General features: G+C 32.8%; 4 protein-coding genes, 1 long non-coding RNA gene and 1 pseudogene across 6 annotated transcripts; 4 read left to right on the top strand and 2 right to left on the bottom strand.

The window, feature by feature from the left end:
* Positions 1 to 156, top strand: part of LOC138340268 (uncharacterized) — a 1,569-nt pseudogene extending 1,413 nt beyond the window's left edge.
* Positions 157 to 2,019: 1,863 nt separating this feature from the next.
* LOC101258041 (nucleobase-ascorbate transporter 6) lies at positions 2,020 to 8,767 on the bottom strand. Of its 2 annotated transcripts, none has more exons than XM_004252142.5 (14): positions 8,400 to 8,767; positions 7,319 to 7,416; positions 7,037 to 7,210; positions 6,663 to 6,763; positions 6,283 to 6,358; positions 6,087 to 6,146; positions 5,798 to 5,982; positions 4,359 to 4,455; positions 3,735 to 3,821; positions 3,199 to 3,257; positions 3,020 to 3,111; positions 2,823 to 2,900; positions 2,564 to 2,724; positions 2,020 to 2,465 (listed from the first exon to the last, which is right to left on the bottom strand). In XM_004252142.5, exons 1-14 carry the CDS (start codon positions 8,509 to 8,511, stop codon positions 2,247 to 2,249), a joined length of 1,599 nt encoding a protein of 532 aa, XP_004252190.1. In that variant the 5' UTR covers positions 8,512 to 8,767; the 3' UTR covers positions 2,020 to 2,246. The 2 variants fall into 2 exon arrangements, with proteins under 2 accessions (XP_004252190.1, XP_019067164.1); XM_019211619.3 differs by lacking the exon at positions 8,400 to 8,767 and adding an exon at positions 8,170 to 8,338.
* Positions 8,768 to 23,470: 14,703 nt separating this feature from the next.
* Positions 23,471 to 26,991, bottom strand: LOC101257743 (uncharacterized). The gene is made up of 2 exons (XR_183331.5): positions 26,541 to 26,991; positions 23,471 to 23,750 (listed from the first exon to the last, which is right to left on the bottom strand). It is a non-coding gene; the product is annotated as an uncharacterized lncRNA (long non-coding RNA).
* Positions 26,992 to 40,223: 13,232 nt separating this feature from the next.
* LOC109119073 (uncharacterized) lies at positions 40,224 to 40,694 on the top strand. Its single transcript, XM_019211387.1, has 2 exons — positions 40,224 to 40,247; positions 40,320 to 40,694. Exons 1-2 carry the CDS (start codon positions 40,224 to 40,226, stop codon positions 40,692 to 40,694), a joined length of 399 nt encoding a protein of 132 aa, XP_019066932.1.
* Positions 40,695 to 41,594: 900 nt separating this feature from the next.
* Positions 41,595 to 42,161, top strand: LOC138340267 (uncharacterized). The gene has a single exon (XM_069291980.1). It carries the CDS (start codon positions 41,595 to 41,597, stop codon positions 42,159 to 42,161), a length of 567 nt encoding a protein of 188 aa, XP_069148081.1.
* Positions 42,162 to 49,123: 6,962 nt separating this feature from the next.
* LOC138340266 (probable protein phosphatase 2C 55) lies at positions 49,124 to 49,836 on the top strand. The gene is made up of 2 exons (XM_069291979.1): positions 49,124 to 49,694; positions 49,751 to 49,836. The coding sequence occupies exons 1-2, from the start codon at positions 49,124 to 49,126 to the stop codon at positions 49,834 to 49,836; spliced, it is 657 nt and encodes a 218-aa protein (XP_069148080.1).
* Positions 49,837 to 72,089: the final 22,253 nt, after the last annotated feature.

Genomic DNA, 72,089 nt, shown 5'->3' with positions numbered 1-72,089 from the left:
TCGTCCTACCACTTCGACTCCTGAGGACGACAATGATGACGAGGATGATTATTATTAAGCTCCCTAGTTTAGGTCTCTTTTAATTTTTGAAATTTTGAATTGTTTTATGTTTTGTATAGCTTGTTTATAATGTTGTGTGTTTAATTAGGCTGAATTGAATTGAATCGAATTGCATTTGCAAGTAGTTTCTGTTAAAAAAATAAATGATTGATAGGGTGGTTTTGTTCGTCGCTTTTTTGGGTTTTATTTTTTTAAGATAAGTCCAAAAAAGCGACGGAAAGTGTCTTTTAATCCGTCTCTTTTTTGGATTTTCCAAAAAATAATTTTCAGAAAAGCAACGGATAGGGTCCTTTAGTCCGTCGCTTTTTGGGATTTCAAAAAATAAAATTTCCAGAAAAATGACGGACTGTGTCACCTTTTTGGAATAAAAAAAATAAAAATTTAAATAAAGCGACAGAGTCTGTCTCTTTTGTTTAAAAATCCTTGAAAATAGTCAAAAAAAATGACGCAGTTTGTCGCCTTTTGAAAAGCATCGAAGCAAAAAGCGATGAACATGATTGCATCGCTTTTCCGTCGATTTTGATCGAAAATGACGCAGTGCATTGCTTTTTGCCGTTGTTTTTGGGCAATTTTTTAGTAGTGTATATTAAAGCAATACAATACTATTTCGGTATCATTATATTAACTTATCAAAAATTTTAAACCATAGTGTTATTACTCTAACTTTATATCATATACTAGATCTGGAAACATGCGTTGCACGTTTATCCCAAAATACTTCATATAAATTTTGTATTACAAAATTTATCATTGTTTCGATAGGAACTACATATATCTTCCTAATAAAAATATACTTTTAATTATAAAATTGACTATAAGTGCACAAAGTAAAAATAACTAACTATCGCACAAATTCAATATTCGAATGAGGATACTAAAATACAACATGCTAGGCTAATCTATACAAAGCAACAAACCATGATAAATTCTCAATAATAAGAACAACACAATGATAGAAAGTTGTACAATAACAATAAACAAGAAACATAAATGTTAAATTGAACAAATAAAAAGAGACGGGAGAAGATAGCATAAATATTTTCTCATGTTTTTTTTTCAATTTGTTTAAGTTTATACATTATTGTGTCAAATGTCACTATTTATAGGATATCATTGAGGAATACAAAGAGTTGTTAAAATATGATATTAATCCATTTGGATTATCGATAAGAGATAAGAGTACAAAATATAATGAATATAATTAGTGAGAGTTACATACGTTTACATATGAAGAGTTTGTGGTCATTTATGTATACTAATATAATGATTTACTATTTAATATTTAATATTATTAATTTATTAAACAATTTATAACATTTAAATGTAATGTGGAAATAAATCTGTAATCTGTGGATAAAATATGTAACTGAATTCAAACATATAAAATGTGTAATGGAAAATCATAATGACCAAGTATTAAAAAACTTATAGTAATTATGATTATAAAAAATCATCACTATTACTACGTCGAAGATATAAAGCTAGTTGATTTTTTTTTCTTACTAATAATAACTTGCAATTAAATAATGAGAACTGAATTGTAAGTCTAGCTGAAAATAGGAATATAAATTATCATAATACGAAATGTCAAAATTCATTAAATTCCAAAATAAAAATTAAATGAATAAAATAATATTTTAAATAATTTCAAGAAAACAAATTAATAGTTAAAGGGTTTTCATTGTATCCCAAAATAAGTATTAAATGGAAAAAATAATAATTTCAAAAAAATAAATTAATAATTAAAGAGTACTTTTGTAATTCAATTTTTACTAAAGTTCTTTCTCACCTTTAGTAAAAAATATAATATAACATGAGATAATTATAAATTGAAATTTACATTGATATCCTTACTTGATGAGCTATAAATATGAAATACTTGCTAACATTTTTAGAATTGGAAGACGAAAAACGACGATTAAGTGGCTTGTTGGGTGGTTAGATTTTGCAACGACTAGGAAACACCAAAGTTGCTATATTGCTACTCAAATCCACATATCCATGAATTTACAACAGAAAAATAATTTACTAAGTAACTTCAAAATGGTCAGACTAGTTATACTTTCCTTTCTTTTGCATACATATAAAAGAAAATATGTGTAGCAGAAGTGAGGCCCCAATGAAGAATTCATTGACAAGGGGTTTTATCGTGTATGAACCGTTTTGTTTTGTTCCTCAATATGATCTCATACTGACGGGAAATACTTGTTGAGATTGAACGGAAGAGAGTAGAATTCCTCACTTCTTGTGTCACTCTTGAAGGACCGGAACTTGTTCCACCACGGCTTGCCTCTGTCTTTCTTTGTCGAACTCTCCTTTTTGTGCATTGTATTGTCCAGGAAATAAGCCAATATGCCAGCAACAAAAGCTTCTGATGAGAAGGGCACGTTCACCATGTCGTTGAACTGAAGAATAACAACAAAGCACAAGTAACTCTTTTCAGCCACCTCTCAAAAATGAAAATGTTAGACATGTATTAAGCTAGTGTTAATTATTGCTATACCCATCGTCCATGTGTGTGAACAGGTCCGTAACCAGCAATCACAGTGTATTCATTGAAGTACTGCGGTACTGATAAACCCAAAAAGATTGAAAAACCTAATATAAACTTGTTACGGAAACTATTAAGATTGCAGAACTGAAGAAAGCTTAAGCCTCCAACCCCTACAAACAAAGAGAACAAGTAATCACTAACTCCTCATAACGTGAACCACATATTGGTAATGATCATCACACAGGGCTTCCCTTGTATATTTACGTACCTACATAAGCAAAGAATAGGCAATAGAGAGCGCCTACAATGGGTGCTGGAATCGAAGCAAAGACGGCACCAAATTTTCCTGAAAAGAAACAAAGTGCATTTAGATAAATAACATGCAAAAGAGGAGCTGGGGAGGGATAAAATATCAGCGAAAATCAAGAAAATTTACTCAACAAAATACTTGGACAGGAAAATTACCAAGAATTGAAAAGAAAATCATAAACCCTGCTGATATCTGAACAACTCTTCGGCTGCCAACACGTGTTAGTGCTAAAAGACCAGCATTTTCACTGCATGTGTATGAAGAGAGTTAATTCGTCTTAGATAACTAATTTCTACCATCCTATTGTGCTGAAGAAGATTTCGCCTGTACTTACACAGATACAGAAGATCCATTCCCGGTGCCGAACAAACCCGACAGTAAAATGCCAATTCCCTGACATAACAAGAATTTGGAAAGTAAATACAGCAAAAAGGTTCGTCATATGATGATAATAATGGAGCATGTTGGTAACAGACCGGAATGAGGAAGTGCAAGAACAATCATTCTTCTCGTGAATCAAACTGAGAATTCCAAATTAATTGTCTTTCCATATATGCCCATATACACCCCACCCCCACCCACCTCCCCTAAATAAATAAAAACAGAGGCATGTATGTGACAGACTTGGGGTACTAGCTGAAGAACTTTTGGGGTATGAGCTGAAGAAATCTTCTGGTGGAAAAGGCTAATCTGGGAAGACTGAAAACAATGTCATGACTCTCCATATAAACCTTTCAAACCACCCTATGTATTTGATTCTGCGTTCAAATTCAATAAAATAACAAAAAAGTTTGCGTTTTCCCTTTCAAGTCATTGTATTAGAAAGTTGGGCTAGGGAGGGGAGTTTACAGGGGGGCAGCATCTGTTTACCTGCCAACCTACGCCACGGCTGAGTATGGATGGTGGCATGGGAGTGGCACTTGCATATCTTGCAACTGCAATAAAAGCACCAGTAGACTGAAACAGGAGAAAGCACAAGCAAGAAAGAGATTAGATTTGGCCAACATACCCACTAACAAGGGAAATTGTCGATGAAATTAACAAAACAATGAAGAAGTTAAAGAAGGAAAGAACAGAGTATGAGATAATAAGAAAGAGAGAGAGAGAGAGAGAGAGAGAGAGCTGCATGTTAACAAGTAACATATGTAAGCTGAACCAACAACCTGAGTAGTCATTATATTCATCGCACCCTAATGCAAGCAGAAGTACTACGTACCGAAGGCAAAAGAAGTATCAAAAGAGAAATGCAGACCTAAAGTATTTGTAAGCATGCCAGACTATATAGACGAGAGGTAAGCTCGAGCAGAAAGCACCCTTCTCATCCACCCTTGAGTTTGGGGGATTTGAGTCAACAAGGTAGCAAAGTTGGAAAGTACCAGTATTTATAATTGAGGAGAGAGAAGGTGGCAAGAAAAATAGGTTACAGCAACAAAAGAAATGCTAGTATCAGATAGTAATATTCACTATGTATCAAAGTTCTAATGGGTGATAAACCTCTACAAGAGCAACAAATGTAGCCATCATCATAGCAAATGCTTCACCAGCATCAAATGAAGGTGCTCCCCATTGAAAAGGATATGGAACTCTAATCCTGCAGATAATCCGGCAAATTATGTAACTATTACAACGATTTAATAAAGTATCATGTATTAGATCAATGAGTTAGTACATAGAAACATAAAAAGAAAGAAAGGAAGACCAAAAAAGAAAAAGAAAAAACCATTAAAAAAATGAAATAATTAAAGATGATTGGAATTAGTTAAAAAATAAAACAAGAGAAAAAAGGAAGGGGAGAATATCGTAGTACTTCTGTCCCAATTCTAAACAATTTGATACAAGTCCATCTCGATACAAGTTTCATAACTTTCAAGACACCACATTCATTATGAACTTTGAAAGTGTATTTTCTCTAATAAACTACCTTTTCATACTTTAATATTTTATGTTTCTCTAATAAACTACCTTTTCAACCATTACTTTAACATTTTCTTCCACTATGTATTACTAATAAAATATATAAGTCAAACTAACATCTACAACTTCTTGAGTGATCAAATATTGTTATATAAAATGTAACGGGGCAGTATTCCTTGTTTAGATAACATCATGAAGAAAGCAACTCCAATGTGAAAGGATTTTTTCTTAAAAAAAAGGGAGGGTTTCAGCAGGAAGAACAAGCTAATCTTCTTTTCATTCTTGGGTTTTCTGTTAAACTGAAAACAATTTTCATTGTCTTCAGTTTTTGTCAGTTACGACTTTGGTTTTAGCGAAACAAAATCTGTTCTCCTTTCAACATGTTGCTGTTATTTGTTTGTTTTTTTGTTCTTTCTAGAGAAGTATTTCGGAAATTGCATCCAAATCAACAGTCACTCAGTTATGTTGGAAGTAAAAGCATCATGTTGATAGACTGATGGAGAAATCTAGTAGGAAGCTAAGCGAATACAGGCACTTAAACAAACCTACTAAGCAAAGTGGAAAGCTTTGGTTTTGACAATTGCATTATGTTCCATGATGATCCGTCATTAGAGTTGGCTACATGAACTCTTTGCACAGTTACGCTTTCTAAGCTGAATATTAACCAACCAGAACTCCACTAATTTATCCAAGCTTGGGACTGATTATGCTTCACCAAGATGGAGTTTGGTCCAATAGATAGAAGTAAATACAATAGCTTTTACCATTTCCAAAGTGTAGGCAACTTCAGAAAGAAACAACGTTGCAGTCTTTAACAAGAAAATCAGACTAATGATTTCAGATACCTATCGGTCTATTTTAACTTGTACCTTTTTCACCACAGTATAATGTAGGTTAATTACTGTGTGCGAAAATTAATGGCAATTAATGTGGACAAGCTTTCCTCATTATGCCTAGAGGTTATGAAAGAAAAAGCCACAAGAATATCTCCTGGAAAATGATAAAAGAAGATTATATACCAGGGAGCAGCACCAATAAGTCCAGCCCGATCAGTTCTGCAGCTTATCTGGGTCCTTTGTGGCTTCCCATTATAAGCCCCAGCCACAGTAAGAATGTATGCATAAATCCATACGATTGCCACAGTGAAAAGAACAGCAAAGCGATCAAAGATATGCTTCCCTGGGCGTATCAGATGGGCCAAATACTGCAATCACCACCAAGTTAACTTTGTTTGTTTCATGTCTAATGATGCTTTCCAACATAAATAATTTTCAGAAGGAAATTTTGATTTCCCAAATAGCATCCCACCTGAGAGAAGATAACCAAGAGGACCAACTGTGGCAACCCAACTTCAACACATTTGGCAACCTAAACAGATAAGATGTTTTTATTTTTAACTATAACAGCAAACTGGGGAACAAGTCCATGAACACCCACACAGAAAAAATGTAATGTACTATAGGATTGATACTTCAGAATCAGTGCAACGAGGTTGTATACTTACCCCAGGAAAACCAAACTCATAAAGCCCAAAGCCAACAAGAGACACCAAGGGAACAGCTGAAAGTGGGGTCAGAAACCTATGAATCCACAGAACATAAAATGTTAACAAGATCTAGTTTCCACAGTATCTATATGAAGCCTTTGCCATGAACATGCAAGACAAGAATAATCTTTTGAAGTTTTTCTTGATACACTAGTATAGAGGAAAACTATGCAAAGTGCAGAAAATTATATCACTTCACAAAAATGATGGATGAAGGAGAAGGTACTACATGAGAATTATGAACGGGGTGTGCATACAGAAGCACAACTTGAAGCATGAATTATGCTATAGGTAATGAACAGTTCACGGCAAGCATAAGCATTGTGACATTGACAAACCTTACAACGTTGCGCCAGAGACCAGTGAAACCCAGGACAATCTGAAGTGTTGAAGCAACAATAAGTGCACCTTGGGTGGCTCTCATTATCTTCTTGAATCTCTGATGATCATAGGAGACGTTTACAATCAATAAGGACCGAATATCTCTAAGATGCAAAAGATGAGTGTCATAATGTTTTACACTGTGTCTCCACATATCTTCCCTTCCATTAAAGAATTAAACGGAATATAGACCAATACGAATTTTAAAAAGAAAATAATAAGCAGCTTGTTTAAAATTGCTAAAATACAAGCAACATAATAATTTAAAACTAGTTGTTATTTGTTTTTTGACATTTAAATGCTGAGATTCATTGCGTATGAAGAGACCAACCGAGACAGGGTCTGGGTCTTCCCATCGACCAGAAAGAATTATTGAAATTGTAGGTGCAACAAAGGTATAGGACCCGCCAATCACAGCAGGCAGCCTAGTCCCAAAGGAAGTCTGCAACAAGGTGTTCAACCCAGAAACAAATAGCACTGTCTGAATAACTTTTGCTTTTTCCTCCTGCAAAAAGTCACATAAGATTCCATTAAAGAAGGACAACACTATTCGAGGTCAAAAATCAACCATGGACTGTGTAGTTAAACAGCTTATTGTATTAAGAGGCCTCACATTTCCACCTCCCATTTGGGGAACCAAAGCACTAGGAATGATAACTGTTGTACCAAGCATAACAAGATAATGTTGAAATCCAAGAAGGATAGCCTCAGCTGCATTCCAACAATTAAACAAAATCAGCATGATACAACATCCAGATCATGGTAAAACTGCTAAAAACATACTCCTCTGTTTAAAAAAGAATGACTTATTTTCTTTTTTGGCAACACTTTAACTTTAACTTTTCACTTGACATATTTAAGATCTCAAAATTAAAGAAAATTTTGGTACATTTGACATAATTTTAATTTAGAACCAAAAGATTAAATAGTTTTCTTTCTTTTCTTAAACTTCGTTCGAAGTTAAACTAGATCATTATTTTTGAAACGGAGAAAATATATAGTAAGATGTTCGTATAGAGAAGTTTCCAGTTATGTCTTTCGACTCTTTGTTCAAGAGCAATAGGAGGAAGCATATTAATTACTTTATGACAACCACCAATATATTAGTTTCACAAAATGAGCCTTCTGGCCATGAAACTCTTGAATAAGTTGAGTGAAACTTTCATCTAACCTGATATGGGCATGGTAAGTGAAATTTATTTAAATGTAAGAATGAAAAAAACTTAAAAACAGATTCCAGTTATTACAGGGGAGACCAACATTATATACACGAAAAATACATCCAGAAGCGGAGCTAGGTGAGGTGCATGCGTTCAGACAAACAAGTAGCTTTATTCGTAGACCTTATATTTATACTATAAAATTAATCAAAAAAAATAAAAAATAAAAAAAATATATATATATATATATTAATTTATTAATCCCTAATAAAATTGATTGACAATTATTAAAAAAAATTAAAACCTCAAACTCTAATCTTGCTTTCGCGTCTGATTATGCAACTATCTTTCATATAGACAAGAAGGGAGAATAAAAAAATTCATCATCTCAATTTGCTAACAAAAACATAATTAGTTGGCAATTTATTGCAAAATGAAATTGAGACGAGTTTAGGATAAATATACGAATGAATGAACTCATCAAACAGAAATTAGTTAGGTTAAATAAAGAGTTAGGCAAAGAAAGTTACGCACGCCATGGGGGAGGACTAGTAATACAATAGGAAACATTAGGAAGCTGATCTTTTGTTGGATGTGGCGCTGGGTCATCTGACTTTGCTGCTGGAGCTGCTCCTCCACCTGCCATTTTTTTTCTTCACAAACTCACCCCCAACTCAACAACAGTATACACAAAATTTACCACTTTCCACTCAAAACTCTTTTCTCTATTCAGGAAACCAATTTTGTACCAGAGATTCCAACAACAAACCACTACTACACTTTATAACAATTGTTAAAATAAACAAAATCAAACTCTAACAACTAGTGCTTGCCAGTCTAAACTTTATACTCCAAACTAAAATATCACTTTATTTTATATTCGCCTCCGTTTCAAAACGAGTGATTCAATTTCTTTTTATTATTTCTAAATATGTTAATTTTATTTTTTTAACACTTTAATTTTAAAATTTTTTATTTAATAAATTTAAAATTATTAAATTAAAAAATATTTTAATACATAATTTTAATTTAAAATTATAAAAACAATTTATTTTTTTTAAACTCCAAACTAAGTCCATCTATTTTAAACCGAGGGAGTATATTTTGACTATAAAATATCCTTTTTCTAGTAAAAAATGTTTTCTAATAATACAAAATATATTGATGTATTTTTACATTTTTCTCGGATAAAGTAATATAACCACTGTCTTATTAAAAAAAAAATGACAGTTTTTTCTCTTCAGACTTTTTATATTAGGTATGAATTTTTTTAAAAACAAACATTGTATCTCACACTTTTTTATTACATATCTATTTACATTTATTTTCTACATCAATAACAATGGAATTATTTTATCAATTTTTAAAATTATATGATAAACAAAATTAAATCTAATTATATTTTAATATGTTATATTACTTATTGTAACTTTTAGTTGGGACTAGTCTAGAATTTTGAAAGGAAACAAAAGAATAAATATTTAACTTAAAATAAAAATGTTTTAATTTTTGATAACTTGTATATGATACTTCTAAAAAGTATAAGATCAAAAAATATTTTTAATTTATTCTATGTATTTTAAATTTATAATCACAAGATCTTTTAAAAAAAAATATTTGCCGATAATGTAATAAAGTTTTTCCAGAATCTCAAGCGGGTATGTGCCGATAAATTGAAGAAAATGTTTTAATAAAGAGAAAAGAAAAAGGAAAAGGTTGCTTTGTAGAGGATGGTATGATGCTGTTACCCACTGCAAAAAGAGAAGGAAAAGAAGTATAGAAAGAGTATAGTAGAAAGTACTTTCTCTATTCAATACTGACTTACTCCAACAATAATGGTTCATTATATTATTTCACCATATCTAATAATATTTATTCATTTCATAAAATTAATAAATAATACCACAATTTAATTTCTGATTTATTTTTTGTGATATAATCATTTTGATATATATTTTTCAAAACGTTGTATTTATTATATTCAAAGAGTGATATAATAAAATTACTATTCTGCTTATAGTTTCTTAATAAGTATGTAAAATCAATAGTAGACAAGTATTATTGGATAGAAAAATATTATAGTCGACATGTATTATTGGATAGAAAAGTATTAACTTAATTGTGAGGCAATGTATATTTTTTAAGAAAAAATATTGAAGGAACTAATTTAGATCATACTTTTCCCTATTATCGTTTGTGAAATCATAAATGTAACTTTATAAATAGTGTAATTTACTTCATATAAAATATCAAAATATTAAAGGATATGATAAATACAAAATTAGAAAAATTCATTTAGCCAAAAATTTGGTCAGAATAGTAAAATAACATATTTCACACTATATTATTTCACTTTTTTGAATATTTTTATCATTTTAACTTAAATACTCCATTCGCTTCACAAAGAATGGTTTAGTTTGACTTGACACAGAGTTTAAGATAATAAAGAAAACTTTTGAATCTTGTGATCCTAAAATAAAGTTATGTCAAATGTACAAAATTGTCCATTAATCTTGTAGCCTTAAACAAGTCACGTGAACAGCTGAAATGAAATTTTACTAAAATAAGGAAGATGTCATTCCTTTTGAAAGTGACTAAAAAAAAGAAGGGCAACTTTCACATATCAAACAAAAAATTCATATTTGTATTCTATAACAAACTTTGCATAATTGCGCTCCATAGAAAACATAAAACTGTATAATTTGCTATACATATACAATTGTATAATTCGCTGGCTTATTTCGCTACAATTGTATAATTTGTTTTGCATACAGTTGAATCAAATTAAAATGTATGTATATTGCATAATTATAAGTGTATAGCAAGAAGATATATGTTTTTCTCGCTTTATACAAAAACAGAAACACAATATATACACTTTTTTTTGGTATAAAGTTAGAGAAAATTGTATTTCACTGCAATTGTATAATTCGTTGGCCTTTTTCTCTGCAATATTTGAAGTAAAATGTTTGTAAATTGTATAATTAAGTGTATAACACGAAGATACACATTTTTGAATGTGTATATACAATTTTCTCTCGCTTTATACAAAACAGAAACAGAATTATACACTTCTGTGTATAAAGCGAGAGAGGCGAGCGAGAACGGAGAGTGGCGAGCGAGATTTTTGGGAGAGAGACGCTGGCAAATTTTAGCTAATGTTTGCTATGGAGCACAATTAAATCAAACCCTAGCTATTCCATTTAATTTAGGTTATTAGTTTGCTATTATATACAATTTTCTCAAAAAAGAATGTTATTCCTTTTTAAACGAAAAAACTATCTTTTGATTAAAAATAAAAAATATAATTTATTTTAAAGTAAAATAATATGTTATAAACCTTTTAAATTTTTGGCTAAATTGTGAGCAAATTTTCTTATCATTTAACGTTACCTGTCGAATTAATTAAAAATAAAGGGAATATTGAATAAAATTCTGTATGAGCTGCACTATGTGAGGATAAATAATGTGGCCCCTTTTATCTATCTTTAAAAGAAAAAGGAAATTCGTAGAATCTTTCTTGATCAGACATAAATTATTGAACCTTCTTTTAACTAATTAATTAATTATTTATTTTCCAACATACATACCGCTCACCAGGTCTTACTTTGTCAAATAAGAAACAATTACCTAATTAATAAAATAACCTATTCTTATTTTTCTTTTTGATTAATAATTAATAAAGCTCCTTTCTGTGATGGTATCTTCACATGCAATGCCCAAATGCTTGTTCTTTTGTTTATTTCTTTTTTAAACACAATCAATGATTTTGACAATTTGATTTCATAAGGTGTCGTTTGATAGGTCGTATTAGAAAAAATAGTTTATATATTAGGTAAGGTATTATTCAGTATTATGTTTGGTAGGGATTTGAGTCAATGTATATAAAAATAATAATATCCCTTAAATCATTTTAATTATTTGTTTATTTTTTTGATTTTATGATTTAAATTTGTACTAGTAAATTTATTAAAATAAATTAATTTACAAATTATTTAGAGAGAGTTGTTTGTTACTAAATCAATCTAATACAAATCAATACAAATCTGAAATATGAGTTGTTTCTTTGTATATGATGTTAGTGAGCTTAATTGTATGTGTACATTTATTTATCCTAAAATAATTCAAGTGAAAAAATTGCAAACATGAGAACAAAATTGTTCTTCTCATTGTCCGGTAATTAACTACTTTGGCCCAATTACATAATCATTCAAGGGTATAATTGAAAAAAAAAAGCTTTTTGTAGAGTTTTAATCCTAACACAAGATGAGGTGGAAGATAATGAACCAAACACTTGATAAAAATAAATCTTGCATTACTAATATCTGCACTACAAATCCATGCACTATTTATCTCTGTATTACTAATCTCTCCATTATTAATCTTTATACCAAACGATCCCTAAGATTTTTAAACCGACCAAGGTTAAAAGTTTACAAAATAAAAATCAAACACAAGGATCTAGTCTAACCAGATTCAAGAGTTTCTAAGATTACAATACATAAAATGCGGTAGCTAACAACACATGTCCCACCGCAGAAAAAGGAAGAGTAGAAGTTGTTGGAGATTTATCTTTGTCTTCACCTATGAAACATCATCGATCCTACACCCTAACTATGTCAAAACGCATAGCAAGAGTAGTATTAGTACAAACACACATACTAATAGGCATCATCAGTCAACACGATGTCCACCGCATAATATAAAGAAATCAACTAGGATGAAACATATATAAGACATTACACTCTTCAACCCTTATCCTTTTACCTTTACCATCCCTGAATACCTTAAAACATACTAGTACACTTGACTCTAACCCTTTTACTCACTCCTTTATTTATTATCACTTCACCATTCTATCTCCTAGAGGAGACACCTAATTGCAACTATCACAAATCCAACCAACCACTCACGACATGCCCTCGCTTCTTCTACCTTGCAATTTAATCTTTGACTACATAATATATCATATCCAGACTCGCCATTAATTTCAAATACAAATTCCCTTTCCAAGGTAGGATCTAACCAATATTTAGATCGTGAACACTACCCTACTTCTCAGTATTCAAGAACACATACAACCCTTCTAACCATATTCCGTAATAGCACTTGGACCCTGGTTCTCTACTTACCGGAAAACATACCGGGAGCCCGCTCATTCGTAATCAATTCCAATAAATTAGAGATAATTCATTTATTGACAACACAGTACACACACACACATACAAGATGCATAATTCAAGTATCAGTTTAGGAGAGCATGAATGTAATTAGAAGAATTGGTCCTCTCATGGAACACACACTCAAACTGTTAGTGTGTCGGAACATGAAATTCGATTCAATATGTATGTGTCGAAACGTGACACCCGATCCAATATATGTGTCGAAATGTGACACTCGATCCAATAGATGTGTCACAACGTGCCACCTGATCTAATAGATTTTCAAAAGTGACACCTCATCTTGTCAGCACAAACACAAATATAATCACATCCATAATAAACAATTCTCGTACAGTCACACAATCAATTAACAGGTTCATGGTATATAATTTATACAACATCAGTTGTCTTATTAGGTTCGATGCATGCTTTTACATTCATGTTCATCCACACATCTTAGGGCCATTAACAAGAAAATAAAAGGCAAAAATAGAAATCAAACCCTCATCTAATCATAGTTCACAGGACAAGGTTTATACCACGATTCACATCATGTCTAACAACTAGGGATCATTTACAATTGTCTCGTTATCCATTCCCGAAGGCCCAAACATGAATTATATCGTCAATTAGCAATATATTACGTAGTGAGCACAAATTTACTACTACTCAAGTAAATAAACCTAGCCTACTTGGACACCAAGTAGTTGTACAGGATTATGGATCCAATCCTGATTCTAAACCTTGAGACGGTGGATTTGGCCGAGAATCCAAAAGCTATCGTCATACTTGAGCTAGAAATCACTTTATCCTTCTTTCTTAGCCTAGAGGATCCTTTTAAGGGTTTTTGGGTGATGCTTACCTCTTTTTGGTGTTTTAGAAAAATAAAGAAAATAATATTTCGCGCCATTTAAGTTCTGCCCCGACCATCCCTCTCTAGTGCTTCTTGTCCCACTAGAGTGTCGCCGCCCTAGCAGCACATGTCCCGCTTTGGCGGGATGATGGGCTCAATATTCTGACATTTTTTCTTTCCTAAATAACGACGGTAAGAGTCGTTATAATCGATACCAATGTACTCCTCATTTGTCCCCAAACAACTAGCGAATGGACAAGTACGAGCCCTTTTTAGAGTACTTCTAAACGAATGAGTTGGCCTGCTACGAAACCACAAATGATAGTAGTTTTCCCAATTTTAGGTACATAAGGGTTCTTTACTCAAGGGATTCTGTAAGGAAATGAAGCAACAGATGGAGATAGAGACACCTCCAATTGTATAGCATGTCCCAGAGAGCGACAAGGTTCTCGCTGAGGTGGGGCCGCTGTGGCAGGGAAACTCCCATTGTAACGGGGGATCAAAAATCAGTAAGTAGAGGGAAATGGATGGTTTCCCCATTTCCTCCTTTTCACTTTCTCAAAAATCTCAAAAGTTTCACTTTGAACGTCAATCTTAAGGTAATGTTCTGGCTCATTACTCTATTTAGTTAAATACCTACATAACAACGATTGAATGACACTAAATGATGGATATAAAGGACTTGGGTTAGTTTTAAAAATGTTAAAATAGGTTGCTTTATTTTCCAGAGAAAATGTATCATAGGCACTTTCCTTACGTTCTCAACGTCTCCACAATGTTTTGAGCATTAGGATTTCTCAGTAAAAAGACCAAAATGGCTCCAAAATGAATGAGGGAAGTTGAATAGTTTGTTGGTGTAAAACTCAAATTTGAGCATCATTTGGGGGTTTATTACTAAAATTCTTGCATATTTGGGTTCTAGGGTACTTTAAATACACTAATCTACTGAAAATTTTGTAAAAATGAGGTTTCAAGGCGAAGGGTGCAATGATCGCGCCCTATAGCTCATCACAAATAAGGCCGCTCTAGCAACTTTCCATCCTGCTGTGGCGGCTACCTTCATCTCATTGTGGCAGGATCCTGGTCGGTGTAGCGTTATTCGATGGCGCAGTGGCCTGGCCACTTCAAATAATTTTTTTTCTTTTTCTTTAGTCAGATATTCACTAAGTCCATGGATTCCTAACGTGTATGTTTCATGAATTTTGCATACTTGTTTATTATGGTTGGGAACAACAAGGAAAATTTTTATTTCATTCAGTTTCCCAATGCTACAAGTCATAAGAGAAATCACGATCACCAAAACACCAAGTTCTGTTGTGAGAGAGGTTTCCACCTACTAGGCCTAGTTGAGAAAGTGTCCCCCTTCGCACCTAATATTGTAATGCTAGGTGGTATAACTTACTTTTCTTATTGCTGAGCACTGATTAGATTGCGAATTTTCATCCATGCACGATGCGGGGTTTATAGGCGAACTAGGCAAAAATAGGGAAGATAGGGCTGAGATTCTATCTCGCCCTGCACTGTTCTGGCGGCGGAATTTCTGCTCTAACCATCTCACTTTGGCGGGAATAATCCTTTCTAAGAGGTTCCTACAGGACCAATCCGAGGACAAAAAACATTTCTGGGGTTCTTCCCCATTTCTAAAGTTTTTCATTGACTCAGAGGGTTATAACAAGTATTTAAGATATCCTCTCCTAGATACGATAGTCATTTCTCACCCCCAAGTCAACTCAGCGATAGACACATCCGAACCATTTTTCATACATGATTCTGGACTAATCCCACTATCCTGAAACCGGAGTTTCCTTACCCTCACAAGTTTTTCTTTTCCTTTACCCTCTTTATATCTTGTAAATCCATACGCAACTAAACATTGCACTCCTTCACACAAGTGCACCATTTCTCACATAATTTTAACATCTAGGCAAGTATACTACATACACCAAAATCTAGACATACAATAATGTGCACAAAATCACATCAGCGTATCCAAGCAAATGTACCTTACACTCCAACAGTCATTTCATATAAAAATATGCATACATTTGAAGTTTCAAGATACAACTTAAAGATAAGTCCAAATAATTTATTAGTTCTCACCATAGATGACCACTTTTGATCATCCATGCATTTGTACGACCTCTAATGCATGTAACCAATTAGAACCTTCACAGTTACTATTTACCTTGCTTATGTCTTTTCAATCAGGAGTATGACGTCCATATAACTTTGTTAAGATACCAATTGGAATGGAATCGGGAGATACCAATTGGACTCAACTCATACCACAAGTGACAACTCACACAAAATGAGAGAAGAAATGAAAGGATTTACTAGAATGCTTCATAATTTCCTGAAGATTAGATGTCTACGTCAACATACCAAACTGCAGGAGTCTATTACACATTTGCTCTTATACTAGGAGACTGGTAACCTAAGATTTTATATCAATTTTCAAGACCCAACCCACTGGGTCGTGCGGACATCTACTCTAACACCTGCCTAGGAGAACCCTTGATTCCTAAACGGTTAACAACATGCGAAAAATTTTAAAAATGTGAGATAACAGGAATTTCACGAGATTTTATAGAATAAATTTTTTAAACATACCAAGGTTAAAAGTTTACGAAATAAACAACACCTTCAAGGATCTAGTCTAAATAGGTACAAGAGTTTCTTAGATGATAGTGTATAAAAGGAAGAGTAGAAGTTATTGGAGATTATCTTCATTTTCACCTATGAAACATCATTGACCTTACAACCATACTAACCCAAGATGCATAGCAAGAGTAGTATCAATGGAAACCGCACGTAATGGTAGGCATCATTCGTCAACCCCATACCCACCGCATAATATAAAGAAATCAACTAGCAAGAAACATGTGATAAGACTATACACTTCTCAACTCTTTTTATCCTGCCTTTGCCATCCGGGAATACCTTAAAACATACTAGTACACTTGACTTGTAATACCTCATTATTTGAAAGAACTATTTTTGGAAAGATCAAATTTGGAAAGTTAGGCAAGTTTGGATAAGTATAAGTTTTGGGACAACTTCAAACGTCCATAACTTTCAACACAAGATGATTTAGGTGTTCAATAAGATATTAAATAAAAGGTCTTTAAATTATCTTTCCAACTCAACCAAGTTTGCTAGTTTTTGAGTTTGTATAAGGGAGATATGGTTGTTTGAAGTTGGGTTGTAAATGAATAAGGAAAGTTTACCATATTTTAAAGGGGTAATTTGGACTTTTCATTACCCAAATAATTAAACCCGTTTTAAGTAAATTTTTTAGGTTCCAAACTGAGTTAGTTCAGTTTACGCACTCAAATTTCACACTAGGATTTTTAGAGAAAGAATTCAAGAAGAGAAAAGAGGAGAAAAGATAAGTGTTCTGGGAGATTTCTTGCAGAATCGAAGTCATTTCATTAATGGTTGATCTCTAAAGAAGTATGTGAGACTTTGATGGCGTTGGTTCATTCACCCATGCGCCAATCATGTTTAGTTCAGCAAAATTCATTCTAGAAAGTTGAAAGTTTGATTATCTTGAATTGTGTTCTTGAAATTGACTTTCGTTCTTGAGATTTTATTGGATTGTTGAGTTCTTGATGGAATCGTGTCGATTTTAGAATTGTTTAGGAGTGTGTATTCTTGTGTATATGTGTTGGGTACTGAATCTAAAGAGGAATTGACAAAAATAATCAAACTTAGGTGAATTGGGGTTGGAAAATGAAGAAGGAAAAAGTCATGCAAATCAGTGTACTAGGTCCGCTTCGCAGACCTGTTCCTTGGGATTGAAACTTTTCTCTATGCGTTGTGGAGAGGTTACAGACCCTTCTGCCTCAAAATTTATTTCATGACCAAATATTAAAATGCATATTCGTGTTGTGGACTTGCTTCCAGGCAGTGATTTCTCAATCGTTTCTCATGTTTAATTAAAAGCACTCTTAAATATCACAGGATCTTTCTTATCACAAATCAGAACCTTGAGTCCATAAATTTCAAATTCAAGGATAGTTAAGAGCCAAGTCTAGAGAGTTCTTAGAGTCCTTTTAGAAGTCTTTTGCATATGATTTACACTTGTTTTAAGACTTGAGTTTGAGTTGAGTAAAGAGTAACAATTGAAATTTATTTCTTCAAAATAGTATATGGGACTATACATTCCCAAAGAGTTAATATTTTCACATTTAAAAATGAATAGAAACACTGATTTCAAAAGATCCTTTGAGCTAGTTTTCAGTAAAGAGTAAATACTTTCCCGACAAAGAAAGAGAGGAAACACTAATTTCATAGAGAGCCTTTGGGCTAGTTTTGATTAATTATATCAAACCATAATAAGAGTGACGTTTTTAAATATATGAGCTAGTTATATTTTGGGAGTAGTATTGAGTACCGATATGAGAGAGGCTTCAGACAACTCAAAGTCTCCATAAACCATGTAGCCGTCATGGGTAGAAAGGTTCATAATTTTTAGATGATTTTTTTGTGATTTTTAGCATAGACTAGTGGATCCAAGTAGTTAAGTTCTATACCTCTAGCAAGTTATAAGAAGGTCTTGGCAGCGTAAGGCAACACGTTGTATCATGAATATGTCTTAAGTTATGGTTGTCGGTTAGAGAAACTCCCACAGGTATATTTTGCATTCTGATATACACAAAGATTAATTACTTATATTTTCACATACAAATAGAGTTTTATCGTATCCTTGCTTACAAATTGAGTTACCATTGTATTTCTAAATATACAGAGTTGTTATCCATGTTTTAAAATCTTTTCTTTTCTTTATATTGCATTTACATTATTGCTTTATATTGAAATGACTTGAGTTGAGACCAGGTATGTTCCATCGATTTCTTTCAAGCTTATGTCTATTTCCCTTGCACGCTCGTACATTCAATGTACTAATACCAGTTGGAATTCATCATTTTATGATGCAGATACAGGTAATGAGGATCAACATTCAGCGCATCATTGATTCTAGTTGATCTTTGGTGTTATTGGTGAGCCTCATCGTTTTCGGATTGCCCCTTTCAGTTAGTTCATTAGAATTTCGTGGGTCTTTTCCCAACATCCATATCAATTGTTAGAAGCTTCATAGATAGTTAGTTGATATTAGTTTTGAGTCCTATTTTGATATTTGAGATTGAGTGCCATTTTGGCTAGTGAATGTTTATTTTTTATACTAAGTTATCTATTTAGAGTTTAGTTTACTTTTTAAAGTATATTTTATCATGAGTAAGTCCTCCTCTATGAGTTAAGCTAGGTAGGGGTTCGCTTGGGGCCAACAATGGTTCTCAAGTGCCAGTTCCATCCAGGGTGTAGGCTCGGGGCATAACAAATTTGGTATCAAAGCACAACGTTCAAGAGTCATATAGATTCTATGAAGCCACGTTCGTAGAGTCCTCATTATTTGTGTGAAGCGCGCCAAATCTATAATTAGAAGGCTGCGACACTTTTTTCATACTCATTTCGTGCAATAAAGTTTATCTCTAAAAGAATCTTATAACTCATGCTTGTGTGTGTCTTTCAAATCATGCCTCTATTAAGAGTTGTTAGAGGTCATCTTGCAAATGCACCTGAAGTGAAACCCCAAGGAGAGGCCATTAATGCTGAGTTTTGATAAACTATACGGATGTTGAGTCAAGTTTGGTTATGTAGGACAGAGAGAGAATCAACAGGAAGTGGATGATTCTTTAAGGATCAGTGAGTTCTTAGGGATGAATCCTATTGGTTCAAGTGTCACTGAAAACCCATAAAACATTGTTGAGGAGCTTTGCAGATTTTTGCTTATATTGTACCATCATTTCACACTCATAGTAGGAAAAGTCGATGAAATGACTAGTCTTTTCAATTATTGATGTTAAGTCGAAATCTACAAATCTGAAAACCATCCTCGCAGGGTCCTAAAATTCCAGCACGACCCTAATCAAGTAACTGTTCGGTATGAAGAAGATAAGGAAAGTGAGACCACTCAACAACTGACAAATCTCTCTTTCGCGGTCTCTCTTCATATTAATCCACCAATTCCCTAGATTATAATTCACTATGACCATATGAGGGTTTAAGGAGTTGAAAAAATTCATGACTCTACAAACAAAACAACAGACAACTTCTAAACTTCATTTTTGCAAAGCTGGCTTGATTTAATTATTATGATCACATTGACATATAAGTATGCAATTTGTCTAAAGTTTGTTGGGGCCCTTTAGACGATAAAGTGACTAATAATTATGTGGATTGACATAAAGGGGGTCAAACCACCTAGGACTTATGCAGCATGTATGACCTAATCAAGATTTCTAAGAATTGACTTGACACGGATTCGAAAGGGATTCTATGCGAGAAGGCACGTGGTTCCACAGTAGTAAAACTATCTGCATCAGTCATGCCTCAAAAATCTCTCTAATAAGGGTGTTTGAAAAGAATTGGAGTGTTTGTGAGATGTGAATCACATACCATCACGAGAACAAAAAAAAAAGAAAAGAAAGAGGGTTCCAATTGGGGAAAGTATGAGCAGAATGTCAGTAATCAAAGCAGTAACATTTAGCACTTAGGTAGAAAGAAGTTACACATAATAATTTTAAGTAAAGCAGTAAATACATAAATTAAACAAATAAGGAAAGAAATAATGATTAAACATGAAAATACTTCAAATAAGAAAAAATAAAAGGGTGAGACATGGTAATAAGCAAATAAGGGAGAGAGAAAGGGTGGGACATGAAAAAAAATATATATAAGGAAATCAAGTAAACAAAGAAAGTCAATAACAACTTAGCATGGTTATACCCAAACAAACAATGAAGTGACTTAGTATTATAAACCCAACATAAGCATGAAACACGTAATGGTAAGAATTTAATATCACCAATGGAGTCGTCATTCTGTCGCGCCTCATTTCTTTGCAAAAACATATTTTGATGCATGACCTAACAAGTCTTTTGGGCTTTTGGTTTAAAGAGTCGTCACCTAATGAATTAATGTGCATTATGTCACCCATCTAACCTAATTAAGTGAAACTAAGGTCAACGAGCCACATATCAGGGTAAGAGTTCAAATTACATCGAGAAGAAGGTATTAGGCATCCCTTGAGGGCCACAAATGAGGGTCTTGGTCGTATCTCATGCAATTTATGTGAGGGTTAGAAGTAGCAAATGCGGTCACTTCATTATTTAGTTAATTAATTAGTCATGTTTACTAGGTGGTAACATAATATTAAACAATCAAAGTTATTTTATTATTTTAATTCATTAATTAAGCATGCAAGGCTAGATGATAATAGTTTAAACAAATAGTAAGCAATTAGCTCACATTATTTTAATTAGTTAGTTAAGCATGCAAGACTAAGTCATCCCGATAAATAAAACATTAAATATATTATAGAAGATAAGCCAGAAGACAGAATCTTCACAATTAAATAGAGAATAATTCAATTTTAATTTAAAACTACCCCAAACAAGAATAAAATGTACAAAGAATAACGCTTTAAAAATTAATTTTTTATTTTTTAAAAAAAACTGTTTGTATTTTTATAGGGATAATATCAAGATATTGTTAATGACGCTCCTCCACCATAGAAACAATTTTGATTTGAGGTCAGTTTTAGAAAAAAAAAGTAATAGCTTATGTTTTTAAAATGATTAAAAAGATTTAGTTTATGCATAAGCACAAAAATATTAAAATATAAATACACATAATCCCTTTTGAAAATCATGGATAGGTGGTACTCCCAGGGACGTGTCGGCTTAATTTAAAAATTAAAATTAGACCTCATAATTTCATTGACTTTACCAATAACGATAGGTTAGGAGATAGTTCTTATAGATTTTAAAAATGTCATAATTAACTCAAAGTTTGAAAGGAGGATTCAACAATGACTTTGAAAAACAAAATAATCATGTCATATGATTTTATAAGAAAAGGGACAAAAAATTAATGTAGTCAATAACTGATAAATGTAGAGATTATCACAATAAAATATACTTATTTAAAAGTCAAGTAGTTTGTTAAATGTAGCATATTATATTAATTTTTTTTTATTTCAAAGAGAAATAGAATATTGCATTATTAGTGCATAAATTAATTTAAGTTGCAAATTCGGTTATTAGCTGATTCATTTATTTAAAGTTGAAAGAAAATATGCACAACAAATTTTATTTCAATTATTAATAGGGAAAAAAGTCTGATATAACCCTCAACTTTGTCATTTGGAGTTGATATACCCCTCGTTATAAAAGTGACTCATATATACCCTTACCGTTATACAAACAGCTCACATATACCCCTGCCGTTACAAAATGGCTCACATATACCCTTCATTTAACGGAAGTTAAAAAAAATAGTTTTAAATTTATATTATTACTTCTATTTTTTTAAAAAAAATTATTTAGGGGTATATATGATTATTCTATCAAAGTTCAAGGTATATTTTAATATTTTTCATACATAAATTATTTTTTGACTTCTTTTATTATAATTATTTGAGTTTCTTATTCGTATTTTATTTTTTTCTTTCATTCCTTAGTTTAAAGAAAAAAAATTAAAACTATTTTTTTGTGTGTATTTTAATTTAATTTCGTAATCGAAGAAAAAATTTGTTCATCTACAATAAGTTTTACAAGAATATTAGTGAAAATAAATTTGATTATCATAATAATAATTATAAAGTAGTAATTGAAGCAAAAAAAGTTAAAAAAAAATATGTTTGACGAGGATTAAATTTATACATATGAAATTATATTTTTTAGAAAAAAATAACAAAAAATTAGATTAAAATAATTTTTTTTTTCATTTCTGATAGAGGAAAAGGGTATATATGAGTCATTTGTTTACCAGTAGGGGTATATATGAGTCACTTTCATAACAAGGGGTATATCAGCTCTAAATGACAAAGTTGAGGAGTATATCACTCTTTTCCCTTATTAATATGCTGAAAAATTATTTAAAAGTCTATAAATTAAATTTCTATGTGTTTGAAAAGTCAAACAATGGAGCATCATCTAAATGCATGATTTCTAACTCCAAATGATATATAAAATACTTTTTTAATCCTTACAGGCATTATTTCTACGTGGTAAGATATGCAAAAGATTATTAACATAAATTATTAAGATCTTACTGATTAACCTACTAAAATCATTAGAATCTAATTTTAACATGCAAGTCATTAGAATCTAATTATTTAAAAAATCCTTAACAAATTTCTAAAAAAAAACTGAAAACAATTATTAAGCATGTAGAAAATTAATATATCATTCAGAAAACCCATAGCATGGTGACTAGTTCATTATTAATCAATTTCCAAAATTAACATAGAAGACAAAATTTTGAGAACTCAAGATTATTATAAATTAAACACATTCACAGTAAGTTAATTAACGTAAACATGACTTTTCAATAATTATAGACATGATAATATTATTAGTAATTTAAAATTAAGTAGAACTTGAATAGTGAACTAACAAGCTTAAGTTGTTGAAATATGCAAGAATTATTTAAAACAATTAATTAACCTCGACTTTATTAGTTAAGTTTTATGAGTATGATATCTATGTGATTGAAAGGTCAAAATGTAGTAGCACCTATAGTCATGATTTCTAACCTTATTATATAAATTCTATAGGCATGATTTCTAAATAAATAAGTTGCGACAAAGTATCAAGTAACACGTATATCCTCCTCCCCTTTGACGATCCCCCATATTCATTTCATCTATATAGAGTTAGCGTTAGGAGTTTTTGAAAATTATTACAAAGTAATAATTATATATATACAAAATATAAATCAATTAAAATCGACTCGTCTAGTATTTCCTTCTCTTGGCGACTCTTCTAAATCTTGAACCTTAAGTTCAAACCTGCTACAAAAATACTAAAGACAAGAAATCATGACTACATAGATAGAAACACAAAATTATTCACGGCCAACACATGAGTTTCAACATATAAGACCTTACATTAAGAGAAAGGATAAGAATATTAACTCAGATGCTTCCTATATCACCAAAAGCTCACATAAATATGAACGCGAAACTATCATAAATATTAAATAAGAACACTAACTAGTTACACAGAAAAGAATACCAGCAATGGAGACAACGTAATCCAACTTTTGACCTGAACACAGTAAAATAGCAAAAAGAACACTTGAATGTTTATCGAAATCTTAATCCTTTTAAGAGTAGAGAGCAATATTTTTTTTTAGTATTCAAGTATGAGCAATGAGAGAATGTGAGTTAAGAGTAATGTAGAATTGGTGTTGAATAATGAAAAGAGGGGTCTCTTTATATAGTGAATTGGGGCACAGTTTAAAAGGAAATGATATATTTTAAGGAATCAATAAAAGATTACATTTTGCTTATTTCAAAGGAGAGGTAAATCAGAATTTTAAAATATATTTTACCAAATATAAATAAGTAACAAATCTAACAAAAGAAGAATAAATTTAGTAAGAGTAATATCATTTTTCGTAAATAAAGAAGAGCTAAATCAATATTATCATTTTACCAAATATAGACAAGCAAGCAATCAGTTCTATTTTTAAATAAGGTAAACAATAGCAGTTCCCTAATACACCATGTAAAACAAGCAAGGAAAGAATAATTTCAGATAGTAAATTGATTTAGACAAGATTATTTAAGAAAAGAGATAATTTAGGATTCAATTAATATAATATTTTCCTTATTCAAAAGAGAAAATAAATCAGCAAAATTATTCCTAGCTCAATCAAATATATCTTCCTTAATAAGTAGAGGGTAAAATCAGTCCTCTTTATTATTATTTGGGGAAAGGGTCAAATATGCTCCTAAATTATTCGAAAAGGTTTAGATATACCCCGTTTAAAGTTTGGTCCATTTATACCCTCGTCGTCCAACTTTTGGTCCACATATGCCCTTATGGCTGTTAGTTGGTCAACTCGAAATATCCAACTTATTTTATTTTTCCTTGAATGCCAAATGAATTTTCCACGTCATTTTTATGTGTTATCAATTGACATTTATATTAAAGGAAAAAAGGTCAAATATGTCCCTAAACTATTCGAAAGGTCTAGATATACCCCGTTAAAAGTTTGGTTCATTTATACCCTCGCGTCAAACTTTTGGTCTACATATGCTCTTATGGGTGTTAGTTGGTCAACTCGAAATATCCAACTCATTTTACTTTTCTTTATATGCCAAATAGATTTTCCACATCATTTATATATATTATCGTTTGACATTTATATTAAAAGAGAAAGGGGTCACTTATGCCCTAACTATCCGACCCAATTTTAAAACACATATACGACCGTATTTTAAACGGTTCAATTATGCCCCTTATCCAACTCATATATGTGTGAAAGTTATTCAGTTATTTACATCATCATCGCGTGCTGCAGCTTGCAGTTGTGTCTATAACGTTGTTGCGGTGAATCCCTCCGCTCTAGCCCTTGCCTACCAGGTTTGCGCCTACATCTCTGCATTGCGCCGAAACGCTTTTCAAACCTCGACTTTCTTTTCCTTCAGTTGTTGTGCCATTGATTCCTGGGGCGGTTCCAATCAAAGCACGACAGTGTTTGCCTTTGAACCACTACCTTTTAAATCGTTCAATTATGCCCTAACCCGACCCATATAGGGTATTTAAAAAAAAAGGGTCGAGTTGTATAGATTATTTAAAAGACGAGTCGTATATGTGTTTTAAAATTAGGTCGGATAGTTAGGGGCATAAAAGACCCCTTTCTCTTTTAATATAAATGTCAAGTGATAATATATAAAAATCATGTGGAAAATACACTTGGCATTTAAAGAAAAGTAAAATGAGTTGGATTCGAGTTGACCAACTAACATCCATAAGGAAATATGTAGACCAAAAGTTGAAAGACGAGGGTATAAATGGACAAAACTTTAAACGGGGGGCATATCTAGACTTTTTTGAATAGTTTAGGGGCATATTTAAACTTTTTTCCTTGAATATAAATGTCAAGTGATAATACATAAACATGACGTGGGAAATCCATTTTACATTTAAATAAAGTAAAATGAGTTTGATATTTTGAGTTGGCCAACTAACACCCAAAAGGGCATATGTAGACCAAGAGTTGGACGGCAAGGGTATAAATGGACCAAACTTTAAACGGGGTATATCTAAATCTTTTCGAATAGTTTAGGGACATGTTTGACCCTTTTCCCTTATTATTATTACCATAACCGAGCAATATTTCACCAAAATAAACAAATAAGCATCTTACTGAAGTTTTGCCTAAGGTAGACAATCAATTAACACAAGTCAGCAAATTGATAAAATTACAGAAAATCCACCAAGGTAAATAATTTTTAAAAGAAAAAAACACCAAATCAGTCCAAACCATGCTACCTTGTTCTAATTACTTACTACAATCAAAACAAGTAAAATCGAACAGTCACTCATATAATTAATTATATTTTTTCAAAAAAAATCAAGTGCGCAACACATTTTAAGGTTGATTTCCAGCAATTAGATGAATCAAAAGTGATCTAACATATCACATATTGGATTGTCATTCAAGCAAACAACAGCATTCATATATATAATTAATTGATGAACACAAAAGTGACTTAATTGAGTCAACCAATTTTCAAGTTTAGCAAGAACATGTATAGTGATTTATAAAGAAAACAATAAGTTAAATAAAAAGGATTCATACCTGGGACAGATCTGTACAGATTCGTCCTGGTCAAAATAATTTGATGTGGCCAACATCGTAGCCGATGACCAGAAATAGGAGAGAAAAGGAGAATAAGCAGGGCTGCCGGAGCTGCTGGTGGCCTGCTCGTCCTCTCTGGATGGCCTTCACAGCTGCTCGTCCTCGCTGGCTAGTTGAATATAGGGGAGAGGAGGCGGGACGATACTGACCGCCGCCACCGCTGCTGTCTCGCGTTTGCTGCTGCTGCTCGGAGAAAAAGAGAAAGAAGTGACGGAGAAGAAGGAAGGATCGGGAAAGGGAGAAGGTAAAAAAAGAAAAGACGGGAGAGGGAAAGGGGAGGATAGAGGGGCATCGCCGCGTCTGATCGTGGCGTCTTCGTCGGAGCATAGTGAGAGGGAAGGGGCGGTGGGTGCTCTGTATTTTTTAGAAGGAGAGAATGAGAAAGTCTTCTAGTTTAAGGGTCTTCATTGAAAATAAAATAGAAGGTTAGGTAGATCAAATCATGACCGTAGCATTAGATTAGATGAGCGGCCATGATTTTATCTAGGATTTAACATAAAGAATGAACAATTAATATTAAAAGATCAAATCTGAAATTAGATTGCATTGGATTTGGTATAACCAAAATTTCAACAATATTAGCTAGAATTGAAATGAAAGAATGGTTACTATTGAAATAAAATTGGAACTGGAGTGGCTGGAATTGAAAAAAATTGGAATAGAATGAGCTAAGATTTAAATAATTTAAGAGAAATTTAATTAAATACTATCCAATTAAAATATTACAAATAGTATAAATTTTTTATATGATTAAAATCACTTAAATTTTAAAATATTTGAATAAAATAATTATTCAAAATTTTTTAATAATTTAAAAAATTATTTTAATAATATTTACAATAATTTTAGAAGTAACATACTAAAATATATAATTTTTGTACAAAATCGACTAAAATTCTAAATTCATAAATATATTTTAAAATATGCATTTAATCGAATAGCATTCCCTGAAGGGTTAAAGGTCGGTCAAAATTATGTGTCAACAATGGATATTATAGAAGGTTCATAGAAGGGTTCTTATTTATTTCGTCCCCTTTGATAAAGTTGACTCATAAAATAGTGAAGTTTCAAGGGTTAGAAGCTTGTGAGAAAAGCTTTCCGGAATCGAAAACTAGGTTGACTACTGCCCTAGTATTGACCTTACAAGAGGGTATGTAAGACTTTGTTGTATATTGTCATGCGTACAGAGTTGGTTTGGGTTGTGTGTTAATGCAGAATGGTAATGTTTTAGCTTATGCCTCCAAATAATTGAAAGTTCACGTGAAGAATCATCCAACCGATAATCTAGAGTTGGCTGTCGTAATTCTGCTTTGAAAATATGGCGTCGTTATCTTTATGGTGTTCATATGGATGTGCTCATCGATCACAAGGATCTTGAAAGAGTTTAATCTCATATAGAGGAGGTGGTTATAGTTAATCAATGATTATGACATGAATGCTCTATATCACCCAAGTACGACTAATATTGTTATTGATCGTTGAGTATGTTATCTATTGGTAGTATTGCCCATGTTGAGGAAGAAAAAAAAGAACCAGTAAAAGATGTGCATACACTTGCACAATTGGGATATAGAGTTAAGGGTCATCTTCTACAAACTAGACCAAACCATCAAGATATATCATAATTGAGTTAAATTACATTTTAATCTATTCATAATATCCAAAATAAATCATAAACAAATCAATTCATAAAATCAAATTCGCGTTGGATGAAAATCCACTTGAAAACTCAACTTTGAAAATCAATTTGATGGAACCATTTGAGGAAAGAGGTCTCAATAGTGAATTAGATCCCATAACTTATTTATTTATGAAGATTGATGGAGAAAACTTGGTGAGTTCAGCCCCATAACCTCCCCTAGATTGGTGTTTAATGGAGTCTTCACTAGAGAGAGAAAGAAGAGAGAAGGAAAAGAATTTTGTTTTGTGAGTTGTGATTAGTCTAATGGGGTTGAGGTCTTTATATGGGGAGTTAATTAACTTAATTAGGATTCCATTAAACCCCAACTAATGACTTAAACCCTTAATTATTAATTGTAACCAACCAAAAACGTGTAGCAAAGTCAGGCCCTCACAGATGAGAACACGACCAACGGTCCGTCTGTGAGTCGACAAGCCCTGTCTCCTTCTGTGCTGCACTTCATAGATGAGTTCAATGATTGGTCCAAATGGAACATTAGCCAAAATTTCTATGTGTTGGCCGACGTATGGTATCGATGCTACGTTGATCCATACACGCCTCGTGACTGCCTTTGTGGGTGCACACTGCCTAGGCAGTCTTTGACCCCAAAAATGAAAGGGTCCTCCTAAAGGGCCCTTAGTTGGTCCTTGGGGAGTCGTACACAGACGTTTCAACCATATATCAACTTAAACACATGTTATAAACCTTTCCACCAATTTTCATCATTTTCCAACTTCAAAAAGTTAGTCAAATAGGCTAACGCACGCTAGTACCTCATTGAACTAGTTTGCGGACGTCATGGCGTTTTAGTTTCTAGACTTCCCAAATGACTTATAACATCAAATGGAACTTAAAACAGTGTCTAAACCTTATGATACTTATGTTAGGCTCAAGAACACGTCTTGGATTTTTGAAATGTTACATAAGGATATCTTGTCTTATGAGGAGATTCATGTTCAGATTTTAGATCGCCAAGTTCGCAAGTTGAGGATCAAGAAAGTAGCATCAGTCAAAATTCTGTGGACAAATCAATTTATTGAGGAAGCTACTTGGGAAGCTGAGGAGGATATGAGAAGAGATATCCATATATCTTTGAGGAACTAATTCTCTTCTCAATACTCTTTAATTAATTTACTAAATGTATTAGATTTGCTTGTTGGGTGTTTGAGCTAAATGTTAGATGTTACACCCTTATCCTTTCCTAAAGGGAAGATATTGTAACAACATGCTATTTGAAAGAGCTAAAATTAGAAAGAATCATCTATGGAAAGATCAAATTTGGAAAGTTTGGCCATGTGAAAATTTTGGGTCAACTTCAAACGACCTTAATTCTTAGAACAGGATGACCTAGGTGTTTTTAAGATATTAAATTAAGTTATTTGAATTATCTTTCCAGTGCCACTGTTAGCTAGTTTTCAAGTTCATATGAGAGAGATATACACGTTTGAAGTTGGGATGTCTGAATGAGAAAAACAAACTAGATTTTAAAGGGGTAGTTCAGTCTTTTCATTACAAAATTCATTAAATCCATTTTTAGTAAATTGTTTAAGGTCTAAACAGAGTTAGCTTAATTTACACACCTAAACTTCACGCTAGGGTTTTCAGAGAAAGTACTCAAGAGGAGAAAATAGGAGAAAAGTCAAGTGTTCTTGGAGATTTCTTGCGAAATCGAAGTTGTTTCGCCACTGGTTGATCCTTAAAGATTTATGTGAGAATTTCATAGTGCTATGTTCGTTCACCCACCCGTCAATCATGTTTAGCCCTGCGAAATTCATTCTAGAAAGTTGAAAGTTTGAGGATCTTAAATTTTGTTCTTGAAACTAACTTTCGTTCTTGAGATTTGATGGGATTCTTGAGTTATTGATGAAATCCTGTCGATTTAGAGAAATTTAGGAGTAGATTCATGTGTACATGTACTAGATATCTAAATTTAAAGAGGAATTGAGAAAAAAAACTAATTTAGGCGAATTGGGGTTAGAAACGAAGAAGGAAAATATCTTGAAAATCTGGGTACCTAGGTCCACGTCGAGGACTTGTTCCTCAAGATATCAATTTTTTTCTCCGTGTCACTGAAAGGTCGCGGACCCTTTTGCCTTATAATTTATTTCGCGACCGAATATTAAAATGCATATCCACATCGTTGGCTTACTTTCTGACAGTGATTTCTTAATTGTTTCTTATGTTTAACTATCTAAAAACACTTCTAAACATCACGAGATTATCTTTCCTATTACAACTCACAACCTTGAATTCATAAATTTCAATCAAGGAAAGTTAAGAGCCAAATATGGAGAGTTCTTAGAGTCCTTTCAAAAGTCTTTTGTAAATGCTTTAACTTGTTTTAAGACTTCATTTTCAGTTGAGTAAATAGTAAAGAGTGAAGTTCATTTCTTCAAAAGCATATATGGGGACTATATATTTCTAAAGAGTAAATATTTTCACATTTAAACAAGAAAGGTAACACCGATTTCCAAAAGTGACTTTGAGCTAGTTTTCAGTAAAGAGTAAATGCTTTCATAATTAAGCAAGAGTGGAAACATTGATTTCCTAGAGAACCTTTGGGCTACTTTTGTGTAATTATCTCAAACCAAAAAAAAAAGATTTATATTTTTAAATGTATGATCTACTTATATTTTGGGAGTAGTATTGAGCATCGACATGAGGGAAAGTCCAAACAACTCACAGCCCCCGTAAACCATGTAACCATGATGGGTAGAAAGGGTCATGCTTTTTAGATGATTCCTTAGTGTTTTTTAGCATAGACTAGTGGATACACTTAGTAGTTAGGTTATATGCCCCTAGAAATATATATTATGGCCATGACAGCGTGAGGCAAAATAATGTATCATTACATAGCTCTTAAGTGATGGTTGTCGGTTAGAGAAACTTCCACAATTATATTTTGTATTCTAATATACACAGAGATTACTTGTATTTTTACATACAAACCGAGTTATATTGTATCCTTGCATACAAATTGAGTTACCATTGTACTTCTAAATACACAATGTTGTTTTCCATGTTTTAAAGCTTTTTTTTTTAAAATTGCATTTTAATTGTTACTTTATATTGAAATGAGTTGAGTTGAGTTGAGCCAAGAATGTTCCTTCAGTTCCTTTAAGCTTATATATTGTTTAGTATTCCTTTGGCATCCTTGTATATTCAATGTACTGATGTTATTAGGCCTGCATCATTTTATACTGTAGATACAGGTAACCAGGTATAATAATCCATAGCATCATTGATTCTAGTTGAGATTCGGAGTTTTTGGTGAGCCTCCTTGCTACGGAGGACCCCCTTTTTATTGCTTAGCATGTCATGGGTGTTGTCACGATGTCCATATCAATTTCTAGAGGCTTCGTAGACAGTTAGTTGATGTTAGTTCTTAAGTCTCTTCATTCCTGTTTTGATGTTTGAGACTTGAGTGCCATTTTGGCTAGTGAATGTTTCTTTATACATTCTAAGTTCAGTTTACTTTTAAATTATTTTTATCATGAGTAAGTCTTCCATTATGAGCTAAGCTAGGTCAGGGGTTCGCTTGGGGCCATAAATGGTTCTCGAATGTCAGTCCCGCCCAGGGTGCACGCTCGGTATGTGACATGACTCTAATCCCTTTACTCGAGCTGTTCTTGATCATCACTTAACCATTATATATCCTAGAGTAGACCCTAATTTAAAACTACCATCAATCCGACCAACACTAATGACATGCCCTCGCTTCTTCAACCTAACAAATTTAAACCTTAACTACATAGTATACTGTAGGTAGACACACCAACTATTTCAAATACCAATATTTTTTCTTGGATAGGATCTAACTCCTATTTAGATCATGAACACTAACCTACTTCTCATTATTCAAGAACACATACAACCCTTCTAACCATATCCCATAACAACACCTGGACCTGGGGTCTCTACTTACTAGACCACATATTGGGGGTCCGTCATTCGCAATCGATTCCTATAAACTAGATATAATTCATTTATTTACAACAGAGTAAGCACACATATACAAAATGTATAATTCAATTTGTAAGTTTAGGATCATCATACAATTTTCCAATTTCAATGAAAAATAAACATAAATGTAATCACTACAATTGATCCTCTCATAGAATCCACACCCAAATTGTTCGTGTGTTGGAACGTGACACCTGATCCAATATACATGTGTCCGAACGTGACACTCGATCTAATATATGTGTTAAAATGTGACACCCGGTCTAATATATGTGCCTGAACGTGACACTCGATCCAGTCAACACAACCACAACCATAATCACACACAATGAACAACTCGCGTATAGTCACACAATCAATTAACAATCATGACATGTAATTTATACAACATCAGTCGTCTCATTTGATTCAATTCATGCTTCTCTATTCCCATTCATATGCACACAGGGCCATTAACAAGAAAATATAACACAAAACTAGCGGTCAAATACTTATCTAATCCTATATCAAAGGACCAAAATTTTCCCAATGGTTCACATCATCTTTAGCAACTAGGGCTCATGTACAATCATCTCCTTATTCGTTCCCGAAGTCTTAAACATGAATTCTATTGTCAATTATTTAATAACTCAAGATTGGGTCTCTTTACCAGGTGGTCTACCTGTTTCTTCAGGAGGTATTCACGTTTTCCATATGCCTATTCAGACCGTTTTGTTCCTCCTTCAAATACAATAAGAAGTAGGCTTGCAACTACTAACGATCTGGGTGGACCGGAAGTGCATAAGTAGTTGCTACAGTTGTTGAGTTTGACTTCTATTATAGGAAGAGGACCAAGCCACTTGAACAAAGTTAGATTAGTGGAATGTAACTTCTTGATCGACGAGCTTCAATGTGAGTTTCGAGAGAAGGATGGAAAGTACACTTACCTAACTCAATGAAGGCGAACACCAACACTTACTCAGACACATACATGGGAGGTTGAGTAGTGGGTTGAAGATACTACGCAGCGAGCGCAAACTTACTACTACTTAAATAAATAAATCTAGTCTACTTGGGCGCCAAGCAAGTACACGGGATTATGACTTTAATCCTGATTTTTGAACCTCGAGATGGTGGATTTGGCTGAGAATCCGCAAGCTATCGTCATCCTTGCACTAAAAATCTCTTCCTTCTTCTTTCCCAAGCCTCAAGAAGCCTTTTGAGGGTTTCTAGGGTGATCATAACCTATTTTTGTTATTTTCAGAAAAAAGAGAGAATAAGGTTTTGCTTCATTTAAATTTTATCCTGACCATCCTACTCTGGCGCTCCATGTCCCACTGGATTGCCGCCGCCCTAGTGGCATCTGTTCCGCTCTGACGGGATGATGGACCCAGTTCTCACGATGTTTTTCCTTTCCTAAATAATGACGGGTCGGATCATTATATTTAGTTTATTATTTCATATCGATTAATTTTTGTTGGATATGTGTAACGTATTAAAAATATATCCCATGTTCTAAGCACAGACCCAACATTTTAAATTTTCGTGCTGGGTACTTCGTAAAGTTATTAAGAAAGGAATAGTAATAAAAAAAGTATATGTAGAACATAATGCTACATCTACTTTATAAATGTGCCGATATTGTGAATATGTAATACCAATAATGTATTGTTATCAACCCTCAATCAAGAGAGTACCTTCAAAATTATCATAATTGATTGAAAATATAACATAACTATAAATATTTACAACTATAATTTTGCAGTATAAATTAAATTATACATCATCTTGACATTGTAGTGAATAGTGGATATTTCTACTCCATTTGCTTAATTTGTCTTTAACAATGAACATATTTTGATGAACCTAGGTAGGTTATAAAAAGGGGAAAAGAATTCCTCAAATAAACACCTTTATATCACATTATGTTTGAAGAGGCTAGACTATGTGATCAGTTGAATAAGGTTGACTGTTCTTCAAATGAATTCTCTCTATATTTTGGTTTTGATAGTGTCACCAAGAGATGGTGAAATTAATCATTGCCCACATCTTAAGACATGACCAACATGAAGAAGTTTAAATGTAGTAAATATTTTAACTCATTTACCAACAAAGAGTCACATAACTTAGCTCATATTTTTTATCTTCTTATTTTTAATGATAGTAAGAACTACAGATTACACATAAATAAAATATTCTAAAAATTCAGATATGTAACCTTTTGCGAATAGAGTATGATTCCCGTTCTATCTATTAGAAATAAAGAAGAGAATTGCTGTGAATGCATCTCTTCGATCCACAAAGCTAAATGTGCTCTGCACTCAAAATCACATAATATGTATTTAATCCAATTGTTCATATTGCTTCAGCTTTTAACTTTCCAACAAAAGAAGAGATGGAAATAATTAAATATAGTCAAAATATTATAACTTAGTCCAAAGAATACAAAGCGAAATCAATATATATATATATATATATATATATATATATATATATATATAAAGAGATTACATATTTATAATAGACAAAGTTAGAATAATTAATGAACAACTAGAACAATTATACAATGAAGATCCATTACAAGGATGGGAAAAACATAAAGACAAAAGTAAAAATTGAACTAATAGATGAAAATAGTATAATAACACAGAAACCATTAAAATATAACTTTGATGATTTAAAAGAATTCAAAATACATATACATGAACTATTAGAAAATAATTACATACAAGAAAGCAATAGTAAACATACAAGTCCAGCATTTATAGTTATAAAACATAGTGAACAAAAAAGAGATAAAAGCAGAATGGTTATAGATTATCGCAACTTAAATGCTAAAACTAAAACATATAACTACCCAATACCAAATAAAATACTAAAAATAAGACAGATACAAGGATACAATTATTTCAGTAAATTCGATTGTAAATCAGGATTTTATCACCTAAAACTAGAAGAAGAATCTAAACAGCTAACAACATTCACAGTACCGCAAGGTTTCTATGAATGGAATGTATTACCGTTTGGATATAAGAATGCACCAGGTAGATATCAACATTTTATGGATAACTATTTTAACCAGTTAGAAAATTGTATTGTATATATAGATGATATATTATTATATTCTAAAACACAAGAAATGTAATGACCCGTTTAGTCGTTTTGAGCAACAGACTTCAATTCTGGAAAAACTGGCAGAAGCGACGGACCCCACGACGGAACGTCATGGGCACGACGGACCGTCGCAGGGTCTCGTTTCAAAACACTTAGAAAATCTGAAATTGGGTACTGAAAATCGACTCTCTGAACTCTGTGACGGACACGCAGGACGGACCGTCATAGGCACGACGAACCGTCATGATCCACCGTTTCAAAACACTTCAACTCTTGAGAATTTGGTACAGGGAGCGACTCTCTAAACTTCGTGACGGAATGGCAGGACGGACCGTCACAGGCGTGACGGACCGTCATAGATTGTTCAGTGGAAATTGACTCTCTGACCCTTCGACGACCTGCAGGACGGACCGTCGCAGGCACGACGGCCCGTCACAGGTTGCGCAAATCCCAGACAGAATCGGATTTCCTTACACGTTTTAAGGGACGTTTTTGGACTATTCTTTCCTTAATTATAGATTTCGTGGGTTTATATTAATAACTCAAATTCTGGGGGGGTTAAAAGAGGTAACCCTAAGTTAATTAGTGGGGTATCATTGCCATCTTTTATTCTTAATTATATATTAATTAGGGTAAAAGAAAGAGGTTTGAATAAGAAAATAAAAAGAACAAGAAGGGAGAGAGAGAAACGATCGAGAAGAAGAGGAAAAACACCAAGCTTTGAGGATTAACTTGCTTGATTTCAATTCTTCGGTGGAGGTAGGTTATGGTTTTCATGCTTTCATAGTAAACTCTTAATAGAGAATGATATGTATTGGTGGTATTGTAAACCCTACTATATGCTTAATTGTATGTTTGCATGAATATGATTATGTGATTGTGATAAGATAAGCATGATGAAAATATTGAATCCCAAATCTTGAAAAGAAACTTTAAAATACATTATTAATGATGATGCCTTGGTATAGAAGAAGGCTTGATGAATTAAAGTAATGGGATTGATGATGCCTTGGTATAGAAGAAGGCTTGATGAATTAAAGTAATGGGATTGAGGATGTCTTGGTATAGAGAAGGCTTGATGATTTACAGAATGATATTAGTGGATCGGAGTGTCACGTTCCGACACATAGATTTAGTGGATCGGAGTGTCACATACCGACACATAGTATTAGTGGATCGGAGTGTCACGTACCGACACATGTAGGGGATCGGAGTGTCACGTTCCGACACATGTAGGGGATTGGAGTGTCACGTATCGACACATGTAAGGGATCGGAGTGTCACGTACCGACACATGTAGGGGATCGGAGTGTCACGTTCCGACACATGTAGGGGATCGGAGTGTCACGTTCTGACACATAGAATTAGGGGATCGGAGTGTCACGTACCGACACAAGAGGAGGAAAGATAATGAATCTTGAAAGATGATAATATACTCAACTTAATAAACTTAATTCCCAAATGAGTATGGTGTTGAGGCTTGAGCCCTCATGGATGAACTTGATGGTACTTATTGATGATTATAGTACTTGTTGTTGTTACATGTTGAGTTTTATAGTTGATTTACGATAATATTTGATATATACTGTTCCCTATTTTGAGTTGGCCGATGATATCTACTCAGTACCCGTGGTTTGTACTGACCCCTACTTTTATGTTTTTCTTCTTGTTATTTGTGGAGTGCAGCAAACGTGCCGTCATCTTCGACTCAACAGTAACTCAAGCCAGTCTTCGTCACACCGGATCTTCAGGGTGAGCTAACGCTTCTAGCTTGGACTGGATCTTCTCCTTCATGTCTTGATGCCTTGAACTCCCGGCATGGACTAGCTTCTTATGTATTTTTAGCTTCTTAGAAACTCTTAGAATTAGTAGTTTAAAGTAGATGTTCTTGTGATGATGACTTCCAGGTTTTGGGAATAATAGATGTTGAATATTGATAGTTATTGAATTGGTTTTTATTAATGAGTTTAAGTCTTCAACATTACTTTATGTTTATATTATATTGAAATGTTAAGGTTAGATTGGTTGGTTCGCTCACATAGGAGGGTAAGTGTGGGTTCCAGTCGCAACCCGGTTTGGGTCGTGACAAGAAGAACATATAAGATTATTAGAAAAATTTATACATATAATTAAATATTTAGGTATAAGTTTAAGTAAAAAGAAAGCAGAAATTATGAAACCACAGATAGAATTTCTAGGAATACAAATAGATAGGAATGGAATAAAAATGCAAAACCATATAGTACAAAAAATAATCACCCTTGATGAAAATATAGATACAAAAAAGAAATTACAACCCTTTCTAAGATTAGTAAATCAAGTAAGAGAATATATACCAAAATTAGCAGAGCATTTAAAACCATTACACAAAAAACTTAAAAAAGATGTAGACAATAAATATAAAGAACATATAAAAAATATTAAGAATTTAAGTAAGAAATTACCAAAACTTTACTTTCCTGATGAAAATAAAACATTTACTCATATTGTTGAAACAGATTCAAGTGATCATAGTTATGGAGGAGTTTTAAAATACAAATATGAAAAGGAAAAAATAGAACACCATTTTAGATATTATTTAGGATCTTATGCAGAAGCACAAATAAAATGGAAAATAAATAGAAAAGAATTATTTGCATTATATAAATGTTTATTAGCATTTGAACCATATATTGTTTACAATAAATTTATTGTAAGAACAGATAATACACAGGTAAAACGGTGGATAACAAAAAAGGTAGAAGATTCAGTTACAACAAAAGAAATAAGGAGATTTTTAAAACTAGCCTTTTCCTTTCAGAAAAAGTTGTGACTTTGATGAAAATTTTTGACTTTTTGAAAGGTTGTAACTTTTCCAAAGTGTTTGTGACCTTTTCGATAAGACACAATAATAATTTGCCCACTATTCTTTGTTGTCTACAAATGGAGGGCTTTCCTCTCTATTTAAAACAACGAAAACATTTGAACTTCTTCTTCTGGACAATTAAATATTTGTGTACTTTGCTCCTATTGAATGACTCACTGACACCACTATGTTTGTATCAATACACTGGTGAATATAATCGTTATCTTGAGAGGATCTATTCCTTTAAAACTCGGGTGTAGAAGAGAATAATTTCCTTAAGGGGACACTGTGCATTAAATTCTATCTTTTTTTATTCTATTAATACACTGGTGAATAGAATCGTTCTATCTTGTTTCATTCTATTATTGAAGATCCTAATATGTTTGTCATAATTTATGTTTATTGTTTTTGAGTACATGATTTTAACTTTATAGTTTATGTTTATGCAAAGTTACTGTTAGTACAAATTAAAAAAAATGTCAATTGACTATTCAAATAAGTTTCTCTATTGAAATTGTTGAAGATACAATAAAAAAAAGTCTTTACAAATCTCTAATTTCTTCATCAACAATGTTATTCCTTCACATACATGGATGCGGTTTAGAAAATCCTTGGAGAGTTAATAATTTTGCATGCCCATATTTTTTTTTTGCTTTTATGTTGTTTTATCTATTTTTACTAACTTTTATCAGTAGATAATATGAGTACTTTAAGGATTGAAAGTTGAATGAAGTGTTAGTATATTTTTGTAGGTTTGTTATTTCAAAACATAAGATTTTTTTTTAGGTTTGAACGATTTGTTATCATCATTAGATATGTCATAATTTACTCTCCTTAATGTATGTTTTTTTTTCGTTGTTTTGTTGTCTCCTTAAAATTGTATTTATTATTTTTTCATTTGGTAGGTATATGATCTCCCATGGACAAAACTTTTTTCTTTTAATGTTTTTCTTTTTTTCCTGCTCATTCGATTCTTCTAAATTTTTTTGGTGTGAGTTATGACTATTTTTGGCAAGTTTAATTTGAAATATATGAAATAAAACCTACTCTAAATAAAATTAATATCTTAAGCTACAAAAGATATGTCTATTATATAGATTTGTGATCCTTAATGTCCCAAGTCATTTGAGCATTTGAGTTATCTAGGTTAGACTCATTTTTAGTTTTTTAATGTTCGAGAATATTTCTTTAACATCAGTCTAGAATCCAACATTTTGATCTATTTATACTTTAAAAATGTAACAATATAACATACAAATTTTGAAAAAAAATGTAAAGTTACAATATGAAGTATCTATAAGGGCCTTAGAGCAGAAGTTGAATGAAGGATGAATTTCTAAAAAGATTAAAAATATTATTTTATTGTTGTTTTAAATTTATTTCCTCATTCTATAATTTTTTTTAAAGTAACAAAGTAATAATAATGAAAAATGATGAATGTTTGAGCCTCAGACAAGTAGATTGTCTCTAAAAAATTTATTTATGTTGTTGTGGTGTACATTTTAAAGGTCTTAAAATTATTTATAACTAATATTGATATGCGAAACTTTCACCTAAATTTACTTCACAAGGAGTTACTCTAATCATAAAATTATCCGATTCTATATTTTTCATGTAAAAATATAGAAAAAGTGATGTAGCTGCATAAAAACATCACTTAAGTTTAACAAGACAATTATATCATCAAAAAAATATTATGATAAATTATGTAAGAGATAAAATGATTAGATATTAAGATATTTTTAATCATTAATTATATATTTACAATTCTTGATATATGAGATAACTTCAAATCATTTATAGATCCTCCGAAATGTATTTGTTGAAAGCAGAAGACACTAATCATATGTTCCACAATGGTACACTGGCAAAGGCTCTATGAAATCACTAAGGCTCTATGAAATCACTATTGCTCCACATTTGGAATTAGAAGAAATGATAACTCCTTTATCTCTCTTATCTAGCTGGTGGATCCATCATTCTTGTAATAACATTACCACTTTCACTATTAAAATCATCTCAAATATATTATTTGGGAATTATGGAAGAGCAGATGCAGCAGCAGGTATGGTAGCAAAAAATTGTTTCTCCTAAAATTATATATCTAATTTGTCAAAATGTTTTGTTGTCTGTGAAGCAACAATTTAGAAACTTTAAAGAAACTCTCTTCTGGAATGATCTGGTTGGCCTTACAGATAAGAAAGTTGTGAATAAAGTTTGTAAACTTGTCTCCTGGACACCGCCCATCACTCATGTCTATAAGCTCAATAGTGATGGAAGCTTCAAAGAGGATAAATGTGGTTGTGGAGGCATAGTAAGAAATTGGGAAGGCAAACTGATCATCATGGTTTTTTCTATACAATTTATGGGGGATTCCAGCATCTTGGGAGAAACAAAGGCTCTATTCTATGGCTTTCATTGGTGCAAGCTTAATGGAGTTTCTCGAATTCAACTGGAAACTGATTCTTTAATGCTAGTTGCTTGCATTAAAGATGTCTATAAAATTCCTTGACGGATAGCGCCTTTAATCATGAGGATTCAAGAAACTCTTCAAGGTATAGATTGGTCTATTAACCATTGTTATATAGAAGAAAATCAGGTTGCAGACAAACTAGCTAACTTGAGCTTTCAGAGCGACAGGATATATTTGTCCATTGAAAACATCCCTCAACTAGTGTAAGGCTTGCTAAACATGGACAAACACAATATTCCTAGCTTTCGAGTGAGGAAAAAAATAATCATGAGATTTCTTATGATGATGTGTTTTTATCTAATTTCTCTTGGTTTTTTAATCCACATTCTAAAGAATATTCTAGAGGGGATCCCTTTGACTTTCCCGTAAATTTAAACTCCATCCCAATAGCAAAATGCTAGTATTAAACTACTTAGTTATGGGCATTATCCATAACATTTTATCATTTTGGAGAGGTTAGACATCATATCCCTCTTGCTCATGTATTTTGTTATGTCCTTCTAATTATTCAATATACAAGGTAGGGGTTATGCCTAACCCCCATATAACAAATTAGTGTATTTACTGTTTTCGTTGTTTTACTTAGTTTTACCCAGTCAACGTGTTTGTTCCTATATTTTAGGATAGGCTAGAGTCAATAACAAAGTATATCAGTACTTTGATATGGGAATATTTTTTGCACCTTTTTAGGAGTCAAGTTATACTACTTTTAGGAGTCAGTTGTAGCTTTAGAGTTCACGTTATATGTTTTTCTTTTTCTGTATTTTTCACATAAGCTTTCAATAAAAAGGTTAAGTTATTCTCCAGTTTTTTGCCTCTTGTGATCATTTTACTAAGAATTTTCTGTTCAACTCTTTGTTTTATGGTATCCGAGCCAGGTTGGAATTCTTCCATCTTTGTTGTTGTTATCGTTTGGTGAGAAAATTCTTGTTGTGTAATATGGATCAATTTAATAGGGGAAGTGGTGCGAATGTACAGAATGGTGTTCAGAAGCTTGTAGGAACTAACTACAACTATTGGAGGATGTGTATGGAGGCTTATTATCAAGGTCAAGACTTGTGGGAACTGGTATATGGTTCAGATGTAGAAATTCCAGCAGATACCCCTGAAAATGTTGAACCACGTAGGAAATGGAAGATCAAGTGTGGGAAGGCTCTATTTGATTTAAGGACATCGATTAACAAAGAGTTCATTGATCATCTTTGTGATGTTGGTTCTCCACAGCAAGTCTGGGGAACTCTTGAAAGGTTATTTTCCAAGAAGAATACAACAAGATTACAACTCTTGGAAAATAAATTGGCAATGACGATGCAAGGAACCATGTCGATTTCAGAATACTTTTTGCGAGTGAAGAATATTTGTGCTGGAATTTCTGAACTAGATGTAACCGAGAAGATTAGTGTAGCCTGTTTAAGAAGATTCCTCATCCGTGGTTTAAATAAGGAGTATACACCTTTGTTACCTCCATACAAGGGTGGGCACAACAACCATCAGTTCAAGAATTAGAAAAATTGTTGTCTAATCAAGAAGCTTTGGCTAAACAAATGGCCAAAAGTTTCAACTCTGAACATGGAGTTGTTCTTCTTTTAAAAGGAAAGTTAAATGAGGATGAACCAGAGGAAGGTACTAATTGAAGGAAGGTTTCTTGAAGTAGTTCACAAGTATACAAATCAATCAGGTGTCATAGGTGTGGGAAGCTTGGGCATATTCAAAGAAATTGTCGTGTTAAGATCTCCAAATCAAATGTTGCTTGTGAAAATGAACAAGATGATGAGCCTAAATGGGAGCATTGCTTTACTATTGAAGACGTTGAAATAAAATATAAAGTAGTGTTTGAATCGGAACCAAATAAATCTCATATCAATTTTGTTGATTTCAAGAAGGAGTGCATCGTTGATTCTGGTTGTACACACCATGTGACTAGCGATGATTCATTATTTTCAGAGTTGCGACAACACAAGGGAGAAAGAGTCATTGTGACGGTTGATAACTCGACTTATCCAGTAGTGAAGGAAGGTGTGGTTGAAATTGGTATTAATAATACAAATATCAACCTAAATGATGTCTATCATGTTCCATGCTTGAACAAGAATCTAGTTTCCGTTTCTCAAAATACTGATTCAGGAAAATATGTTTTGTTTGGTCCAAATGATTTGAAAGTACTTGATAGCATGAAAAATATTGAAGCTGGCATGCTCGATTGGGGCATTTAGGTTATCAAATGTTGCAAAAGATCTCTTCAGATAAACTCTTAGATCGCATGCCACCTCTGAAAAATACACAAGAAAAAGTGATTTGTCAAGGTTGCCAGTATGGGAAATCGCACCGTTTTCCTTTCAAAAGCTCATCTAATTGTATATTATCTCTATTTATACTAGTGCACACTGACTTACTGGGACCAAAAGAACAACATGTTTTAGTGGCTACCAATATGCAATGATATTGGTAGATGACTTCTCTAAATTTACTTGGGAATATTTTTTTAGGGAGAAAAATGAAGCACTTCCCATGTTCATTGAATTCAGCGGCATCAAGGAAAAGGAGTTTGAGCAAAAAAATAAAGTGTTTATGGAGTGACAATGGTTGTGAATTCATGTCAACGAAGTTCTTTCAGTTTTGTGAAGAAAATGGCATTCAAAGACAAATGATGTGTCCCAATACCCCGCAACAGAATGGGGTTGTAGAAAGAAAGGTGGCACATCTCTCTTCAATAAGTCTTTCATGGCTGCACAATAAGAGTCTACCTCGCGATCTATGGGCAGAAGCATTTCAATGTGCATGTCATGTCATAAATTGTTTCCCTCCTTATCCTGGTAAGGAAAAGATTCCTTTTGAATTTCTGTATGATCAAAAGCCAAATGTTAGTTACTTTTGGGTCTTTGGTTCTATCTGCTATGTTCATGTTCCTAAATCAAATAGAACCAAGCTTGATCCAAAAGCAAAGAAATGTATGTTTGTTGGTTATGATTCATACACGAAAGGGTGGAAATGCATGGATCCAAAAAACAAAAAGTTTGTTAATTCTAGAAATGTTGTGTTCGATGAAGTGTCATCTTAGTGTACAACCCCAAAATCAAGTTTGCAGAATGTCACGCTTGATGATTACCAAAATGAGTCATTGTTTCCTGAAATTAATGCTCAAGGAGTTGATCAATCCCCTAATCCAGCTATGGAGCCCTTGTCTTCAGAAAATGGACAGGAAATGGTTAGAAAGGTCTTTGAGGGAGAAACGACAACCAAATCATCTCAAGGATTATCAAGTAAATCTAAACCGGTGCATTGTAACTTCCTGTTTCTTTACTGGAGCATTTGATAAAGAACCTACATGCTATGAGGACGCTAAGGGCTGTCAAAAATGGGAAATAGAAATGCAAGACGAAATTGATGTCTTGAGGAAGAATGATACATGGGAGCTAGTACCAAAGCCAGAAAGCAACAAAGCAGACACTTGTAAGTGGGTCTATCGATTGAAAAAGAAATCAGACGACACAATCGAAAGATGCAAAGCTCGTCTCGTTGATCGTGGATTTTCTCAAAGTTATGGGCAAGACTGTGAAGAGACAGTCAGTCCTGTGGCGAAAATGGTAACCGTAAGATCGGTTTTCTCACTTGCTGCTTTTAGAAATTGGAAATTATGGCAATTTGATGTAAAGGATGCATTTCTTTATGGAGAGTTGGATTGTGAAGTTCTAATGGATAAACCTCAAGGTTTCATCTCTAAGCAGTTCCCCAACCATGTTTGTCGATTGAAGAAGGCGTTGTATGGTCTCAAACAAGCTTCACGTGCTTCGTATGGAAAAATTGCACTATTTTATTTTTTGTGGATTTAATGTTTGTGATTCAGATCCTAGTTTGTTTGTAAAATTAGAATCAAAAATACATTTGTTTGTTTTATTATACATTGATGATGATAATTACGAGAAGTGATGAAGAAAAAATATCTCGATTGAAGGATGATCTGTCAATTCGATTTGAAATGAAGAACTTAGTTGAGGTTGGATGTTTTTTTGGTTTGGAAGTGGAAAAAATTAGCCAAGGGTACTTTATATGTCAAAGAAGATATGCTAAGAGTTTGTTGAAGCATTTTAGTATGGGGGAGGAAAAAGAAATGACAACTCCAATGGAGATAAATCTTAAGACGGAAAAAGATGAAGGTAAGTTGTTGAAGGATGCTAGGTCATTTCGACAACTTGTTGGTAGTTTAATTTACTTAACTATCACAAGGCCGGAATTGCATTTTCTGTTAGTGCTGTTTCTCAGTTTATGCAGGATCCAAGAACTTCTCATTTAGAGGCAGCAAAAAGGATTCTAAGTTACATAAAAGGTTCAGTTGATTATGGTCTTATGTATGAGAAAGGGACTGATTTTGAGTTGCAAGGATTTACAAACGCAGATTGGGCAGGTGATATGGCTAGTCATCGTTCAACTTCAGGGTATTGTTTCAACCTTGGATCTGCGGCTCTTTCTTGGTGTAGCAAGAAGTAATCCACTGTTGCTTTGTCCATTACAGAAGCAGAATATATAGCAGTGACAATGACAGCTCAAGAAGTTATTTGGCTAAAATGTTTGATGGGAGATACTTTTGGCAAAGTGGACTATGTTGTGAAACTTCAATGTGATAACGAGAGTGACATCAAACTTGCTTCAAATCCAATTTTTCATGGGCGAAAAAAACACATAGAAGTTCGTCACCATTTTATTCGAGAGAAAGTATTGAATCAAGAAATTGAGTTGAAAGGAGTTCATACTAGTGCACAAGTAGCAGATATCTTTACAAAGGCTTTGCAAAAGCATGATTTTGAAAAGTTTAGAGCTGCTCTTGGGATCATTGACAATAAATATGCACTAAGGGGGAGTATGACAAATTAGTGTATTTACTGTTTTCGTTGTTTTACTTAGCTTTACCAAGTCAACGTGTTTGTTCCTATATTTTAGGATAGGTTAGAGTCAATAACAAAGTATATCAGTACTTTGATATGGAAATATTTTATGCACCTTTTTAGGAGTCAAGTTATACTACTTTTAGGAGTCAGTTGTAGCTTTAGAGTTCACGTTATAAATTTTTCTTTTTCTATATTTTTCACATAAGCTTTCAATAAAAAGGTTAAGTTATTCTCCAGTTTGTTGCCTCTTCTGATCATTTCAATAAGAATTTTCCGTTCAACTGTTTGTTTTACCCCACCCTAAAGGTGGTTTTTTGAAAAAAAAATAATTCAATTTTTATTGAAATGTTCTACAAATCCACTCAAATTTATTTATTTTCCTTATAATACTCAATTATTAAATAGGTTGTTCAAAAACATAGAAAAATCATTTATACATGTGCGAAGCGTAAATAAATTACCTAGTAAATATATAAAATCAATTCAAAAGAAATGTGAAAGAACATACATGCCAACATTAATACTAGGAATTTTAGCTTATCCAAATAATTTTTAAAATCACATTTAAATATAAGATAGCTTTTAATATGGAAGCAAAATTCACATTCCACGAAAAGCTAACCTGTAAATTATCAGCATAATAAATATTATTCCTCAGAAAAGAGTCTCACTTTCTTTTCACTCCTTATGCAGGAGGATTACCTTCTTCTAGTTGTTTAGACCATTTCTGAAACCTATTCTAAGTAGAATTTAATTACTATTTGCTATTTTTAAAATAGTCCATATTAAAAGTTAACAAAAGTTGTTTTTCATAGCATATTCTAAATAAGATTGCAATGTAATGTTAAAAAAAAAAAACATATATTGAGTCCATTTCGAATACTTTGTTTAGATACATAACTTTCCAAAAATACAACTTTGTTTCCAAACTTATTCTAATTTTAAGTAGAATTAGTTACTACACGTTATTTTCTAAATTTTCCATATTAAAAAATTACAAAAATTTGTTTTTCGATATATATCTATGCTACTTTAAAAGCATGAACTCCTAAACTGAATGTTAAATTACTATAATATTTCTAATTAAAAATACTTAATTCATTCTTTTATTAATTTAAATATTTATATATATTAAATGTAGATACCGTTTCATATTAAAGAGTTGTGACTTTTTTGATGGGTTTTGACATTTTTCAATGAGTTGTTACTTTTCTGAAGGGTTCTTATTTTTTCAATGGGTTGTAACTTTTCTAAAGAGTTGTGCCTTTATCAATGATTTGTGACATTTCGGATGACCAATGACTTTTACAAAAGGTTATGACTTTTCTGATTAGACACAATTAGCACCTATTCGTACAACTATTTGGTAGCTATAAATAGAGGGGATTCCTCGAAACTATAAATTATGTTCTTTAAGTTTTCTAATCTTGTTCGTCTTAAAAAATCTCAAGTTTATTTTCAACAGTTGATTAAGCTGAAAGTTCAACGAAATTCAAGGTACAACATAAGAAACAATATATGGAGAAATTGTAGGAAATTATTTATAAATTTACACTCGTATTTTTTTTTACGATTTACATCAATCAACAGTAAACAAAAATAGTGGAAAAGAACATAATAATAAATAACTATGAAAAAGTCGTATGATTTGGGTAATATATTCTTCTGTATTTTTAAATTGTTTTGTAACCTCAAATGTTGGATGTTTTTTTTTTTTATAAAATTTTTCAAAAACTACGAGAATCAATATAGTCCACTGAATCATAACTTTTGATATAAATCGTCTATTTAAAAAATAGATTTTAACTTTTACTTATAATATCATAGTATATTCATGATGAGAATTATGTTTTAGTAGATATGTAAGTAAAAGTTAATTGAGAAAGTAAAGAGTCAGTGGTAAGAGATTTTTTTCAAATGAAACGCTGTAGCGAATATAACATGATTATATATTTTCGTATCCCTTTTTCATTGGTTATGTATTGTTCCATATATTTTTTATTTTAAATATTTATATAGAAAATGAAATTTTTAAGGTATGAATTTCCTGTTTTTTTTGTTTATTTTAATTTGAGAAAATCTTATATTACTAGATACACTCCTTACTAGCTATATAAAAATGATGACAAAATAGTGATTGATCATATCTTAAATAAAATTAAAGATTATATAAACAACACTTTAAATTTTATAAATCTATTCATTTTTACTATTTGAAAATTTCAATATTACGTATTACGATACAAATTCTATAATATACTAGATACTTTTATTAGACAATAACTATATAATTTATATGACAAGATAGATTACATATAAAGATAAAATATTAAAATGTTTATGGTAATTCTTATTAGTGTCATGCACATTCTAAATTTCAAGTATGAATATTTCAGAGAAAAATTATACTTAAATGGTGTCCATCATTTATGTTGATAACCTCGAAAGACTATTGGTGACATATTTTGTATTAATATTTTCATAAAATTTGATTGGTTAGATTTGTTTACAAAGCTAAGTGAAGTGAAAAATAATACCGCCAAAGAAACGCGACTTCCCCCCTCCCCCCCTTTTGGATGCATTTTGAAATGTCCCGACGATATCTAGTCATTTTGATCTCAAAATACATGAAACTCTATGAAGATTTTTATTTATCATTCAAAGCACTTGTAAATGTTCTATAAATTATAATTATTTACTAAAAAACTTTAAGATAGTAATATTAATTCTATTTTGTAATATATATATATATATATATATATATATGTATATATGTATATATATATATATATATATATATATATATATATATATATATGACACACACGTGTAAGACACGTTCCATAAAACTAGTAGAAACACACACACGCACACGCACACGCACACGCGTCATGCAACACACACACACGCACACACGCACACGCGCGCGCACACACACACACATAGTTAAAGCGTGTGATAGAAAGTAAAAAAATGAATTGATTGACTCAATATTGAAGCGTGCGATAGAAAGTAAAAAAATGAATTGATTGACTATTGAGTGCAAACCTGTAAACAGACGACTATGGATAGTTCAGGTGCACTTAAAATCAACTACAACTAGAAGGCATGCCGATCTTGCCACCAACAAACCTTTGACTTTGACTGTGAAAAGCTCCAAATAGGTAAACAGTAGTTTAGAGTAGGAGTGAGAGTCACTTGATGGTAAGAGGTGGAACCAACCAAGACTGAACACTAGCTCCATTTTGTAGACGGGTTGGGCCGATCTTCTATCACGATGAAATATATATATATATATATATATATATATATATATATATATATATATATATATATATATCCCTATTTCCATTACATAATTTTACTTCCCAAAATTTTTCAATCAATACAACAATGGTTTCATGTATATCATTATTAGGTCATGATCAATATTCTTCCAAAATAAAATTCGATTAATTTTTCAACTTGTCACGCTATAAGAGATATTTCGACTTCTCTTATGATAATTTGGAAAATCATAGTAACAGGAAACTTAAATTTAGTCATGATGACGAACTTAGTAGGAACAAATTGCCATGCCTAAGAATGGTTGTTGGATATTTATACTTACCTAAAGACAATCCAAACAAGCCTTTAGGTGAAGATGCACACTTCATGCATGAATTATACCAAACTATTGGTGTTGCTGGGTGGGCACTAAAGGGAATTAACGTTGGAATATACACGAGAGAGCTTATGCGGAACTCATTTATCGCTACATATGATGAAGCAATGAAAGGTCATGTGAGCCCTAAAAGGGTTCTTGAGGAAGCATACAAAAACACAAATTCAAAAGGACAGTCTACAATTTGTATTATAACTCTTAACTCGGTGAAAAGTACTATGGTTACTGCTAATGTTGGTGATAGTGGGCTTTTACTAATCAGAAAAGGAAAAATTATATACAAGTGGCCAATACAACAACGAGGATTTGGATGTTCGTATCAATTGGGAAACTGCAATGCAAATAATCCTAGTGTTGCTCAGGAGATGGAATTAAACGTTGAGAAAGATGTTATTTTGATGGTTGGGACGGATGTGATGCTTGATAATATATTTGAAAGTGAGATAGAGAAAATTGTCCGAAGGGCGATCAATGAGAAGTTGAAGGCAGAGGGTTGGCTAGTCAAATTGGGAACATTGCTTTGTATAATTCATTTGATAGATTTGCAGATACACCATATGCTAGAGCATCTGAGGGAAGACATAAAGGAGGAAAAATTGATGATATTACTGTTATTGTTGCTTATACACAATAATAAAATAATTAAAATTAAAAGTAGTAATAAAAAAATAGAATGTTTTTGTTTCGTTGCATATGAAGTACAAAATGCAATATGCAAACTTTATTATATAATGCAAATGTTATATTACATACTATTTCGGGAGTTCAACATTTTATATAATCCTAATATTCAAATCAATTTATGCACATCTGATCAATTCAATTAAGTACGTTTATTGAGGCAAAAGAATATTCATCCAAACCCTTTAGATAAAAAAAAATTACAGTTTAAGTGAACTTATGTAACTTCAATCAAATGTTTTGTTGCGTAGATATTGGATGTGCACTAAAAAGATCTACTTGTAAAGCACACTCGTCACTATTCTTTAAGTACTGATCATTTATTCTATGCTACATAATCCAAAATCAATACAATATCAAGTAACCAACACTACTGTAAAAGCAAATTTTGTTACAATCTCAATTAAAATTCAAGAAATATTGGAGCAAATAATAAAAGAGTATGTAGTTGTACTCCACAAGATGTGTGAGCTTAGCTTTTGTAGTAGTAGAACTCTCCAAATAGATCTTGAACAACCAATTTCATCTTCCTTGCTTAAGTTCAAGCTCATTGTAGAAGACCTTATTTTCTTTATTTTTTCAAAGTAATTGAAAATTTTCATGTACAAACTTATAGTCCTATAAGTATTATAAATTATTAATTTTTTAAAAGTATAAATATATCTAAAATAATTTAATAAAATATGATTCTATTATAAAATTAAAAGTTATCGATCTCAGAATATAAAATAAAATAACTTATAGGACAAACTAGTGAACACATCTGGAGTCGCATAATTTGGTATTCCACAAGTTGTAAGTAGTAGTCCGTCTTCATTAAAAAAAAAGGAAAAGTTACCCTCTGTATACATTTAAGATTCTAATATTACATCATATAAATATACTAATAAGAAATTATTAATATAACAACTTAATTACTTCTGAAAATAAATTTGTATTAATATAAATTTAAATTTTATTTATTTACTTTTTTTTCGTATTTAATGTTGAAAAGAGAAAACAAAAGACATGTTCTTTTTATGGCAGTTACCAAGCTATTATCTAACTAAAATTTAGAAATTTAAATTTTACCCGTCGTCTAATTTATTTAATTTAGAGTTATTGGTGTTTAGTTTCTGTACTTAATTTTTTGTAAAGAGAGAAAAATATATTTTTATGATAGTTACCATGATTTTCGTAGGATGAATATCCTCTCTATTACTTATTTTTTTCTATTTTCGCAAGTATACACTTCGAGGAAAGTCATGTATCATAATTAAAAATTAAAAGAGAGAGATTTATTTGTTATTTTAAATTTTCACTTTTAATTTTTTAATTATAACACACGACTTCCATCCAAGATAATACTTAGGAAAATGGAAAGAATAAGTAATGGAGAAGAATTAAATCCATTGTTTTTCTAACCACAATTGTGAAATTTTAATTTAACATGCCTTCTATTATTTTTTTTACTTTCGTATTTAATGCTCGAAAGAGAAAAAACATAATACGTGTTTTTGTATTATGATTACAAAGTAATTGCCTAACTATTTAAGAAGTTTAGTTTTACCAAACTTCTAATTTATTTAATTTAAATTGTATTTATTCTTTATTTTAGATAATAATCTCAACCATTACTCAAGATCTAAAAAATTTGTCTATGATGTAACTGTTGGGTATGTAGCAAGAATTGATGGGAAATAGAGGGAAGAAGAAAAATTTAAAAAGTTGAGAACTTGAAGAGTTCGGAACTTGAAAAGTGCTCTTATGCTTTAATGAAAAGGCATTTGTCCCTCATCGGTGATGGAAAGAAATATAGGAGAGTTTAAATACAGAAACACTCCTATTAATTGTTAAAAGGGTTGGAAAGAGGGACCCCCCTCACGCCGTCGTCATCGCATCGACATCGGCAAAGGCAAATTTAATTAATTAAATGGCCAAAAATATTTTCAAATAATTAGTTGATAACAGAAGTTGGAAATTAATCGAAACGTTTCAACTTTTTAGTTGACTAACCTGACCCGACTCAGATCCGCGCGCGACTCGTTTTATTTGAACTTTTCCATTTTATTTAAATTTTCCGCCATGACTGTTCTGAAAGGTTGGAGCTTTCAGGAATAGTCAGTACCATTTGAAAGGTTAGCAAACTTTCATTAATGGTCATGTGAATTCTGAAAGGGTTGCAACCTTTCAGAACATATTCTTCTTGCCTATAAATACCACTCATTTTTCAGAATATTTTCGAACGAATTTTCTGATCTTCTTCTTCTTCTTCTGCACACATTTTTCTTCGTATACTTTCCTGTTGTTGATTGGTTCGCTGACAGTAGAGCTTTGGTATCTACACTCTGCTGATTAAGATCATTTTACCCTGGGAGGTTATATTCAAAATCAAACATCGGATACTAGAGGGGAATAATTTCCTTAAGGGGACACTGTGAGTTCAGTGAAATTGATCTTTTTCCGATTAAAAAAGGTTATTCCAGATTGTGGTACGTTTTTACAAATTTTAGTTTTTGTGAATTAAAATTCTGTTCATCTCTCTTGCTGATTCTATAAATTTCAGCTACTTCGTGTTTTTGAACAATTTATTAGAATCAGTAATTTCTGTTTTTGATAACACAGATTGACAACAATCTTAAGAATTTTTTTTTAAATCTATGTTTCTGGTAGAGAGAAAAATCTTCGTGATTTTATACTCCTTTAAGTCTGCAATTATAATTTATTGCATACTAGGATTGTATAATATTTTGTTTATCAAAAATGACAAACAATGGTGTTACAGTGGCTGTTGCTGCACCAACCCGAACTGTTGTACCACAAGCAGAGAAACCGAGTAAATTCACAGGTGTGAATTTCAAAGGATGACAATAACGAGTATTTTTCTGACTTACCACTCTTGGTCTATAGAAATTTACAAGTGAAGATACTCCAGTTCCTGGTGATGATATGCCAGATAGAGAAAAAATCATGATTATTGAAGCATGGAAATAAGCAAACTTCCTATCTAAATGCTACATTTTGAGTGCTTTAGAGGATGACTTATATAATGTCTATAGTGCAATTACACCTTCAAAAGAGTTGTGTGATGCACTTGAGAAAAAATATAAGACAGAAGATACATGCTTGAAAAAGTCTATGGTCACAAAGTTTTTAGATTATAAAATAGTAGATAGTAAAACTGTTGGATCACAAGTGCAGGAACTTCAACTTATTCTCTATGATCTGATTGCTGAAGATATGGTAGTAAATGAAGCTTTTCAAGTGGCTGCAATAATCGAGAAGTTAACTCCTTCGTGGAATGATTTTAAAAATTATCTAAAGTACAAGCGTAAAAAAATGAAGCTTGAAGATCTTATGATTCGACTCAAGATTGAGGAAGATAACAAAAACGTCGAAAAGAAGTCACGTAAGAGTTCAACAATCATTGAAGTTAATATTGTTGAAGAAGTTCCTACCAAAGACAAAAAGAAAAAGAAGTACAACGGGTAGAAGTCAGAACAGGCCAAGAAGAAATTCAAAGACAACTGTTACAATTGTGGCAAGGCTGGTCATATGTCTTCTGATTGTCGTGCTCCAAGAAAGGACAAAAACAAAGACAAAAGTCAAGCAAACATCGTGGAGAAGATGAAAGATGCAGATGACTTGTGTGCAATGATCTCGGAGTGTAACTTACTTGGAAATTTCAAGGAGTGGTTTCTTGACTCAGGTGCCACTAGACATATTTGCTCTGCGGAAGAAGCCTTTGCAACGTACACTCCTGCTGAGTATGATGAAGATTTATTCGTGGGAAACACAACAATAGCAAGGATTGCAGGAACTGGGAAAGTAATGTTGAAGATGACATCCAGCAAGGTCTTGACTTTGAACAATGTTCTGCATGTCCCTACTATTAGGAAGAATTTATTTTCTGCTGCACTACTCATTAAGAACGAGTTGAAGTCTGTCCTAGTTAGTGATACAACTGTAATAAGTAAGAATGAAATGTTTATAGAAAAGAGCTACCTCAATGAGGGTCTTTTCAAACTCAATGTAATGGCTGTTGACAGTATTAATAAAAATTATTCTTCTGTTTACTTATTGGAGTTAAATAATTTATGGCATATGCTCGTTTGGGACATGTAAATTACAAAGCCTTTCGAAAATTGGTTAATCTAGAAGTATTGCCTGATTTTAAATGCGATATATCAAAATGCAAAATTTGTGTGGAAAGTAAGTTTGTTAAACATCCTTATAAGTCTGTTGAAAGAAATTCTAAAAATTTAGACTTAATTCACATAGATATATGCGATATGAAGTCAACACCATCTCATGGTGGAAAAAAGTATTTTGTAACTTTTATTGATGACCTCACTCGATCTTGTTATGTATATTTGCTTAATAGTAAGGATGAACCAATTAATGCATTTAAGCAATACAAAATGAAGTGGATAACCAATTTAATCTAAAAGATAAAAATGATTCAGAGTGATAGGGGTGGAGAATATGAATCTCCTTTTGCAGAGATATGTTTGAAATATGGTATTATTCATCAAACTACTACACCTTGTACACCACATTCAAATGGTTTGACATAATGGAAGAACAGAACATTAAAGGAAATGATGAATGCCTTAATGATCAATTCTGGTTCACCGCGAAACCTTTGGGGGGAAATTATCCTTATAGCTAATAAAATATTCAATAGAGTACCCCATCAAAAAACACAATCAATTCTATATGAGTTGTGGAAAGGAAGGAAACTCAACTTGAAATATTTCAAAGTGTGGGGGTGTTTTATTCAAGGTAGAGGTTCCTTTACCGAAGAGGGTTAAAATTGGACCCAAAATAGTAGATTGTGTCTTTATTGGGTATGCTGTGAACAGTAAAGCCTGTCGTTTTTTTTGTTTACAAATTTGATAATCTTGAAATTCATGTTAATACGATAATTGAATCAGATAATGCAGAGTTTTTTTTGAAAACATTTATCCATATAAAACCGGAAGTGAGTCAATAAGTGAAAGACCTAAATGACCACGAGAAGAATCAACGAAAAATATTCTAATTAGTGAGGAACCTAGGCATAGTACTCGACATAGAAAATTGCTTCTTTCGGACCAAATTTTGTAGCACTATTGCTCGAAAATGAGCCTTAAATATTTAAAGCAACTATGTCTTCGTCTGAGTCAAATTATTGGAAAGAAGCAGTCAACAGTGAGATCGAATCAATTTTAAGCAATCACACTTGGGTATTGGCTGATCTTCCTCCAGGAAATAAATCTTTAGGATCAAAGTGGATCTTTAAAAGGAAAATGAAACCTGATGGGACTATTAACAAATATAAGGCTAGACTGGTAGTCAAATGGTACAGACAAAAGGAAGGTCTGGGCTACTTTGACACATACTCTCCAGTAACAAGGATAATATCAATTAGGATGTTAATAGCACTTGCAGCAGTGCATTATCTTAAAATTCACTAAATGGATGTAAAGACAACCTTCTTAAATAGAGAGTTGGAGGAAGAACTTTACATGGAACAACTTGAAGGGTTCATAGTTTCTGGTAAAGAAAAGAAAGTGCGCAGACTTGTGAAGTCACATTATGGACTGAAGCAAGCACCCAAACAATGGCATACTAAATTTGACCAAACAATGTTGGCAAACAGATTCAAGATTAACGAATCTGATAAATGTGTTCACATTAAAAATGTTATGAATCATGAAGTCATTGTTTGTTTGTATGTTGATGACATGTTAATAGTGAGTATAGAAATTGACGATATAAATGCTACTAAGCGTATGCTGTCCAGCAAGTTCAATATGAAAGACTTAGGAGTTGCTGATTTGATCTTAGGGGTCAGGATTATCAAAACTCCCCAGGGAATAGCATTATCTAAATCTCATTATATTGTAAAAGTATTGGATAAGTTCAAGTATTTGAATTTCAATGTTATCAAAACTCCAATTGATTTTAAGCAATACATTTAAAAAGAATCAAGGTCAAAGTGACTCTCAATTGGAATATGCCAGAGTGTTGGGAAGTTTGATGTACATTATGAATTGTATGCGACAGGATATAGCATGTGCTATTAGTAAACTGAGTCAGTTCAATAGTTATCCGAATCAAACTCACTGGAAGGCAATGAAACGTGTATTGGGTTATCTAAAATATACACAACATTATGCTTTGCATTATAATAAATATCTTGCTGTGCTTGAAGGTTATAGTGATATAAATTGGATCACCGGGTCAAATGATGTAAAATACACAAGGGGTTATGTGTTCATACTTGGTGGAGGAGCAGTCTCTTAAAAATTGTCCAAACAGACATGTATTGCTTGCTCCACAATGGAATCTGAGTTCATTGCTTTGGATAAGGCTGGTAAAGAAGTTGAATGGCTCCGGAATTTCATAAAGGATATTCCATTTTGGCCCAAACTTGTTGGGCGAATATGCATACATTGCGATGGTCAAGAAGCAATAGGTAGGGCAGGGAGCACTATGTACAACGGGAAGTCTCTTCATATACGAAAGAGACATAACACCGTAAGACAACTGATCTCTAGTGGAATGATCATAATTGACTATGTAAAGTCAAGCGATAATATGTCATATCTACTAACGAAAGGCCTAGTGAGAGAGGCAGCTGAAAGATCATCTAAGGAAATGGGTTTACGGCTTAGGACAAGTCAGCATGATTGTAACTCTATCTAGCAGACTGGAGATGCCAAGATCTAGATTCAAGGATAAAAACAAAGTTGTGGCTAACGGTTCGACATTGTCAATTAACTCAATCCATTCTCATGATAAAGACAATGTTCAGGAACAAGGTTAAGACTTTAAGGCTTGTTAATGAGGTGATAAAGCTTAAAGTTTTTAATGATCTGCTAAAGCTTGATAGATTTGACCAAATAGTGTATCTACGAGATGACACGGTTAGAAATTACCTATGTGAGTGTGAAGTGGAAGCCGCTTCAAAGAGAATTTTATGTCAAAAGCCTATTCTCTATACACTCATGAAACCAGGAGGTGTTCATGGCTGAAATGAACACAGCCGTAAGAACCATAAACAATAAAGGGTTAATTGTGTGACATATGGTTGTCTAGGTATACACCAAAGCTCGACGTTTCAAAGATATCACATCTGCCAATTGACCAAGTATATCCGACATATGTTCACTACGGAAAATTCAAGGGGAAACCTACTTATCCAGATGCAATTAATCCTTGCCTGTAAAGTACACAATTATTTGTACATTCCTATGTTATAACCATTCCCCATCAATATGGGGGATTATTGTGTATGTAGCAAGAATTGATGGGAAATAGAGGGAAGGAGAGGAATTTAAAAAGTTGAGAACTTGAACATTTCGGAACTTGAAAAGTCCTCTTATGCTTTAACAAAAAGGCATTTGTCCCTCTTTCCAATCCTTTCAAAAATTAATAGAAGTGTTTCTGCTTATATTTTATATAATAAATATACATGCAAAATCATTTCTATACAGTACCTTTCTATACAGTTCCTTTTATATATATATATATATATATATATATATATATATACATATATATATATATATACATATATATATATATATATATATACCTTTAATTTGTACCTATATCAATATCATACGGTTAAATAATTTATTTGTAGATACCACATATCACAAATAGTTGGAAAAAACAGAAGTCTCAAATAGTGTATAAACATTTGTTCGAAAGCGCAAATTAAAACATAATTATATAGCATATTCAAATCCTATATATGGTTGTACCTATGGAACACCTTATTTATTCAAAAATCATTCCTATTAGACATAAAATACTGACATGACAAAAAAAGTGTTCCGCACTCCTTGAGCGCGTATAACAATAAAAAATCATATTTTTTCTTTGTCTTTTTATTTTTCAACTTATAAAATGGCGTCTTCTTCTTCACTGCACCATCCTCTAAGTACTTCTCCCTCTCTTTCTCTAACCCTTTTAATTTATTTTTCTTTTTTATTTTTGTAAAGTTATTATTATATAGATCTGAATCTCAAATATTCTAGTAACATTCTTTTTTTTTAAAAAAAAATTAAAAATGATATAAATTGATTATTTTTTCCAGCAGAGTCATTATTCTTAATTATATAATTATGGTAGTAAGTGATTATAAATCCAAAATGGTGAAAAGCTTTGTAATGACATCATATTTTGACGACGACGAAGAAGAGGGGAGGGTGCAAGGGAGGCGTAGGGGTAGGCGTGACTTGATTGAAAATACTTCATTTTTTAATTTCTTGTTTATCTAATTGCCATGTGCCATCATGTTAGGTCTATTGGTTATGTATTTTGTGTTTGAAAGACACAAACTTCCATCTTTCACCAAATTTTCATTTTGTGTTTAATAGGTAAAAAATTCTTAAGATTAAAGTGTTTAATAGGTACTATCCTTAGTTAAGGTGTCTAACTAAAATATGCGGAAAACTTTAAGGGGTCGTATATTACTTAAGCCTTTTTAAAATCACATATAATACCAAACTAATATGATAGAAGAGTTCAAAATATTTGACCAATATGTAACACCTCAAAAGTCAAAAGAACTAGACTAGAGCCTCATCTATCAAATAATGACTAAAATGATGTTTCCAGACCTAGGCTAACATAATAAAGTTTATTTAGAACTATTAGAGCCTTAACGTCAAAGGAAGACCTTGCCATACGGAAACTAGTGAAATAGAACTACTAGACGTTCTTATGTTTTGTGAAGGTTTGGGAGTGTCTTCTGAAGTCTAAAACTTGAAAAAAAGACTTCAAATATGTAAAATAATATTTATAGGGTCAAAACGTCCGTTTACAACTCCCCAAGGACCACCAGAAGGGCCCTTGAGGAGGACCCGAACATTGGCAAACAGGCTGCCAAATAAGCATGCGACAACCAAGATTCGAAGACAGCCACGCGTCACGCCCTCAATATTGAAGAGGCAAAATGTGCCTCACGACGTGGGTCCTTAACGAGTCTCACTTCCTCAAACTGGATTTTAGAAAAAATAATTAGAATTTTCCCTGCGACGCACAACCACTTCGCAGATTCGTTCATGTCTTTTTAAGTTGATTTGACTTCAAAAAAAGACCTAATTAAGTGAGGGATATCATGGTTAATTTAGGGGGTTACTATAAATTGATTTAGGGTCTGTTTTAATTCATTTTTTACCCATTAAAATCAATTCCCAAAACACTCTCACTTCTGTCTAAAATTTCTCTCTCTACTCAACCTCCATTGAAGAGCAACTGAGAGCTTGAAGAAGAAGACAAATTTCTCAAGTTTTTTACTTAAATTTTATGGGAAATCATCAATTAAGGTATGGGGATGTTGATTCATAGATTAGTTTCTCCATGAAGTCTTTCAAAACTTCTAATTTCAAATTCTACATTGTGACAAAAAACTAGGACTTTTGTTCTAGCCATGGGTTCAATCCAAAATCATTTTCTTTATGTTATATGACTTGAATTATGAATATACTGAGATTAATTTTATGATTTATATTGTGAAAATCTTTCAGGAATCCATGTTCATATTGAAGGATAAATTCAGAACATATGAACACGATGCATTGTAATTGATGATTATCTAGTCACAAATTCTTGTTTCATGCCTATTTTGAGGTAGATAGGGGGTGATCATGATACCTGATTCATAACCTTGAACAAAGGGTAAATTCTAGGGGTTGTATATATAATGAAGATTATTGTGCATACACTTTGAATTTGCTTGCAAGGTATATGGCTTATGAAAGGATGCAAGAAAGATAATTGAGATGTTTTTATTCTCTTGAATCTTACCTATTGTGTGGCATGAATTATGTATATTTTAGTTTATATCTTGTGTTGATTGAAAGTATAGTACTCATCAAAACACTATATATTGAGATTGTGAAAGTGCTACTCGCATATGTATGTTGATTCTAGGATGAAAGTGTATTCTCACCTAATGAATCTAAGAGCTTTATGTTGAATTGTATTGAAAGAAAATAGATTAATATTCACACATGCAAATACAATTAACAATGGTAGTAATGTTTGGAAAGTATACTAAGCACCAAGAGGATATGACCAATAAGGAAAAGACCCTTCTATTAATGCAAGAGGTTGGGTCATCCTAGTGATATTCATGAGATGGGGGCTCCTCCGCTAATGCAATAGGTAGAGTTCTTAGAAGAAATATACCTATCCCTTAACTACGTTTCCCCATAGGACTTAGCTAGTGGATCCACATAGTAGCTAGTATGTAGGTTTTACCTTGGCAAGTAGAACACCCTTTTTTGGTGTGGGGCTTTAGGACACTGGATTCCATGCAAGCTCTCGTGGCCTATGTCGGTTATGGTAGATATTTCCTAAATAATGAATTAACGAATGAAGTATCAATTAGCCTATGATATCCTAATAAGTGATTTAAGTTCAAGTGGGGGTATGGGACTGCACTTTCTCATTGCACTAGTAGGTTTTGAGGGATGTTATAGGGAGTTCTTTGTAGTGATGAAGTAATATGAGATTATGCAAGTTGTATGAATAATATTTGAAGTGAACATATCCTTATATCCAAATGTTTCTCATGATGTATGTATTTCACTTATGATTATTGGTATATAATGAATGTAAATGCAATGTGTGTGGCCAAGGTGGTTTCTATGGGAATGCTTGGTAGCGCTGGTAGTATGGGACACTAACTCTACATTGAACAAGTGGAACCTAGGAAGTGCTAAGGTCATACCACCATTATAGTTTTGATGTTTTTGGGATATTGTCTTATGTGTTGCCTTGATGATATAAATGGCTTTCAAAACATCATAAAATACATACTTTGCATGTAAATGTCCCTTTCTCTTATTTTATTGGTTTTTATGCATTTCTCCATACTTAGTGCACTAATGGTACTAACCCCTTTATCCCTTTTTATTTTATGAGTGAAGGTTCCAAATAATTGGTTTGCTTCTACATCCTTGAAGAAATCTTGGACTTCTATTCTCAAAGACATTGTGGTAGGCCCTAAAAAATTCGAGGACATATGCACTAGTTGACACTTTATGATTTCTCTATTGATGTAATAGACTTAGTAATCTTGTGTTATGTACTTCTGTTCTAATAGACTATTGTGTTTAAATGGCTAAGGACCCTCTTTGTAGACTTGTGTTGAACTCTTATAAATAAATGGTGTTGTGAGACAATATTAGAATATGATCACGAATCACTTATATTGTTAAACGAAGAGTCTAAGTAAAATCCATAAACGAGGAATCTATGTAAACTCCATATATGATATGTGAGAAGTATAAGTATGCTTCACTATATATAAAAGTTTTAAATTTTCTGCATTATTTCAATTACATTATGCCATGACGATTATGCTAAGACGCTAGTCTGAGACCTCTTCAAGGTCGAGTACGCCGGTAGGGGGTACTCTCCGCTCGTTACAAACTTTGTATCAGAGCATAAGGTTCTAGGATGATATTAGGGTTGATGTCACACACACCACATCGAGTAGTGTCTTATTCATAAATGTGAAGCGCGCCACCTTTATGAATAGGAGGTTACGAGATGATTAGGAACCTTTCTTTCTTCATTATTCTATGGTCGTGCTTGGAGTCTTCACACTATGTATTTAACTCTTTCCTTCTAATACTTTTCTTGTCATTATAGGCCATGAATACAAGGAATAATAATGCTAGGAGGGTCGAAGAGGAGAATGTGAGTGAGGTGGTTCCCCCTCCGGCTCCTCAAAATCCTCAAGTCCCTATTGAAGAAGGGGCTATGTCTAATGTTGAGATAAGGGCTCCCATCTATAGTTTGACTCAAGTGTTGGTTACTCAAGTTGCTAGAGATGCTAGGGTGCAAGTGAATCTCAATGCTAGCACCATCACTTCAAGGATAAGGGATTTCACAAGGATTAATCCCCCTACATTCTTTTGCTCCAATGTGGAAGAAGACCCACAAGGGTTTATAGATGATGTATTCAAAAAGGTACATGCCATGGGAGTGACCTCTCAAGAAAAGGCAGAACTAGTTGCCTATCAACTCAAAGATGTGACTCAAGTTTGATATGACAATGGAAGGATGAGATGCCGGTTAGAGAAGGTCAGGTTACTTGGGAGGCTTTCAAAATGACTTTGTTTGATAGGTTCTTTCCTTTGGAACTAAGGGAGAGAAAAATTCAAGAATTCAATCAATCTTCGCTAAGGGAATATGAATGTGAAAGAGTATAGCTTCAAGTTCACTCAACTATCCAAGTATGATCCTATCATGGTGGAAAACTCTGGGGCCAAGATGAATAAGTTTGTTATGGGGATATACGATCTTGTGGTGAATGTAGGTCAGCTATTATAACACCTCGTATCCAAAAACAGACAAGACTTCAATTTTTTTAGAAAGTGTTGGTGCAATCTATGGTCACCATCTGCGGATCGTAGTCTGAACTACGACTCGTATTGTGGGTCCGTGGTTCACCACTATATCCCCTTCCAAAACTCAGCTCAGAAAACTGACTAAGTCTTGATCGACGAACATACCTACGATTCGTAAGTTAGAACATGGTCCGTGGATCAAAACTCCTATTACCCATTCTCTTAAATGAACGATGGACGACCAGCGCTGATGGTCGTTCAATATAAGGTCCATAAGTCTGACCATAGGTGATGGTTAGCAGTTAGTTAGGGAGAAATTACTTATTGGGTCAACTTCAAATGTTCATAACTCTTAGGACAAGAAAAAATAAGTGTCCTATGACCTATTATATGATAGATAATTAAATCCTCTTTCCATGTCCATCGAGTTTTCTAAATTCTGACCTCCGAGTAAAACATTATGCCCATTTTAGTGAAGGTTTGTTGAACAGACTCAAACGACGGACCCAATGACGGACCGTCGATTAAACAACGGCCCGTTAGTCTAGGTCATCAATTTCTCTGACACTAATTATTTTAGGGGTCTTTTGGTCTTTTCCTACTTTGTTAGATCCCTAAGATACGTCGTTCGGACCTAAATCATGTGATTTTAGTTAGTTTAAGCCTAGAAACATAACTAAAACTTACCTAAGTAAAATCATTAATCAAAACATAGAAAATTAGAAGCAAGAGAGGAGAAAAAGGTCAAGAACCCTAGTTCAAGAATTTAACAAGGTTCCATCAGTTCTAGACCCAAAATCTTGAGATATCTCCGTGGAATTCATCACCAGACATGTGGGATTTCACTAGTGCGTTTCTTTCACCCATTAGGTCCCTAGTTTTCAGTCACTTTTTTGATTCCAATATCATGAATAGACTTCGATTTTCTTGAATGTTAGAATTATCTTGTTCTTATGAATTAAGAATGACCCAAATCAGATTATTATGTTAAATATTAAGTTTATCACATAAATTTCAGAACCCTAGCTACGTATTTCTTTAGTTCATGAATTACACATGTTAGGTCAAATATTTCAGTTATACAATTATACATGCCTCAGTTATTAATGCACCATTATCAGATTAATTGTTGCATTCTCTGTTTAAATGTTCAATTTTGAGCTATCCAGTATTTTACAGAAATGAAGTCATAATATGTTAATCACTTAATCCACTAGAAGTAGCATAATACTGAGTTGGACTAGGGTTCAATGTACTCAAATAGTCCCAGAACTACTATGCAAGTAGGTTGTAAGTCCCCTCTATGGGCATTTATTTAGTGATCACGCTAGGATGTTTGTATACCTCTGACAGGGTATATTGGGTCCTTTTGATGGAGCGTATACATCGAACTCCATATTTAACTCAGGTGGTTTTATTATTGGTTATGAGTAGCTCACACAGTTCAGTCAGACTCTATTACACTGACCATATTTACAATTTAGTTAGCATTCAATCTCAACATAGTATAAATTTGATCATTACATCTAGTTAGCTCAGAATTTAGTATATCATGTTCAGAATATTATACTTACTTTTGTGCTTGTTCAATTATGTTGATTTCAACTTTACTCTATCCTAGATGCTTAGTACCTTTTAAGTACTGACGCATACGTGTGCTACATCTTCTCGTGGTTTAGGTTCAGATTTTCAGCATTCAGATCATGCTTAGATTGAATTAAGATCGAAAGTTCAGTAGAATCAGTGGTGAATCCTTATTCTCCAAGGTCAACAATCATGAGTTTGTTTTTTCAGTATTTTACTCCTTTAGTTTCAATTTTGCTAGACTTAGCTAGGGCCTGTCCCAGCACTTCTAGTCAGTGAGAGGTTATTTTCTGACATAGTTAGTTTCAACTTAATATTGAGTTAGTATTTTCTTTGTATTAAATTCATCACTTTCAAATATCTCAGTTATAGTATATGGGTATTCCCCATCTTTTCATTTTAATTATGATTTAGCTTTCACATCAGTTTATTATCTTTAGTAAACTCATGATTATGCCAACATGATTATCTTGGGATCACTTGTTGTTCTAGGTCCCGTGTCTGCGTAATGGGGGTAGCTTGGGGCGTGACAAACTTGGTATTAGAGCTCTAGGTTTAAGTGTCCTAGGATGTATGAAACGCTGCACTAAGTAGAGTCATTTTCATGGTGTGAAGTGCACCACATCTAATGAGAGGGAGGCTATGAAATGTTTTAGGAAAAACTTCAATTTCTTGATATTATTACCGTGCTTTGGTATGATCTCTTTTCTAATCCGTCGTTATGCGCTTAAGATCATGCCTCCTCTTAGTGTTTAAGCCCTGAATGCAAACACATCTCTAGTCCCAGATCAAGAATTCTGCAATGATGAATTCAAAAATGTCATTCAAATGTTGGCTTAGAGTATGACCAACAATAATAACCAGTAGCTTCAAGTTCCTATTAATAGAAATGATGGATCTGTCGCAACTAAGATTCAACATTTGGTAGGAACAATCCACCTGAGTTTTAGGGTCCCAAGTTTTGTGAAGACCCACAAAAGTTCATTGATGAGGTCAAGAAAATATTCAGTGTGATGCACATAATTGGTAGTGATAGGGTGAAATTGGCATCCAACCAACTTAAGGGTATGACTCACATATGTTTCACTCGGTGTAAAGATAACAGAGACTACTTTGTCTTTGTAACTCAGTATAGTAATAAACTTCAGTGTTAATCCAGAAACTCTCTCAGAACCTTTCTCAGTCTCTACTCTAGTTGGTGACCCAGTTATAGCGAGACGAGTATACAAAAAAATTTCCTATCACAGTCTCTCATAAAATCACCTCAGCAGATCTTTTAAAGTTAGAAATGGTAGCCTTTGATGTCATTCTAGGCATGGATTTGTGACATTCCTATTATGCCTCAGTCGATTGTAGAACTAGAATTGTTAATTTCCAGTTTCCAGACAAACCAATCTTAGAGTGGAAGGGTAGTAGCTTAACACCTATTGGACAATTCAATTCTTACCTTTAGCCCAGAAAGATGATCTCTACGGTTATCTCTATCATTTAATTTGGGTTAAGTATTCTAGATTTGAAAACCCAACTCTTGAGTCAGTTCCAGTACTTAGTGAATTTCCAGAAGTGTTTCTAGAAGTTCTTCTCGGAGAATCTTCTGAAAGGGAAATCAACTTTGGGATTGACGTTCTGATACCCAACCTATTTCTATTCCTCCTTACATAATGGATCCATCAGAGCTTAAGGAATTGAAAAATAAGTTGAAAGACCTTTTATATAAGGGTTTCATCAAACCTAGTATTTTGCATGAGGTGGACCAATGTTGTTCGTAAAGAAGAAGGATGATTCTCTCAGAATGTCCATTGACTACATACACTTGAACAAGGTCACAGTCAATAAGAAGTACCCAAACCTAGAATTGATGAATTGTTTGACAAACTTCAGGGTGCTATTCATTTCTCAAAGATAGACTTCATCAGAGTCAAAGATAGCGACATTTCAAAACAACTGTCAGAACTAAGAATGGTCATTATGAATTTGTAGTTATATGTCGTTTGGACTAACAAATGCTCATATAGCTTTCATGGATTTGATGAACAAAGTGTTCAAATAGTGCTTGGACTTGTTTGTTATCGTCTTTATTCATGATATTCTCATTTACTCTATGAATAAGGAAGAACACGCGAGTCATTTGAGCGTTATTTTGAACACTCTTAGAGAGGGCTAGTTATTTTCTAAATTTAGCAAATATGAGTTCTGGTTGAAATTCGTTGCTTTCCTTGGTCACATTGTATATAGCGAGGGAATCTGAGTGGATTAGCAAAAGATAGAAGCAGTGAAACAATGACCCAGACCTACCTCTGATATAGATATCAGAAGCAGTTTATTTGAGATGGTTCGTTGAAGGATTTTCATTGGAGCCTCACCATTGACTAGGTTGACTCAAAAGATGGTCAAGTTTCAATAATCAGATGATTGTGGGAAAAGCTTTGAAAAATTGAAAACTAGATTGACTACAACTCCTGTCTTAACTTTACCAAAGGGTTCAGATGGTTATGTGATTTATTTGATGCATCTAGAATTTACCTAGGTTGTGTGTTGAGTCAGCGTGATAAGGTTATAGCTTATGCTTCTAGACAACTTAAGGTTTATGAGAAGAGCTATCCAACTCATGAACTCGAGCTTGCAGCATTGGTGTTTGAACTCAAGATCTTGAGGCACTACTTGTATGGTGTTCATGTTGATGTGTTCACTGACTATTAGAGCCTTCAGTATGTGTTACCCAAAAAGAGTTAAATTTTCCCTAGAGGAGATGGCTTGAGTTCCTTACGTATTATGATATGAGTGTGCATTACCATCCTGGTAAGGCAAATGTAGTAGCAGATGATCTTAGTAGATTATGTATGTATAGTGTAGCCCATGTTGAGGAAGAAAGAAAGGAACTAGTGAAGGATGTTCACAAGATTACGCACTTGGAAGTTTGCCTTATGAGCATATCAGACAGTGGTGTAACAGTTTAGAATGGGGCAGAATCTTCTTTGGTAATAGATATTAAGGAAAATCAAGAAGTGATCCAATGTTGCTTGAACTTAAGGGTGAAGCCTATAATCAAAGAGTGGAGGTTTTCTCCTGGGGGGGGGATGGTGTACTTTGCTACTAGGGTTGATTGTGTGTTCCTGATGTGGGTGAGTTGAGATAGCATATTCATGCTGAAGTACCACTAAGATGTACCGCGATTTGCGGGAAGTCAGTTGGTAGAATGGCATGAAGAGAGATATAACAGATTTTGTGAGAAAGTGCCCCGATTACCAGCAAGTCAAGGTGGAACATCAGAAACCAGGGGATATACTCAAGAGATTAACATTTCTACTTTTTGTAAGTGGGATGTGATCCATATGGATTCCATCACAGGGTTACCTTGTACTCGCTGACAACTTGACTCCATTTGGGTGATAGTTGATAAGAAGACTAAGTTTTCTCGTTTTTTGGTGGTCAAGACTACATATTCGACAGAGGCCTATGAAGCTTTACATTAATGAAATTGTGAGGTTGCATGGGTTCCATTGTCTATCAGCTCAAATAGAGGTCTTCAGTTTACCTCACATTTATGGAAGTCATTTCAGAAGGGTCTTGGTACTCAAGTTAACCTTAGTACAACATTTCATCCGTAGACGAATGGACAGGCAGAGCGTACCATTCATAGCCTAGAGGATATGTTGAGAGCTTGTGTGGTCGATTTCAAAGGTAGTTGGAATGATCATCTTACTCTTACTGAGTTTGCCTACAACAAAAGCTACCACTCCAGCATTAAGATGGCCCCTTATGAGGCATGGTATGGGCATAGATGTAAGTCTCCTGTTGGTTGATTCGAAGTATGTGAAACAGCTTTGATAGTGCTAGATTTAGTCCTTTATGCTATGGAGAAAGTTCAACTCATTAGAGATATACTTAAAATAGCCTAGAGTCATTAAAAATCTTATGCAGATGTAAGGAGAAGGGAACTAGAGTTCCAAGTTGCTGATTGGTTTTCTTTAAAGTGTCACCTATGAAGGGGGTAATGAGATTTGTCAAGAAAGGAAAGCTCAGTCCTAGATATTTAGGACTTTAAAAGGTCTTGAAAAAGGTGTGGAAAGGTAGCATATGAGTTAGAGTTTCTAGCAGAACTAGCAACAGTGCATCCAGTTCTCCACGTCTCGCTGTTGATGAAGTATGTGGGTGATCCAGCCTCTGTAGTTCCTTTAGCGAGTGTGGCGGTGAAATATAGTCTTTCTTACGAGAACGTACTAGATGAGATTCTTTACCATCAAATTAGATGGTTGAGAAACAAGAAGTCGCTTCAGTCAAGGTTTTATGGAGGAGTCAGTCCGGAGAGGGAGATACTTGGAAAGCAGAAATAGCCATAAGACTGAACTATCCTCACCTCTTTTTTCCCGATACCACTCCAGCTTTAGTTAATAGTTCCTCTTTAGTTTTTTGGTCAGTCATGCTCAAATTCAGCCTTAGAATCATGCCCCTTTGTCTGTACTTGAATTTTTCAGCGTATTTGCATGTTCTTGGAACTCAATTTAGTAAGAAACTCAGTTCTCAGTGATTAGTGGTAGGGATTGCAGCTCTGTCCCTTTATTTCAGATAGTTTAGTCATTATTCAAGCGAAAATGTTCCCAATAGGAAGATAATGTAACACCCCGTATCCTAAAATAGACCAGACTTCCGTTTTTCATAAATTGCAGGTGCAATCTACGGTCACCATATACAGACCGTTGTTTGATCTATGGCCTATACTGTGGGTTCGTGGTTCACCACTGTAGACTCTCCCAAAAGTTAACTAAGAAAATTGACTAAGTCTCCACCCATAGACAGACGTACGGTCCATAAGTCAAACCACGGTCCATGGATCAAGACTCCTGCTACCCAACCACTAAAATGAACGACAGACGACAAGTACGAACCGTTGTTCGATCAACGATTCATAGGTCTAACCGTAGGTGATGGTTAGCAATTAGTTAGGGGGAAATTGCTGATTGGGTCAAATTCAAATGGTCATAACTCTTAGCACAAGATAAATTAGGTGTCCAATGACCAATGATATGATAGATAATTGAATCCTCTTTCCAAGGCCACCGAGTTTGCTAAATTCGACCTCCGAGTAAAAAGTTACACCCATTTTAGTAAAGGTCTATCGAGTAGAGTCAGAGGACGGACCATCTATGGAACGATAACCCGCAAGTCCAGGTCATCGATTGCTCCGACAAAATTTATTTCAAGGGTCTTGTTGTCTTTTGCTACTTTGTTGGACTCCTAGATACATTATTTGAACCCTAAATCATGGTATTTTAGTCACTTTAAGCCTAGAAACATAAATAAAACTTACCTAAGTCAAATCATTAATTAAACCATAGAAAATTAGAATAAAGAGAGGAAAAAAAGGTCAAGAATCCCAGTTCAAGAACGCAACACGATTCCATCTGTTCCAGCTCCAAAATCTAAAGATTTCTCCATGTGAATTCATCACCACTTTTGTGGGATTTCACTAGAGGGTTCCTTTCACCCATTAGGTCCCTAGTTTTAGTAATTTTCTTGATTCCCATATCATGGCTAGACTTAGGGTTTCTTGAATGTTGGAATTATTGGGTTCTTAGCTATTAGAATATTTATTTTATCTCATAAATTTTGGAACCCTAGATAAGTATTTCTTTAGTGCTTGAATTACACATGTTAGGTAAGATATTTCAGTTATTCAATTATACATGCCTCAGTTATTAATGCATCATTATCAGATTAATTGTTGCATTCTAAGTTTGCATGTTCAGTTTTGAGCTATCCTGTATTTACAGAAATTTAGTCATAATATGTGAATCACTTAATCCATTGGGAGTAGAATAATACCGAGTTGGACTAGGATTCAGTCTACTCAAATAGTCCCAAAACTATTAGCAAAGTAGGTTTTAAGTCCATTATATGGGCATCAGTTTAGTGATCATTCCAACACGCCTTTATACCTCTGGCAGGGTATATTGGTTCTTTTCATTGGGGCGTACACATCGAACTTCACATTTAACTTTTGTGGTTTTATTATCGGTTATTAGTATCTCCAACAGTTTAGTCAGACTCTATTGCATTGACCATATTTACAGTTCAGTTCGTATTCAGTCTAAGTATGTTAGAAATTTGGTCATGCATCCAGTTAGCTCATAATTTAGTATATCATGTTCAAAATATTATACTTATTTTTGTGCTTATTCAATGATGTATTATTTAAGATTTACTCTATCCTACATGCTAAGTACCTTATAAGTAATGAAGCATATGTCCGCTACATCTTCTCGTGATGTAGGTTCAGGTTTTCAGCATCCAAATCATGAATAGATCGATTCTCGATCTCCAATTCAGCAGAATCAGTGGTGAACTGGTTCTGCTTAACTTTTAGGATGTTGTGGGGTCTGTCCTAACATCCCTTTCTAGATAGTTTAGAGGCTTCATAGACTATAGTATTTCAGTTTGGAGTTGTTTTCATTTATTCAGACTCAAGTGCCTTTATGGGCAAAGTTATGACATGACGTATTTTTCCCTTTTATTATGTTTTACTCGTGTCAAAGTTTAGGTCTGTCTTGCCGCTGATTGAACTAGTCCAGTCAAGGGTTCGCTTGAAGGTCAGCAATGGTCTTCGAGTGTCAGTCTCGCTCAAGATGTAGGCTCCGGGCATGACAACTAGTCTATTACGAAATATTTATTATGCAAACAGGGATTCCAAATTTGATAGCATGCACAACAATGATCTTTGCTGGATCAATTTATCCCACTTTATTGTTTTCTAATATACTATGATAAAATATTTTCGATAATACGTCTTGAAAATTCTTTTTATCACAACATCACAAGGTTGAAATTAGTAAGATACATTGATTTTGATGTATTCGTGATACTTTATGTATAATATTTTTTTTTATGTAAAATCAATAAATATCATACATAAATTATTAAGATACAATGATTTTGATATAATGAAAATTAAATTTCATCAAATCTCAAATGATTCTTTAAAATTCATGGACCCACTTATATTGATTTATAGTGGACACACACACACATTAATGAATAAGGTATATACAATTCAATAAAATAATATGATATATTTAAACAGTTGGAAGGTGAAATTGAAGAAAATAAATGCATCATGATACATATTAAACTTGTAAAAAAAGTTCATATAATTTGTATAAAGGTAGATGAAAAGTCTTTTCAACTAAATTTGATAGACAACTAAATTTGTATATCAAAAAAAAATAATAATATTATTTTAGAAAACAACTTAAGAATTCAACTTTTGACTTTAACTCTTTTCACTTTTAATAGAATGATCTTGTTGACTTATATTACTAAATTCTAAACAAAATAAAGTTCAGTTACTCCATTCTCATAGTATTTTTTACGTGATTTTAATTTGAGGTATCTTTTTCGTAGTAACAATTAACGGTCAAAGGAATTCATAAAGAAATAACCAAAATGTCCAAAAGCAAAATTGTCATCACGCTAACCATTTGAATTTTAACACGACGAAAAGCTATTTTAAATGTAGAATGCTTATGTTGAAGAAAAGTATTAGTCTTATTGTTGTATATATGTAATGTAACTCTCATTTTTATTTGAAAATTTAATTATTAAATCTCATATTATATATATAGTGTGTGTGTATGTGTTTGCAACACTATATTATATAGACAACAGAGTAACACTATAAAAATCTTTCATTCACACTAATAATTTTTTAGAAAACTTTATTTAAATTACTTGTATTTAAACAAAATAATATTACATAAACTATTCAAGTATTATCAAACTCATCATGTATTGATAGAAATTTTGTCAACTAAGAAACACTTAAAAGAATATAACACAAAACCAAAAAAAAAAATTCCATAACAATGTAAAATGATACAAAATTACATAAAATATGGGTTGCATACCAAATTTATTTTGGAGAACCATACATTAACTTCAAAATGGAAAAGAATAACTTAAAATCATACGTTAACATTTAAAAATCTAAAGGAATATATATGTCTTAACACTTAAACTATATAGTAAGAAAACTTCTTTTTTAAATTTCATAATGGCGTTAATAGTTCTTTTCCTCTGTTAGCTTTTTGACGACATGTATCTATATCATCATCTATGAAAAAGAAAAGAGAACAGTAGATAATCGAAAAGAAAAGAGTATGATCATAAGAAACAAGTCACCACTAATTATATTCTTATTTAGCTGTCTTTTCACCCACAAAATTAACAGAGTACATTGAATCATAAACATAAATTTTATTTTGGTTTCAAAATTCAAAGAGTTACT

This window comes from Solanum lycopersicum, chromosome 12 (assembly GCF_036512215.1).
Source record: "Solanum lycopersicum chromosome 12, SLM_r2.1".
NCBI lineage: Eukaryota > Viridiplantae > Streptophyta > Magnoliopsida > Solanales > Solanaceae > Solanum > Solanum lycopersicum.
Note: the sequence above shows the minus strand (reverse complement) of the source record. Positions and strands in the feature narration are given on the sequence as shown.

Excerpts from the sequence above, each read along its gene's own strand:
- LOC101258041 (XM_004252142.5), bottom strand. The coding sequence starts at position 8,511 with ATGGCAGGTGGAGGAGCAGCTCCAGCAGCAAAGTCAGATGACCCAGCG. Across the intron at positions 6,764-7,036 it reads AAGACCCAGACCCTGTCTCG|AGATTCAAGAAGATAATGAG; the intron begins GTTGGTCTCTTC and ends TATGATCATCAG. Across the intron at positions 4,456-5,797 it reads CTTATTGGTGCTGCTCCCTG|GATTAGAGTTCCATATCCTT; the intron begins GTATATAATCTT and ends GATTATCTGCAG.
- LOC109119073 (XM_019211387.1), top strand. The coding sequence starts at position 40,224 with ATGGAAGAGCAGATGCAGCAGCAG. Across the intron at positions 40,248-40,319 it reads AAGAGCAGATGCAGCAGCAG|CAACAATTTAGAAACTTTAA; the intron begins GTATGGTAGCAA and ends TTGTCTGTGAAG.
- LOC138340267 (XM_069291980.1), top strand. The coding sequence starts at position 41,595 with ATGGATCAATTTAATAGGGGAAGTGGTGCGAATGTACAGAATGGTGTT.
- LOC138340266 (XM_069291979.1), top strand. The coding sequence starts at position 49,124 with ATGGTTGTTGGATATTTATACTTACCTAAAGACAATCCAAACAAGCCT. Across the intron at positions 49,695-49,750 it reads TGAGAAGTTGAAGGCAGAGG|ATACACCATATGCTAGAGCA; the intron begins GTTGGCTAGTCA and ends ATAGATTTGCAG.